General features: G+C 58.0%; 2 protein-coding genes across 5 annotated transcripts; one reads left to right on the top strand and one right to left on the bottom strand.

Moving 5' to 3' along the window:
* The first annotated feature begins 4,713 nt into the window (after positions 1–4,713).
* NR5A1 (nuclear receptor subfamily 5 group A member 1) lies at positions 4,714–30,439 on the top strand. 4 transcript variants are annotated; one of them, XM_045468255.1, is made up of 7 exons: positions 4,714–4,948; positions 8,723–8,839; positions 9,021–9,162; positions 11,199–11,824; positions 18,744–18,863; positions 20,813–20,960; positions 28,701–30,439. In XM_045468255.1, exons 2-7 carry the CDS (start codon positions 8,738–8,740, stop codon positions 28,946–28,948), a joined length of 1,386 nt encoding a protein of 461 aa, XP_045324211.1. In that variant the 5' UTR covers positions 4,714–4,948; positions 8,723–8,737; the 3' UTR covers positions 28,949–30,439. The 4 variants fall into 4 exon arrangements, with proteins under 4 accessions (XP_045324211.1, XP_045324212.1, XP_045324214.1 ...); XM_045468256.1 differs by lacking the exon at positions 4,714–4,948 and adding an exon at positions 7,108–7,167; XM_045468258.1 differs by lacking the exon at positions 4,714–4,948 and adding an exon at positions 7,177–7,331.
* Positions 30,440–33,168: 2,729 nt separating this feature from the next.
* LOC123592749 (adhesion G-protein coupled receptor D2-like) lies at positions 33,169–53,493 on the bottom strand. The gene is made up of 23 exons (XM_045468085.1): positions 53,460–53,493; positions 52,707–53,348; positions 52,210–52,308; positions 51,761–51,846; positions 51,219–51,500; positions 49,948–50,059; positions 49,072–49,206; positions 48,431–48,554; positions 47,889–47,994; positions 45,115–45,170; positions 44,329–44,455; positions 42,984–43,087; positions 42,622–42,724; positions 42,203–42,356; positions 41,535–41,668; positions 41,333–41,448; positions 40,344–40,464; positions 36,290–36,331; positions 36,118–36,171; positions 35,919–36,033; positions 35,288–35,346; positions 35,008–35,038; positions 33,169–33,467 (listed from the first exon to the last, which is right to left on the bottom strand). Exons 1-23 carry the CDS (start codon positions 53,491–53,493, stop codon positions 33,460–33,462), a joined length of 2,844 nt encoding a protein of 947 aa, XP_045324041.1. The 3' UTR covers positions 33,169–33,459.
* Between the last annotated feature and the right edge of the window lie 7,014 nt (positions 53,494–60,507).

Below are 60,507 nucleotides of genomic sequence, written 5' to 3'. Positions count from 1 at the left end.
TGGCGGAGAGGCCCAGGCCCAAGGCTAAAGCCCCAGCCCTGTCAGACACCAAGCCCCTGCACCTCCTCCAGAGGATCTCTGCCAGGCCTCAGATTCTAGAAGGTCCCAGGTTCCTCAGCCCAGCCCTTAAGGGCATGCAGATTAGGTGAGGATCCCATTTGTAGACCTGGAAACCCTGCCAGCCATAGAGCCTCACCTCTCCAGCTCCAGCCGTGGTCCTGGCTCACGCGAGGGGGTGACCAGGCAGAGCAGGGACTCATGCAGAGGAGTGCAGTGGAGGGGGCGGCTGTGCACAAGCCGCTGAGTTGTCCCCATGCAGCTTTGTGCACTCATGTGCGCCAGTGTGGGTCTGTGTGCTTCCAGACACGTGGGCGTTTGTACACATGTATGCATCCACGTGCTGCCAGGAGTCCTACTCTGCCTCCACTAGCCCCTGCCCTCCGACTAGAGACGTAGCCCCCAGAGGCACCTGGTGTCTCCCACCCCCACCAGGTGGCCCAGTCCAGAGAACCAGGAGAAGAGCAAGCAGGTCTACTGCCGTCCCCCTACCCCCCTCCCCACACCGCAGCTGAGGCTCCCGCTGGCCACGGCCTTGACCTGGCACTACGGACTTCTCTGACATTGGCATCGGATCTGAACATCTGGCAGCAGGCTGATAAGGGGTGCAGCGGAAACAGCCTCCGCTGCTGCCAGCAGCCCCACCCCCTCCTGCCCTGCGAGGGGTCTCCACATCCACACTCCCCCTGCCTCCAGCTCCTGGCCTGGCCCCTCTCTTGTCTCCTTCTGGCCCCTCTCTTGTCTCCTTCTCTGCCTCAGTCTCCCTCTCCCCCATTGCCACTTTGTCTCTCTCTCTCTCTCTCTCTCTCTCTCTCTCTCTGAATTGCTCTCATTCTTTCCACCTCTCTCCCCTTCTTCTGTCCTGTTCTTTCTCTCTCTCTCTCTCCCCGTCCCTCTCCCTTTCCCTTTCCCTCTCTCTCTTTCTCTATTTCTGGGTCTGTTATGCTGTCAATGGGTCTCTTTTCTCCTCTTCTGCCTCGTTTCTCTATGGGTTCTTTCTTTGTCTTTCTACACTGTGCCCCAACCCCAGCCTGATGATTCTCTCTCTCTCCTCTCCATTTCAGTTTCTAGGTCTCTAGTTTGTTTGTTCCTTGTTCCACCGCCAGGAAATAGGCCTGGCACTTTGGGAAAGTCCCCACTTAGAAGAGAGACCCTGGGCTTTGTTTGCTTGGGGAGGGAGGGAGGGGAGCCTGGGTCAGGACTACACCCCTTCTCCTTCCCCTCTGGGTGGGTCTCATGGCCTGGGACCACCTGGGCTGGAGCTTGAAGCAAAGGACAAATAATAGGCCACCCAGGGGCTCTGGCAGAGCAGAGAGGATTCTCACTCTGCAAGCCCGCTGTGTGGATTCAAATCCTAGTTCCATCACACCCTTGCTTTGTGACTTTGGGAAGACACCTCGCCTCCCTGAACCTGAGTTTCTTCATCTCTCAAATGCTGCTCATGGAAGGTGAGGAGAAAATACTGCTTAGCTCCCAGGATGGTGGAGGCTGACCACAGGTGTGGAATAGAGGGGACCCAGCACATAGGCACTTCCGTGTCGGGGCCTTGCCATTCCCTGCCAGCCTCACCCAGTAAGGGTGAGGGTTAGAGGAAGGGGATGCCCATAAACATATCCAGGGCAATCAGAGGAGAGGAGCTCCCAGCCTGAGTGGCAGAAAGCTTCCGCTGACTGCCTAGGGACAGGAGGGGGAGACAGCAGAACTCTCCCTCCCACCCTCTGCCGGCAGCATGTGGGGCCTGTGGGGCCTTTGGTGCCCTGTAAGTAGTCATTCAACAAATGCTCACAGATGCTTGCTTGCTCTGTGCTGGCTGCTGTAGCCCCAGAGATAAATCAGCCCTGAGCCTTTCCTTGAGGGTTCCCCAGGCCGGGGTGAGTCACCCTATCACAGAAGGGCAAACAGTGTTCAGGATGATGGTGCAATCTCAGACTCAACACAGAAAGGGCCCCTGAGGACTGACCAGCCAGGCCTTCGGCTTACTGCTTGTTTGTGTTTTGCTAACATTTACTGAGCACACATGACATGCCAGGCAGCCACTGAGCATGTTACATGTATTGTCTCATTTTGTCCCCGTTTTATGGAGAGAATGTGAGGCTCAGACAGAGAAGTGATTGGTCCCAGGTCACACAGCTGGGAAATGGCAGAACCCAGATTTAAGCCAGAGTCTCCACCACGAATCCCTCAGCAGTTCTACTCAGGGCCCAGAGGCTCACCAGGAGACTGACAAAGCCAGGCTAGTTCTTCCCATGACACCACAGTGTTGAAAGACCCTGTTTTGTCCTGTTGTAAGAAGGCAGTGAAAGTGGGCGTCATTTCATGGTCTCCCATCAAACGACGTGCAAAGGACCATGGTTGTTTGTCGTTACATGTATGTGACATGTTGGTGATGATAAGGTGGTTGCTGGGATATTTCTTTCTTAAATTCAGAGGATTGAATGGTATCAATCCAGAAACAAAATCATTACATCGAAATAGGGAGACAATGGGGCGCCCTTGATTTCTGCTCAGGTCATGATCTCATGGTTCATGAATTCGAGTCCCATGTCAGGCTCTGTGCTGACAGCGCAGAACCTGCTTGGGATTCTCTCTCCCTCTCTCTCTCTTCCCCACCCCTGCTCACTCTCTCCCTCAAAATAAACAAATAAACTTAAAAAAAAAAATGGGGAGACTAGTTAGGTTCGGTCATATGCAAGAGAAGTATATCTTATAAGATGAATTTTTTCGGTGGATGAAGAAGGCATAATTATGAGGTCATGCATGTTGAGAAGTAAGTGATATGTTATGTCATAGGTAGAAATTAGAATTTAAATATAGTAGAATTAGACTATAGTAGTCCCAGGGTGCCTGGGTTGCTTAGATGGTTAAGCGTCTGACTTAATCTCAGCTCAGGTCTTGATCTCAGGGTCGTGAGTTCAAGCCCTGCATTGGGCTCTGCGCTGGGCATGAAGGGCTATTAAAAAAAAAAAAAAAAAAAAAGAATATAGTAGTCCCCCGTATCTGCAGAGGATACATTCCAAGACCCCCTCCAGATGGCTGAAACCATGGATAGTACTGAACCCTGAATACACTATGCTTTTTCCTATACATACATACCTATGACAGAGTTTAATTTATAACTTAGGCGCAGTAACAATAACTAATAATAAAATGGAACAATTATAATAATATCCTATATATCCTACCTATAATAATAAAAGTTACGTGCATGTGGTCTCTCTCAAAATATCTTGTACCGTACTCCTCCTTCTTGTGAGGTGATAAAGTGCCTGCGTGATGAGAAGTGAGGGGAATGATGGAGGCACTGTGACAAGGCGTTAGGCCACTATGTGTTGACCTTCTAACAACACGTCACAAAGAGGATCATCTACTCTCTGACCCTGGTTGACCACAGGTAGCTGAAACAGTGGAAGGCAAAACCATGGATAAGTGGGGACTACTGTATACTTAATCGGTAGAATCAATTAGTTATGACTGTCAGGAAGATTTTTGTCTTGTATGTACTTTCACAAAGCGAAAGTGTGTTCAGTGGCCCAATGAGGAAGACACACTAGGTTTTAAATAGAGTTGACTTCAGTTATCCAGAAAATCCCTGTTCCTCCCAAGCCAGATAAGTGAGGTGCTGTGTGATTGGCCTCCTTCCTCAAATGAAGGGGTGTGGTGAGGGTTTTCAACAACGATTGCCCCATGGACACCTGTGCCCTGCCCCAACCCCCAGGACCAATGTCTATGAGGTAAATCCTCCAAGAACTGAGACTTCTTCCCTTTTCTTCCCTTTTATCCAGTGCCTGGCATCTAGTGTGCACTCAGTGAACGTGAGATGAATGAAGGAATGCACAAAAGAGGGTGTCAGGCAGCAGAAGGGTGCAGAACAGAGCACTTTGGGCCCTATGGGACCAGGACAGTTCAGGACCTGTCTGGACCTGGAGGTTGGACAGGGACATCCCTGGCTGCGTGGGGAGGCCCGGCCTGCTAGACAAAACCCCCTGCCCTCTGCCCTGCCCTATCCTGCCCTATCCTAGCTACCCACTTGGCCCAATCCTGGCCTAGCTAACCACCTGGCCCTGAATACATTAATACAGTCCAGCCTCAGCTTCCCCAGCTAGCAGCCCCCAGCAGATGGTGACATTCAGGAAAGCCAACATGGAACGCACCCGGGAGGTGTTTAGTCAGCTCACCTGATTGCCTTCCATTCCCCTCTTCCTCTCTTCACCTTCCGGAAGAGTAAAAAGATCAAGCCAAAGCAGCAGGGCCACCTGGTCAAGTCATCCATGCCCCTGTCTCCACTCCAGGATGACCTGACTCCACTCCCATGTCTGGGCCAGGCCGGACCCTGCCGGGCCAGGCCCCAGGGAGGTAGCCATTCAAGGGGAGAGAGGCCAGGCTGCGGGCCTGGTGGGGGAGCCGCCCATAAATCAGGCCCCACTCCCACCCAGTCGCTAACAAGCGGGGCTGCCTACCCGCCTACATGGGGTCCCTGCCTCTGGGCTCCCACAGCGGCCTGGAACAGCCAGCTGGCCAAGGCCTCCAGAGTGCCTTGGCCTCCACCCCCACCACGGCCCCCAGATAGATAGGGGTATTTTTTTTTTCTTTTAGGAGAAGAAAAAAAAATAGACCTAAATGAAGAGAAACACCAACAAAGAAGGAGAGAGGCCTGCAGAGTCACGTGGGGGCAGAGACCAATTGGGCCTCCGGTGCCCCCCCGCCCAGGGCGGGGAGGAGGAGGACGGACGGACAGGGCCAGCCTACTGTCCGCCTGCCGCCCGCCGTGGCGTGAAGGAGTTCCTGTGTGCCCACGGTCACCGCTGCCCCACCTGGGCTGCCGGAGTCTTCCCTCGGACCCCTGGTGCCCGCTGTCCACCCTCATCCGGCCTGAGAGCTCGCCTTCCGCTCCGTAAGTGAGGGCCTGGGCCCAGGCCTCTAATGGCCAGCCTCCCTCCTCAGTGCCTCCCTGCGGCCTGGGCCGGCCACTGCCTGCTCTGCTGAGTGACTGGTGCCCGCAGCTCTGGGTAGGGAAAGGGCCAGAGATCGCCCCAAACCTGCCCTCCCATCATGCCACCCCCTCTTCTTCCCCGGGCGGATAATGGGAGGAGCTAGTAGGCCTGTGGGGACAGGCCCTATGGGCGTCTGCGGTGTCCCGCTGTCTACTGGTGGCCGAGCGTTCACAGCGCTGTGTTGGCCCAAGCCTAGCAGTCTGCGAACGTGTCCATGTTCCCTGGGCCTGTCTCTGGGTCTCTGCGTCTCCCTGCCTGTGTATTTGTGTGTCTCTGTGGATTTGCGTGTCTGTCTCCAACGCACTTCTGTCTGTCAGTCCCTGTTCTGTGGCCCATCCAGATCAATGTGTGCTTCCCTGGGTAGGTGGGTGAGGGGCTGTGAGTCCCCACATGTTGAGCTGGCACCTGGGGCCGTGAGGGGTGGGTGCAGTGCTGCCTCGTTCAACCTCAGGGCTCCCAACCTGTGAATAGTGTGACCTCTGGGGAGGGGGGGAAGGTGAAGGGAGAGGAGGAGAACCGCCTCTGAGCCCAGCTCCCTAGACCACTGGGTCCCCCAGCCCAGACTTGTGCTTACACTGCCTGGGTCTTCTTCAACAATGTCCAGGAGACCCTAGCCTTTCCCCTCCATACCCTCCACTGCCCACTCCTGTTTTCCTCTTTCTGAGGGTCCCTCCCTGATGGAGCTCAGAACGCCTCCAGCTCCGGCAGCCGCTAGTGTTTCTCAGGGGTCAGATGTGGAGATTCTGCAGCTAAACCCCAGCGGCTCTCCTTCCTCAGCAAGATTCATCCATGGCATCTCACAGAAACCACAGAACCCCTTCTGTAGGGCCAAACGTTTCCATTTTACATGAGGAGAAACTGAGGCTCAGAGAAGCAAAGGAACCTGGCCGAGTTTGCACAGCAAGTGGGCTGGCTACCCATTCCGTCCTTAATTCCACGGGGTGAAAGACTGAGGAATGGTCTGCGCGGGGTCTCTAGCCCGCGGGACCAAGGTGCCAACTCCAACCGAAGCCGGGTGGTGGGGGCGGCTCAGGTCAGGGTCCCAGACAAAGTCAGTCGAGGCCAAGGGCCAGAGCCTTCAGATCGGATGCATCCCTGTGGGTACATAATTGTGGTTTCCCGCTCCGCCCCCCCCCCCCCCCCCCACACACACACCCCTTGAAGACCCGGCATTTTGGCCTTGCTGATCTCAACACTTTTCTCCGCAAAGAGGGCAGGGGCAACATGTGAGGTGGTGCCTTTCTCTGGTAAATGAGTAATGGGGTAGACTTTCCCCACCCAGAGCAAGTGCTCAGCCTGGTGCAGCCCAGGGACCCCTTTGTCCCCGGGGATGCTGGGCACTCCCTTACCCCCTCCCCCAGCCCAGGTAAAAGGCTCAGAATGGGATGGGGGAGGGGTTCCTCTATTCTCCTAGCTCCCGCGCCCCCGGTGGCTTCGGGTCCTCGCCAGACCTCGGAAGATTCCCATTTCTGGCAGAGCAAACTGAGGCCCACGGAGGAGAGAGGGCGTGCGGAAGGTCTCCCAGCTGGATACTACTAAACGCTGCCTCAGTGCTAAGGCATGCGTTTTGCCAACACCACTTCGGTTCATCCGCATGCCCACTCTTACGGAAGTCCAGTCGTCATTACCACTTCGCAGATAAGGAAACTGAGGACCAGTGTGTGTGTGTGTGTGTGTGTGTGTGTGTGTAGATTTGCCTAAGTCTCCAGTGAGGAAATACGGCATGGCCAGGGCGAGACCGGGTTTCTAGCCTTGAACCCGTGCCTTGGCCACGGACCCCCACGTTTGCCCTTACCCACTTCCATGCTGCAAAACGACCAGCGCCCCCAGCGTGGTCCTTGCCACGACTAAGCTGGATTCGCAAACAGAGGCTCGCCTCCTGGGTGGCTCGAGGCTCCCCGGCTCTCAGCACCTGCCCGGATTCCGAGGCGCCCGGGCTGGGAATGGGGGGCCGAGAGGGTGAGGGTAAAGGCGCTAGCCAGGCTAGGTGGCGGGGGAGGGCGCGGGCCGGGCCTCCGCCCCCGGATACCGCACGCGCTGATATAGAGGAGCCGGCCCCTGGCCCCTGCGAGGCGGGTTCGCGCAGCGCGCATTGGCGGCGGAGGGGCCCGGGTCCCAGGTGCGGCCCGGGAGGCGGCGGGGGGGCGGGGAGGCAGGGTGGTGGGGGGGGGCGCCGAGGCCCCGCGCCCCCGCCTCCCCGCCCCCGGCCCGATCGGCCGTCATCGCGGGCAGGCGGCGCTGCGCCCGGGTGCGGCTCATCACCGGCGGCGGCGCGGCCAGGAGGTGCGGGGCTCCGCGCGGGCGGGACGCGGGGCGCTGCTGCTCGCAGGAGCCGCCAGGTGGGCGCCGGGCGGGCCGCGGCCGCCGTCGCGCCCCTTCTCGCTTCCTGGGCCCCGGCTCCGCGCACTTCCCTCCTTGGGACTTCGACTCTCCGCCCGAGGTCGCTCCCCCGCCTTGGGCTCGGTCCCCCCGGAGCCCGGGAGGTCTCCGCCCGAGGTCTCGCGCCCGGCCTGCGACTCCACGCCCGGCGTCTCGGCTGCGCCCTCCCTCCGCCCGACGTCTCGGCCTCGGCGGCACGGGCTGCGCCTCCCGTTGCCGTCGCTGCCGCGGGCTTTGTCTCCCTCCCGGCCCGGGGGCCCCCGGCGGCTCGGCGCTTTCGGGCTTTCAGTCCCGGCGCCGTCGTTCTCCGCCTCTCCCGGCGCGAGCCCCTGGCGGGGTCCGACCCTGCGGGGCCACGCCTCGGAGCTCGGGCTCCCGGCTCCGGCCGCGTTCCGCGCGTCTTCCCGTCCCCGGCCCACTTGCTGGGCGCCTCCGTCTTTCCAGGTTTTCTCTCGGTGTCTCTGTCGCCCCTCTCTGCCTTCTTCTCTCCCGGTTTCTCTTGCCTCTCGGTGTCTCGGGCTGTCTCTCGTCTACCGCTGTGTCTCTGGCTCTGCATCTGCCTTTCCCAGGTTTTCTCTTGGGCCTCTGTCTCTCGGTGTCTTTGATCTCTCTCTCTCTCTCTCTCTCTCTCTCTCTTTCGTTCTCTCTCTAGCTCCCTATCTCTCTGTCTGTCTCGTCTCCCCCTGGTTTTCTCCGCTCGGCATCAGTGTGTCTGTCAGTCTCGGGTTTTCGTTGTCTCTGTCGCCCCAGGGTGCTCGCTCCGTTAGGCAGCGTCGGTCGGTATCTCTCGCTTTCGCTCTGCCCATCTCTCTGTCTCCCTCGGACTCTGTCTCTGCCTCCTTCGTCCCTGTCCGATTCCCCAGGACACTCCGGCCCCACTCTGGCCGGGTTCATTGGTGTCTCCCTCGCGGCCGAGCCCATCTCGTTTTCTCAGAATCGGGGTTTTGTTCTCAGACGAACGAATCCGGATCCAAGCGCACCGAATCCGAGGGTCCCCGATCGGGCGCCACGCAGACCACGCCGGGAGGGCCCCTGGCCCGGGCGGGGGGCGGGGGGGGGGAGGGACGAGGGGCAGGAACGCTGGGACAGGGTCGGTAAAGGCCGAACAGGGGCCGCCCCGGCCACATCCCACTGCGGGCTGCTCAGGGCGCTCCGATGGGTGGCCTGCCACGAGCGGCCTTGACCCCCGCGCGCTAATGGGGGACAGCGCCGTGGGGGCGCCGGGCCCCCGGCCCCCAGGTCTGCCGCGCTGCGGGTCGCGTCCCGCCCGCGGTGACCCCCTCCTTCCTCCGCAGGCGGACGCCGCGGGCATGGACTATTCGTACGACGAGGACCTGGATGAGCTGTGCCCCGTGTGTGGGGACAAGGTGTCCGGCTACCACTACGGGCTGCTCACATGCGAGAGCTGCAAGGTGAGCGGGCGGCGGGCTGCGGGCCGGCAGGGCTAGCTAGGCGCGCGGACGGCGGGCGAGCCGGTGGGACGCGGTGGGGGGGGGGGGGGGCAGGCCCTGCCGGGCGGTACAGAAGGAATCGGGCCCCGGGGAGGGGACGCGCGGCCTGCCCGCCTCCCGCGCTGACTCCGCTCTCCCCAAGGGCTTCTTCAAGCGCACGGTGCAGAACAACAAGCACTACACGTGCACCGAGAGCCAGAGCTGCAAGATCGACAAGACGCAGCGCAAGCGCTGTCCCTTCTGCCGCTTCCAGAAGTGCCTGACGGTGGGGATGCGCCTGGAAGGTGCGCGCGCCGCGCTGCGGGCCTCCGACCGCTGACCTCGCTGTCTGTGGGTGCGGGTGCTAGGAGCGGTGAGAGGAGGGCACGAGTGGCCTTCTTAAAGTTTCCGGAGCCGGCCGGTGGCCCCTCACTGTGACGCTAGAGCCCGATCTCTGCTGGGGAGGGGTGAGAAGTGGCCGGCTCTGTCTGGCGAGGAGATATAGAGAGGCTCAGGCCCTTTCTGCAGCCTCTGAGAGCCGGGGCAGCACAGGGCAGAGCCCCGCAGAGCTCCTCTTCTGCAGGGAGACCTACAACACCCCCACTGAGCCCCCAACAGCAGTGAGAGCCAAGGTGACCAACACCTTTACCAGAGTTCAAGTCCCAGTGCCTCCACTCACAGGCTGAGTGACACTGGGCAAGTTTCTTAACCTCTCTGAGCTGCAGATACCCCATCTGAAAACTAGAGCTGATAGTAGTGTCTTCCTCCTAGAGTCAGTGTGAGGGAATGGTACAGAAAAGCCAGCACGTAGTAAATGCTATTATTATTGTTATTGTTGTTGTTGTTATTGTTATTACTATTATTATTATCATCGTCATCACTTAGGTTACTATCTGTCCATCATCAGGCTTCACGCAGCCAGCCCACCCAAAAGGTTCACTCAGGCCATTCACTCGGTGGATGAGAGTCCTTCCACCATGTTCTTGGGTGGGCCCTGAGAGGTTGCGGGAAAGGGGAACAATTGGTCCCACAGGACCCAGGCCCATCCTTCCCTTCCCAATCCCTTCCTCCCGGCTCTCAGTCCAGAGGGGAGGAAAAACGTTTCGGCAGGAAGAACTCAAACTTTCTGAGGGTGGACACTCGTAGGCTTCCACCCTGCTGGCCCCAGCTGGGCTGTGCGCCGAGCAGACAGCTGTTGGCTAAAGTTTTTAAACAACGTGGAAGCCCCTAGTGGCCCTGAGAGCCGCTGACCACACGTTCTGCCACCTAGAGGAAGGACTCCTAGATGTGAGGGGGATGTCCCGACATCCCCAGCTCCAGGTCCTCACTGGTCAGGAGAGCTCGTTGCTGCAAGTAGCAAAACCACCCTGACGGAGCCTGAGGGAGCAGAGCTGGCCTGTGCACCCCTGTGGCAGGAAGATTGGCTGAGTGGACCCCCAAGACACCTTCCTTGCTGAGCACCGCCCTCTGCCTCCTACTGTCTCCCTTCTCCCAGGGCCCAGGGTGGGGTCCTGTCTGAGCAGGGGCTGGGGCCACACTGCAGCTGCAGAGATGCACCTGTTGGGTCTGGCTGGTGACACATTCTTGGCCAGACGGAGGGACATCTGGTCAGCCGGGGAGGTCCCTTCTCCTAGCACAGAGCCCTGGCCAGCCCTAAACTCAGCTTCATACTTGAAGGCAGTGGGGGAAGCCAGAGTCATTTTGCAGTAGGGGTTTGCCAGAGACAGGCAGTCAGAGTCCAGGAGCAGCTGGATCCTGGAGACTGGACTGGATGCTGTGAATAAAGCTGACTAGGGTCTCCTTCCTGTTACCTACCATCTCTCGGCTCAGCCTTGTGCTAGGCCCCTGAACCCACTCTTGAGTCGCCAGCAACTCTCCGTTTGAGTCACGTGGTCCGATACCACTCAGAAGGATGAGGGTGGGCAAGAGGCAGGACATCTGGGCCAAGGATAGTGAATTCTGCCTGGATGAATCTAGGAACACTTCTGGAGGTTGTGGCCCTGGGGGCTGGGTGTTTGGCAGGCATGAGAGAAGGAAAGGGTTTGAGGCAGAAGGAATATCAAAGGCAAGGTGGAGGAAGAAGGAGCCGTGCCAAGCAGAGGAGCAGAGACATGAGGAGGAGTGGAAAGAACATGGGGTCTTGTAAGGGATGACCCAGGAATGGTAAACAGGGCCTTGAATGCTGTGCTAAGGGAGATTGATTTCACCTGTGGGCAGTGGGAGCCATGGAAAGCTATTGAGCAGGGAAGTGACACAGGTCTGTTTGGGAAAGATCCGTGAGTGTGGCATTATGGCAGGAGACTTGGAGGGGGTGAGTCTGACCCTCTGCTTCTGCCCACAGCTGTGCGTGCTGACCGCATGCGGGGTGGCCGGAACAAGTTTGGGCCCATGTACAAACGGGACCGAGCCCTGAAGCAGCAGAAGAAGGCACAGATTCGAGCCAATGGCTTCAAGCTGGAGACAGGCCCTCCAATGGGGGTGCCTCCCCCACCCCCTCCCCCACCGGACTACATGCTGCCCCCTGGCCTGCATGCACCTGAGCCCAAGGGCCTGGCCTCTGGTCCACCTGCTGGGCCACTGGGCGACTTTGGGGCCCCAGCACTGCCCATGGCCGTGCCCAGTGCCCACGGGCCACTGGCTGGCTACCTCTATCCCACCTTCCCTGGCCGTGCTATCAAGTCTGAGTACCCAGAACCCTATGCCAGTCCCCCACAGCCTGGGCCACCCTATGGCTACCCAGAGCCCTTCTCCGGAGGGCCTGGTGTGCCTGAGCTCATCCTGCAGCTGCTACAGCTGGAGCCGGACGAGGACCAGGTTCGGGCACGCATTGTGGGCTGCCTGCAGGAGCCGGCCAAGGGCCGCCCTGACCAGCCTGCGGCCTTCAGCCTCCTATGCAGGATGGCTGACCAGACCTTCATCTCCATCGTGGACTGGGCACGCAGGTGCATGGTCTTCAAGGAGCTGGAGGTGAGTCCCTCCTCCTGCCTGGCTCGCCGCTGGGGTGTCCTCTTGGCTGCCCTAGTCTCAGTCTCAGTTACCCCTTGGATGGAGCTGTTCTGCCCACTGGCTTTGGGCAGTGTCTGGGCACAGGGAAGCCACACTGGGGACACTGAGGAGTGTTTCTTACCCCTATCCCCCTCTCCTTCATCCCTCCCACCCTCTTTCCTTCTCTGTTTCTTGAGTCTCTATCTCAAGACTCTGCTTCTTTTGTCTCTGCCTCTGTCTCTTTCTGTTGTCTTTCACTCCCTGGTGTGCTATCTCTCTGTATGTCTATTTCTCCAGCCCCTTCAGTCTCTGTTTCTCATCTGGTCGGGTCTCTGTAGGCATTTATCTCTCTTTCTTTGAGACCCTGAGCTCCCCCAAAAGACTAGCTGAATCCTTTGGAAGCTGTCTGTGGCTGCCCCAGCCCAGTGTCTGGAAGAGGAGACAACTGATCCTGGCCTCCCATTTGGAGAGGCCACCAATCCCTATCAGCCTCAAATGTCATAGGTGGGGTCTTTGTATCTCAGAGTTTGGGGTGCTTGTGGATGTTCTTCTTCCCAGCTAAGGTGAAAGGTCTTGCTGTCCCTGCATCTCTTGTGCATGATGGTTGGTCCCACGAGTGGCTGTCTGTGTGTGCAGGGGGAGCTGGGGGGTGTGGATTGCAGGGCCTGTCACCGATCTTCCCAGAGGAGACCACCTTCCTTTTCTGCAAGGCTTTCCTTCCCCTGGTTTGGAGTACCTGCAGCTAAAGTAAGCAAGAAAGCAGCAGGAGAGACCGAGGCCAGCAAGGGGAGAACTTCCCAGTCATCCTGCCTGGTGCTCTGATGGGCCCAAGGCCCGGGAGCTGCCCCTCTAGTGCCCTGGCTCCCTGTGATCAGGGTGCGAATATCAGAGGTCCCTCGAGCCCAGCCAAGGCCCAGCCCTCGTTGGCCTGGGCATAGACAGTCTTTAGTCCAGGCCTATCGGTGTTTGCCTTTCCCAGGCCAGCCCCACTGGCTGTTCCAGGGCGGGGTGTAAACAGCAGGGCCTGTTGCCCTCCCTGCTGGGGCCACTGCAGCCTTGAGCAGCATTGTCAGTGCTGACGCCTGGGCTTCCTCCAGGGGCATGTGGCCGGATGGGCCGGGGGCACTGCCTGCCTGGGCTGGGCACAGGGCGGGATAAGATAGGAGGTGGGCACTGTCAGCCCTTGAGGTGTCATGGGACTGGGGGCCTGGGTTACTCCAGGAGTCAAGAGTTGGTGGTGATGATTACTGCTTCCACTATGGAGGGTCTGGGGATGTGTCATGTATCTGCCACGGGGTGGGACTTCTCACCCTTACCCCCTATCTAGGCCAACCACATGGATGGGACAAGAGGCAGGGCCTTGAACAATCCCATCTGCCTCTCACTTATGGCTGGAGGCCCTGGTTGGGGATGAGGATCCCAGGACCCTTGGGTTGGTTGCCAGCTTCTCCTCCAGACTTCCCATGAGGCCCCTGTGCAGAGGGGAGGAGGAGCGGAGCATTCCTGGCTTTCCAGAACTCTGGATCCAGGGGCAGGGCACTTCCTCTGGCCGCCTTCCTAGTCTCTTGGGGTTTTTCACACAGGATGGGAAGGGCTTTTGTCCCAGCTTTGCTGAGTGTTTTTTCCTGCTTCTGGCTTCTCTGTGGTCCAAACTTTCCTGCTTCCCCTTCCCAGAATCTCTGAATTGTGCCCAGGAATATGAACCATGGTCACCATCCTCTGTAAAGGAGCCTTGCAAATAAGTACCAGCCCAGCCCATGAAAGGGCCTCTCATCAGCCACGTGGAACTTCTTTCCTACTGATCCAGTGAGCCCTGGCTGGTGTCTGTTTGCAAAGCCAGAGGTGGGGAAGCAGAAAAGTGGGAGTGGTGCTGAATGACCCTGGACTCCCTTTTGGGTGACCATCTCCCTACCTCCAGGCAGCATACATCTTAGGAAACAGACTCTCTAGCTCTGAGAGTGGGGCACTTGGGCTGGGCACAGGGGACATTGAAATGAACTGGACCCAGGAGGCCTCCAGGCTATTGGAGGAGACAGACACACACACACAGCTGATGCCCACACAGGCTGCCGAGGGCTCTGAGAACGATGCAGAGGGGACGGTGGGGCCCAGGAGGAGGGAAAACTGACTCTGTCTAAGGAAATCAGAGGTTTCTTTGATCTCTGCCTTTCCAGGAAGCAGTCCGACAAGGTTGAGGACATTCCAGGAAGGGGGAACAGCATAGAGTAAGGCCTAGGAATGTGAAAAGGCGTCATGTGGTAGGGGATTTCAGGTGGCCCTCTGTGTCCGGAGAGGTTGGCAGGGTCAGAAGCAGAGCTTGGACCAGAAGTGGGTCCTCTGGCAGTAGGTGACAGACGGCCTGCCAGAGCTGGCTGGGGCCCCACATCCTGGGTCAGAGAGGGCTCCTACCACAGAGCCGGAGCTCTCCCTAGAGGCCACTCACCCCTCTATGATGCTAATATCATCTCGCTGCCCAGGGGAAGGCCTGGGGTCTTTGCTGAGCTGTAGGGATGCTGTGGGCGCTGATGCCCTCTTGCAGTTCTCCTCATCCCTCCTCTTTCCCAGCTTAGATGTCCCTTGGTCTCTATTTTTCCATCTCACACAATTGTGGAATGTTAGATCTGACAGTGGCACTGAAGTTAGTAACAAAGACCAGAATCAGAGAAGCCTGTGTTCAAGTTCCAGCTCTGTCAGCCCTGCCACTTACCACAGGTGTGACTTTGGGCAGGTGACTACTACTCTGGGCCTCGGTTTCCTTATCTATAAAATAAGGGGAGTTTAAATATCATCTTCCACATGGGGTGGTGGTTGTAAGGATTCAGTGAACCAGGACAGGTAAAGATTTCCCACAGGGTACGGCACACGGGTTAGCAGGAATAGGAGCTCCCCTCTGTCCCCTCGGCTGCTGCCCCGTGTAATCTATACTCTCAGGAGGTGCACAGGCCCGGCCAGGAGGCATGAGAAGGGATAGACTGCACCCAAGCTCCTCTGAGCGCTAGTGTTCCTCTGGGAGCAGATGGGGTCTGCCTTGCCCTGGGCTTATGAAGCCCCTTTGTATGATGCAAGGTAGCAGAAACACCTGTACCCGCTGCCCGGTGGAGGGCAGGGTGTAGGTCCGGGCACTCAGCCTCTCTGGACAGTTCCCGGGAAAGACAGGCCGGGAGGCTGCAAGATAGGAATCAGGGAGGGGGAGGGGAGGGCCAAGAGTGCCTAATGACCCATCTTGACATCACTTCACTCCTCAACATCCAGCTTGGAGGCCCCCGATTGGCAACAGATTTAACTGCTCTGATATATGGTTTCGTTTAAACAGCAGTAACTCTGTCAGTCCCGGGCTGACAAACGATGGCCTGCCGACCACTCGGCTGAGAGAACGCCATGGCTGGCCCGTGGCATGTCAGCCACCGGAGAATTACAGAGCCCGCTGGCCTTCGGCTGCCAGACTGATCAGACCCCAGGGGACTCCAGAGGGGGGCCTGCTGGGAGGGAGGTCAGCTCGGCACCCATAAATACCCCTTCTCCAGGGCAGGCTGCAAAGTGTCAAGGCTCCAGGAAGATTTATGACAGACCGGCAGGAGGGGTGGGTGGCTGGTAGGCTGAGCAGACAGACCAGGCCAGTGAGGGACCCCAGGGCCGGGACTGCAAATGTCCTTGTTCCCAGGGTGGCAAGGAGGTCTGAGGGCAGAGGAGGAACCTTTGCTTAGGGAGAAAGCCAAGGAAGGTGAAACCACCCTCTTTGGTTAAGTGAGCCTCTTAGCCACCTGCTGTCCTGTGGAGAGGGGCTGGCAGCTACAGCTTTCTGATTTTCTTTTAAATAAAGAGAAGTGTGTGTGTGTGTGTGTGTGTGTGTGTGTGTGTATTCATCTGTGTGGGCAGCGATTCGGAGTTTGGTGTCTTTATGTGTCCATCTGTCCATCTAGAGGAAGAGCAAGTGAAAAGTCCATTTGGCTGGGGGTAGATGGGAACCCAGGCTGGGGCAGCATCCACAGGAGTGCCAACCATGGGTCCACAGAGCCCTTCACCACTGATGCCCCTGTGCTCATATGTTTTCTCTAACCAAAAGAGGGAGGATTTTATTTTTCCAGTTTCTCAGAACAGAAAATCAGGGCAGAGTTGGATATGTGGCTCAGTTGGGAATCAAACAGAGGGCACAGGGCACCAAAGCTTAGCCACCATATTGCATCTCTCTGCCCTGTGCCTCTCCCCCCACCCCACCCCACCCCCACCCCCGCCCATCAGCCCGTAGGCAGGGCTGCCCCCACTCCCGGGGTCTGAGGTCTGGGTACAGAGTCTGCTCCCAGGGCTTGGCCAGCTGGGTCACTGTGACCCTCTTGCTTTGTGCCCGAAGCTCAGCCTGCTTATCTCCTAATTCTCCCCCTTATCTCTCACTTTCCCACCTCCCCACCCCCTCCCTGTTCCTTCAAGCCAGGCAAAGGGGCCCCGATGGGGAGGGGGAGCCAAGCCCAGCCCTGCATGCCCTCCCTCCCACTCTGCTTCCAACTGGGTTGTCCAAGGTAGGCCAGTTGACCCCCTGGCAGGTACCTTCTGCTTGGGCCTTAGGACCTCCTGGGGACCTCCAGAAGACCAGCCCAGTCAGGAGCATCTGAACAGAGCCCAGATCCCTGTGGTTCCTTTAGGCAAGCCACTGTCTCCTTATCTATAACATGACAGAATGGTGACAGGACAGAGGTGAGGAGTCCAGGGTGTGCTGGGAATGGGCCTGGCCACAGGTGCTCACCAAGGCTTGCCTCCCTCCTTTAAAACTAGTGGGGAACCACTCCTGCCAGTGGTTCTCCAGGGATTGGCCATTTCTTGAGGAGAGATAGGAGAGATGTCTCTGTGATTCAGCCCTGCCTGAGTCTCAATCTCTTCTGGCCCCTCCAGTTCAGGGCCGGGGGTGGCTGAGATCTGGGGCCCCCTGCTGGGCTCCTCACTCTGATGGTACTGGGGGTCTAGAAAGCACTTTCTGCCAGGAGAGGAAGGGACAGGTATGTGGGTTCTTGACACAGAGATGAAATGAGCAAGGGAAGGTGGGGGGCTGGTGACTCAGGGCAGGACAGAGATAGGCCCTCCCTCTCGTTCTTAGCACGTGGGGTCAGGCAGGTGAGGCCGAAGGGAGCCTGATTGTGTGTCCAGCTGCTCCCCCACTCTTCCTGCACTTGTTCTTGCCCTCGGCCTGAGGACAGGCCCCAGGCTGCCCCCAGGAGGGGGCGGGGACAGAGGGTCGCAGAAGGAGGCTTCTACCCCTCAGAAGAGAGAGTTATTCATTAGGCATTGCCAGTTCTCCTCAGGCCAGGGGTGGCCTGGGTCTCTCTGGCCCCCAAGTTGGGGGCTGTTTCTCTGTGCTGTCTGTACCTGTCTTGGGAGCACATATCTGTGCATCAACTGCTCACCGACCCGTCCTCCGGGAGCCCAGAGATGAGCTGGACGCCTGCCATGCCTTCCCAGACCCCACAGGTATTGGGGAAGACAGAGGCATGAATTGGTGCCATCAAATGTTGTGACATCCAGAGGACAGGATTGGGGAGAGCTTTATGGGGGAGGTAACAAGAGTGCCATGAACTCCTGGGTGGCCAGGGTGAGTCTTCTTCCATACCTTGTGGTTTAGGGCACAGATCTAGAGCCAGACAGAGCAGTGTGACCTTGGGTGAGTTGCTTGACCTCTCTGGGTGTCCTTTTTCCATAGATTGGGGATAACAGCTATACCACCCTAGCTTCGTGGAGGTGCAGTGCAAAGACTAATAGCTATCACGGTCTGCATTCATCACAGGGCAGGGCCCGGTAGGGTACCTGGGAAGCACCTGCCATGTAGCTGGTGGTGGGCTAATGAGCTGCAGATGCTGAGGGGCACCGGAGTCTATACTGTGTCTTCTGAGGGTGGCGTGCAGTGCCCCGTGCAGGTCTGGACACCCAGGAGAGCTCAGTATTTTGTCACCGTAGAGGGTCGTAGACTGAGAAGGCCAGTTATGTCTCTGGCCTGGCTCTATCTCTCTCCCAAAAGAGTCCCTCGCCTTCTCCAAGTGGTAGATTCTCATCTGAAAAAATATGGGTTTTGTCCTGGGGATCCCCGAGGGCCCATCTGGCTCTGGCATCCGATGGTTCCGAGTCCCATTTGCCATTGTCATGAGTGTCCTTTCTTGCCAGGCTAGAATGTGGTGACCCTCCAGGGTGGAAGGACACCCCACACAGAGGTAGTCTCTGCCCTCTCGCTGGGTGCCCGACTACAGCCTGGGTGTTCAGAATCTGCCCTCCTTGTATTTCTGTTCCTGCTTCAGATGGACCATTGCCAGCCACCTGCTCATTCCAGGCCAGATCTTGAGCCAGCAGGGCGCTTCCTTCTCACAAGCCTGAAAGTTGTGGATAAGGCCCAGGGAAGCCCTCTGTTTCCTCTTCAGGGCTTGTTTTTTGAGCTACTGAGGCTGCCAGAGATGCGGCCACAGGCCAAATGGGCACAAGGTTGAAATTAATCATCTCCCCTTGCATTTGAAGGACGTCTTCACAAATTACTTTCATGAACATCATTCACCAATACTTATTGAGTACCTAACATGTGCCGAACCACCTTCTAATACTGTGCCCACTTTACAGATGAGAAAACAGAGGCTCAGAAGGCTATAGAATTTGCTTAAGGTCATGCAACTTGTAGAAGCAGAGCTGGGGCCTGAAGCCCGGCCTATGTGAGCTCTAAGCACCCCCATTAAACCTTGGTTTTGGTTTGTTTTGCTAGAACCTTGCCACACTTTGATGAAGCATGCAGCTAGGCAAAAAGGGCACAGACAGGTTAAGTAGCTTGCCCAGGTCACATACCCAAGGGAGCTGCTGAATTATGAGTTGGAAGAGGGAGGGGTGAGGGGAAAGTCCCTGGCTGGACCCCGCACCGGCATATGCCTCTTCCCTCCAGGTGGCCGACCAGATGACCCTGCTACAGAACTGCTGGAGCGAGCTGCTGGTATTCGACCACATCTACCGCCAGATCCAACACGGCAAGGAGGGCAGCATCCTGCTGGTCACCGGGCAGGAGGTGACCAGACCCTACTGTGCCCTGTGCCAGGCCCTCATGTGCACTTCCAGAATTCTGAGCCCGGAAGAGATCGTAGGCCTCTCCAGGGCTGGCCCTGGGCTGCCGAAATGTCAGCCCTTCCCCCATGTTCATGCCTGATCTCCCTCTGACCTGCCCTGGCCCTGGCCTTGACAGGAGGCAGCCCCTGGGAAGCATCTCAGGGATGTGGGGAGGTCAGGGAGGAGGTGATGGTGGCACTGGGTCTAGAAGAACAAATAGGGGTTGGTCAGGTAGTAAAAGGTTGTGGGGGAATCAGCCTCACCCACACCACATCAGAGGGGACAGCATGGGCAAAGGCGTACAGGGGGACGTTTAGAACTGCTGAGCCACCAGGGGCTGCCAGTATATGGGGGTGGGGGGCAGGAGCCCTGTGGTGGGCGGGGTGAGGTGAGAGGTAAGCCTGGAGGGGTTGCTGGAGGCTGGGGTGGGCAAGACCTTGCAGGCCCTAAATCCTGAATAAACAAAGGAAGGGCAAAGGAATTTGCTCCTCTGTCCAGAGCGAGGGATTAGGGGCACTAGGGTACGAGCTGGGAACTCCTGAGATTCAACAGGACCAACTGGAGAGTTTCAAGCGCAGAAGGGCTCACGCAGGCTGTTTCTGAGGAAGCCCAGGGAGAGGGCAAGATAGCGGCTGAGGGCATTGAGGCCACTGTGTACTGCTGGGGACCTGGAAGGGGACAATGCAAGGAGGAAGACCCCCAACTGTGGGGAGGAGGTGTGGGAAAAGTGGAGGGAAGGAGGGAGAAAAAGAAGAGGGGCTGATGCCAGGGCCTGGGCTGGTGGAGGGAGCATCAGTCCTGAGGCGGCCACAGGAGCAAGAGTGGGCCGCCAGGCCCCCTAGGGGTGGGGGGTGGGGAGGCTGAGGCCCTGCTCCCCATCCCCTATGTGTAACCCAGGCCCTCAGTCATCGTGCTCAGTTCTTATCCTGAGAATCTCGGGACATCCAGGGCCAGGGAGTGCTGGTCCCAAGGGTGTGACTTGAAGGTCACCTGTGAATGCACTGAGGAGAGTCTGAGGTGTGAGTGTGTTTGTACTGGCCCATGTCAGCATGTGTGCGGGCTGAAGCGTCTGAAGGCCATGGGGATGTCCAGTGTGCGTGTGCGTGTGTGTATGTGTATGCGTGTGTGTGTGTGTGCCTGTATTTTATTGTACAAAATCTCCACACAGGTAAATGTGTGGTTGTTGAGATGTGCCTGTCACCATGTCAGTGGAGACTCGTACACGGGCACGTGTCTGTCGTGTTACCTTGTGATGTGACCATACCAGGGCATGTGTGTGTGTGCGTGTTCCCTTCATGAAGTGGGTAGACCGCCCTGGGAGTGTGTCCGGGTGTGTGCATGTGTGAGCGAGCGTGAGCTGAGGTGTGACCACATCCCCAGTCTGGGTGTCCACGTGTGGCCGTGTGTGGGGCCCTGAGCAGTCAGTGGCCGAACCCATGTGCGTCCAGGCGGACCCTCCCCGACCCTGCCCCACACCTGGCCTCGTGGCCTTTGCTGCAGATATCACCCCAAACACAAAAGCCGCTTGTACCATGGGCCTGGTGGCAGCTCTTTGCGTGCGAAGAACCCACCAGCTCTGCCCCTGCACCCGCCTGCCCTGTGTTGGCTCTGCTGCCACGAGGCCCTCAGCTCCTGGCAGCGTGGGGAGACCTGGGAAAGCTGGGCCCAGCGTGGGGAGAACTGGGGCTTGGAGGGCTCCTGGGGGGCGGGGAGATGTTGCCTCCCCCCCCCCCCCCCCCCCCCCCCCCCCCGCGCGCCAAGGATGGGCACTCCCGCCCACCCCGCCCAGGGCCTCCCATCCGCCCCGCCCCTCCCCCCACCGTTCCTCATCGAGCCTCCCGCCCAAGGCCCGCGGAACCCCTGGCCCGTCCTGTGGCCCGCGCCTACCGACGCTGACGTCTGTCCGTCCAGGTGGAGCTGACCGCGGTGGCCGCCCAGGCGGGCTCCCTGCTGCACAGCCTGGTGCTGCGGGCGCAGGAGCTGGTGCTGCAGTTACACGCGCTGCAGCTGGACCGCCAGGAGTTCGTCTGCCTCAAATTCCTCATCCTCTTCAGCCTCGGTGAGTAGGCCCGGCGCGGGGCGGCACGGGGGGCCAGGCGGGTGGCCGGCCAGGCGTCGAGAGGCCTCCATGAGGCTGCGCCCCCGGCAGCCTTGGCGGGGCACGGACCCCTCGTGTCATGAACAAGGGTATGAAGGGACCTGGCCCGGCGCCTGGCTCTTAAAATGGGGGCTGTTTCCTCTCCGGGCCTCAGTTTCTCTGTGTGAAAGTACAGAGGACCAAGACAATGTCTAAGATTTGCCCGTGTGGGATACGGACTCTTTCTGAGAATTCGTAAAGTCCTGTCTGGCTGCCCTAGAAAGGTGCCCATCCCTCCTCCAGAAAACACCTGTGTGATTTCAGGAGCTTCTGTTCCCTGGCTGCCATCCCAGGCTCCCTGTTTTCCCTGATTCCCTGCTCTAGGGGGCGTCCACATTCTGGCTCTGGGTTCCTTGGGGCCCAGACCCTTTACCCACTCACTCACTCACTTATTCATTCTACAAACACTTGCTGACCATCCGCACTCTGCAAGGCACTGGGGACATGGAGAGAACAGAAAAGATCCCAAATCCATACTGTCACAGAGCTGACCTTCTCTTGGGGGAGAGACAATAAGCACAATGTGATTAGTGAGATACAGAAATCACTGAAATGATTAATAGAACATATCACCTGGAAGACTGTGGTCAGTGCTAAGGAGGGAAATAAAGCAGAGAAGCGGCAGAGGGTGAGCCCAGCTCACCAGACCTACTCCCCAAGTCAGGTGCCTCCCTCTCACTGCCTTCTGGACCCACCCAGCCTCCACCCTCCTCTGGGCTCTCCTCAGGCTGGCCTGCCATCCTCCTTCACCTAACAAGCCATCTCCAGCGTCTTCCCTGTGTCCAGCAATGCTGTGAACATAGACATGTCCTTGCTGTCTGGTGGCTCCCAGTCCAGGAGAGGCCTTCAGCTAGCACTGTCACTGTCAGGATGGGGACAGACAGATGGGGAACCCCATGTGGGGAGCAAGGGCTCTGCCTAGAAGGCTTCCTGGAAGAGGGACATCTGAGAAGGGTTTTGGAGGATGAGTAGGAGCTTGCCGGAGGGATAGATCTTTCAGCAGAGGTATAGATGGGATGGAAGGTCAGAACAGAGGGGCATGAATGCTTTGTCATTCGGGGAGGAGGCAGGATTCAGATGTCATTTTTGTGGCAGATGACATCGGCCCCAGTCAATGAGGGAGGGCCTGCTCAAGAGTGGGTGGGGGGAGTTGGGGAAGCCAAGGAGAAGGAGTCAGCTGGGTGGGGGGTGGTGATTAATGAAGCGTTGATTGTGATTGTGGGAAGCCCAGCGCTCAAGCTGTGGCCCTGTGGCTGGGTGCCTGGACTGGTCTCCTGACTCCAGCACAGCAGGGGGGTAGCTGGAGGGCTTATCTGTAAGGCTACACAGGTTGGTAGGGGACGGCTAAGGTGCAGGGTAGGGACAGAATCTTGGGCTGCCAGTGAGGAGCTGGGGCCTAGAGCCCTTGCAGGGTCCTCAGGGGCCCAGGCCAGACTGGATTCAGCTGGGGGAAGCCCCTTCCTTTCTCCCCACAGTGGTACCCGCTTCCAAGCCTTGTCTTTGTGAGCTGCCAGGCTCTGGGAACTGGCTCAGGCCAAAGCCATGGTTGCATGTGGTTGGGGGTGTGGACACCCCAGGAGGTATGTGCGTGTCGGTGCCTTTGCTTCTGTATCTTTGTTTTCGCACATGTGCAGACTAAGAACTTTCACAGGCTTGTGGGTTTTTCAACGTTTATTTATTTTTTGGGACAGAGAGAGACAGAGCATGAACGGGGGAGGTGCAGAGAGAGAGGGAGACACAGAATCGGAAACAGGCTCCAGGCTCTGAGCCATCAGCCCAGAGCCCGACGCGGGGCTCGAACTCACGGACCGTGAGATCGTGACCTGGTTGAAGTCGGACGCTCAACCGACTGCGCCACCCAGGCGCCCCAGGCTTGTGGGTTTTTACGGGTCATGTTGTATAAAGAATCTGTAATTGGCGAGTGATGGGAGATTGGAGGCAAGAGGGATTTAGAGATCTGCGGCGGTGTAGGGGCTGTTGTGAGGTGACAGTTCTTGACCTGACCGTCAAGAGGCCCCTGGGGAGGTCCAGAGGAGGGGTGGGTGGAAGGTGGGATGCCAGCCATCAGTCTCCTTGGCCAGGCCTTCCTGCAGAGAGGGCACTATGTCTCCGGCCTGAGGCACACCCCTGCAGCCTCGGCCCTTCTTCCCAACAAAGCCCTGGGTGCTGGGGACTGCTAGGCCAGCATGGCTCTGGCCTCTACCAGGCGATTAATGCAGGACTCCTCCTGGTATGGGTGTAAGGACAGCAAGGCTGAGCCCAGCCCTCTTTTCCTGGGTCCAGGTGAGCGGCTGAGTTCAGAAGCATGAGTGCTGGCCCCTCCTTCTTGCCAGCCTTCATCCTGCTTTCCAGAGGAGGTGGCTGAGGCCTGGGAGATGGGGACTGTCTGCAGTGCTTGGTTGGCATAGGCTGGAGGGGCCGGACCACCTGGATTCTAAATCTGGACTCTGGCTGTGTGTCCTTGAGCAAGTCACCCCACTCTCTGAGCCTCTATTTTTCCCATCTGTAAGATGGCCGTCGTAATAATCCTTAATTTGCTATGAGGATTTAATGAGGGGATTCCCCCCAAGTACTCAGAGCGTGGCCTGGCCCCTTGGAATGTGTGGGTATTGTTTTCCTTCTAACTGTCATTACCATCAGTGAGCAAATGAACAAAGGAATGAATGAAGTGAATGAATGAATCAGTCTCCACCTTTATCATGTGCTGTGTCTGGCACAGTGCCTTGTCACAGGCATGAGGGTCTGGCTGAGGTGGGTGGGGGAAATGCCCAGCCCAGCAAGTCAGAAACAAACTCCAGTGAGGCCGAGTCTGGGATGGGTGGTGGGGAGGAGGTCCCGGTGCCTGGGCTTGCCTGAGCTCCTGGGAAGGTAGTGGGAGAGGAGGCCAGGTAAGCCACAGAGGCTGTTGGCTGACAGGTTCCGGGTTCCAGAAGGAGACTGAGCAGTCCAGTGTGATCAGATTTGGGCCAAAGAAAAGGAACCAACCCCACCTAAGATATCAAGGAAGGCTTTTCGGAGGAAGAGGGGCCTCTGAGCTGGGCCTTGAGGTATGAGTAGGAGTGTTCTAGGTGAAACAAAGCAAGCAGCAGCAAGGGCATTCCAGACGGAAGCCAGAGCTTGTGCAAAGGGATGGGGAATCCTGAAAGTCTGGTGTGACTGTGGGGCAGGGAGGGGGGTGGAGAGGAGGCTGGGAGGTTGGGCAGGGACGGAGCTGTGTGAGGCCTCCAATGCCAGGCCAAGTACCTTGACCCTTACCTTGGGAAGGCTTTTCAGCTGAAGTAACATGATCACATTTGCATTTTAGCAAGGTCCTTCCAACTGCAGCCTGGGAGCAGGATAGCAGGTGGCAGCCCGGAGCCCTGCAAGAGGCTAGACCCAGGGCTGGAGTGAAGGAGACAAGTTTGGGCAAGAGGAGGGGGAAGATTTGCCCAGAGTCGGGAAGGTGGGAGGGGATTTCTCCCCTGTTCCAGCCCCAGACCACCAGGAATAGGTCCCCAAGGGAACTGGAGCCCAGAGAGGATGGCCACTTGCCCGTAGACCTCCAACGGGTGTGCTGGGCGTCACCCTTGGGGCGGTGGCTCCCTGGGCTGGGCAGCCCGAGCCCCTGTGACGACTGTCCCCCACCGCACCCCGCCTCCAGCCCACTCAGCGCCTCCTTCCCGCCTGCCTCCGCACAAGGGTGCCATTTGGCGTCTAAATAGCTGTCTCCCTGCAAGCGTGGAGGCAGGTAAGGAGGTTTAATTAAAATTAGTGCCTCTCTCCTGGCGATCACGGTGTTTATGAAGATGGGCCCGGCTGGCATTGTTCCGCAGAGGACTTAATCGAAGCTTAATGGATTGACCTAACATTCGATTTCCTGACTTCCATTGAGGCGGCGGCAACAGCGTTCCCTCAAGCGTTTGCAATTTCCCCACTGCTCCGCGCCAACAAAAGGCGGCCTGAATAGCAGCCCCACTCGAGGGGCCATTGTGCGCGGGGGCGCCTGCCTGAGTCACCGCGATTGGGACAACATTCTTTATGCCTCGCAGGAATGAAAGGATTATTCAAATATTCAATTAAACCGTGAAAAGGGGGCTTTTCTGAGAACCGGGGGGCCCCCAGCTCCGCAGAGCTATAGCAGGCTGCTCTCTGAGGCGGGGGGGGGGGGGGGGGGAGCATCTCCCAGCTCCCTCCCACCTCCCCCCTCCCAGCCTCCGCCTCTGGGATCACTGGAACCGCAGGCTGGGGTTGGTGGGGAGCACGCCAGGCTTTTCTCCCATGTACCCGTCTCCAACCTGCGGCATCCCAGGGCCCAGAGCTGGCATACAGATGAGGTCTGGACCTGGGGCGCCCTGTGAGGCAGAGATTGGTTTGGCCCCATTTTGCAGATGACAAGGAAACTCAGCTCAGGGGAAGGGCCTTGCCCAAGGTCGCCGGGCTGGTGGTGGAGCTGGGATTGGAACCCTGGCATGTTAAGGGGGTGTCTCCAGGTTTGTGTAACCCCCGCTCCCGTGTCCAGTGGGAGAAAGGCATGGTGTTTGGTGGGGTGGTGGCTCTGTCACACCCATCATCCCGCAGGGTCTTCACAGCAGTCCCTTTAGATGGAGGCGCGGGGAGGTGGGAGACGGCATATGACTTGGCAATGGTTCCCTCCAGGGTGAGGAGAAAGGTGAGTATGGAGTCCAGAGTCGACCCTGTGGGGAAACCTAGGATCCCAGAGATGAGGGCCCTTGGACAGGACCCCTGGATTGGATGAAATGTCAAGTTTTCACATCCAGTCTCTCAGGAACCCATGTCCAAGCTTGACCCTGCCTGTGCTTACCCACTGGACTTTGGAGCCAGCAGACCTGGGTTCGAATCCAGACTCGGGCATCTCCTGGGTGTCCCAGGCTCAGCCCACTGTCCCTGCGCCTGGGGGATGCCCTTTCCTGTCTGCCTGGGTGTCTGTGGGGATTCACTGAGCCAGTGCACGGTGCCCAGTGGGCGCCTGGGAAACCGGATGCACTTATACTGTAGTCATTGGGGCTCAACTGGTGACTGCTTCCCTCCCCCAGCCCTGTAGCCCACCACATGGGGGCAGTGGGGGTCTCCAGTCTGCAGAGAGCTAGGAATGGGGGCTGTCCCTGAGAGCTGTCCTTGCTCTGCACCCACCCCCTGCACTCCACCTCATTGTCCCTGGTCCGGGGCTGTGGAGAACAGTAAATCCTGGTAAAGCCAAGGCTCTGGTCCTCCCAGTCCCCTCCCACTGCAGACTCCACTGCAGCATCCTAGCCCATCCTCCTCCACCCCCAGATGTTTCCTCTGGGCTCCCTTACTGCCGTGTGGCCTTGAGCTGGTCCCTACTTTTCTCTGGACCCCCAGGTCAGAAGACAATGTCAGGAGAATTACCCAGCCTCAGGAGTGGTGGGAGGTGAAGGTAGACAGGACCCTATGGGATGAAAAGAGGTTGGGGTAGAGATGGGGCCAATGGTCACCTCTTATGCCTAGGAGGTCAGCTTTGGAGGGGGTGGGAGCTTCCCATGACCTTTGAGTGTATCTGGAGGAGTCCAGGCTAAGGAGCAGGGCTGCAATGTACAGTTGAACAGGCTGTTTACTGCACAAGGGCACCTAGGCAGGGGGTGAATAGGGGCTGAAATCCAGCTTGCGTGCCCCTTGCCATACAGTCTCTGTGGACAAAAGGGAACTTCTTTCTAATTGGCACAGAGGCACCTTATGGGCTAATGGCGATCCTGGGCAGGCGAGGAAGAAAATGACTGTGGCTCACTTACTGAAGGGAGATGAGGGGGCCAGGGATGGGGGTGGAGGATTGGAGCCAGATCCTGCCATACGCCCTGGGCCCAGCTCAGGTTTCCCTAAATCCGACTTTGGACAACATAGGCCTCAGCGGGCACACTGGGGGCGGCTGGGGATCAGGGTTGCCAGGAGCATCAGGCCCTTCTGGCGCAGTGGGTGTTAAGAGGGATTAGAAGGGCCAAGGGCTGCACATGCTGGGCTCCCGACTCCCCCGCAGCAGTAGGGCTGGTAGTCATGGGGGCAGAGGGAAAGTGGATGGATGACCATTTTCTGAGCCACTGGACGCCACATCCCAGGCAAGGCCCTGCTGGATTGGGGGATGGGGGACCAGTTCTGTGGATTCCTGCTGAACCTCACCCAATAGGCAGGTCACCAGCTGGAGGTGCTGCCCAGGAGCTGAAAGAGGCCTGCCAAGCAGTGATGAGGACTCTAGTGACAAGAAAGGGACCCTCTCTGGGTGCCCCTGGGGGCCTAGGCCCCTGTGCAGGCCCCCAGACCCAAGCTCCGGCCGCTGCAAGGTGGGCACGCCCCTTTCATAGCAAAAGAAGACCTTGCAGGCCAGGAGGGGACAGGGCACAAAGCCACTGCTCCTAAATGGTGGGGCCAGGATTTGAACCCCCATCGGCCTCACTCCAGAGACATTTTATTTTTTGTGTCTTCACTGGACCTCCACTGGGTGCGGAGGAGGCATTGGTCACACCCCTCTTTCCCTGGCACAGGTGATCCCTGGTCCACGCAGAGCCGACTGCCCTCCTGTCCCTCCCACAGGCAGCCATGCCTTCACGTTTAACCTGGATTGCTTGTTTTGTCCCTGTTCTCACATAAAGTGCACACTCTGTACAAGCACTTTTAACTTATGTAGATGGCTCTGTCTTGTAGATCTCATTCTGGATCTTCCTTCTCTGTTTTTTTTCCACTTAGCCCTATGCTTTTAAAGATCTGTCCATTTTTTCTGTCTGCTCCATTACTTCTACTGCACAGGACTCCCTGTGGTGCGGCCACCACACAGCCATCCAGGCCACCTCCGTAAATGCTGCTGCAGTGAACATCCGTGTCCCCCCAGGGGCCCCAGGAGAGAATCTCCTTGGGGTTCTGGAGCTTCTTGATTGGTCACAGGAGTGCCTGTCGCTGTCTAGAATAGGGCCACCAGTGCATGTGCCTGGAGGCTGGGAGATGGGACCCTTGCAATTACAGTGTGCCTGTCTGGTGATGGGGCTGATGGTGGCCACGATGGGGATGATGGCGACAGGAAGGTTTTGACCCGGCGATGGGGATGATGTTGCTCATGGTGGGGTGAGAGTAGAGATAGCAATGGTAACAAATTGGTCTTGTTACGTGCCAGATGCTGTTCTCCAAGCATTTTCCACCTGTCAAGTCCCCAAATTCTCTCAATGGTCTTGTGAACTAGGTGCTGTTGTCACCGTTCTGTAGGAAATTGAGAAGTTGAATAACACGTCCAGGGATACAGCTGGTGATGTTGGTGTGGTTTTGGAGACGATGAGGGCGTTCATCATGACCAATGTGATGACGACAGTGGCAGTAATGATGGTGACAGGTGATGGTGGTTGGGTGGGTGATGGTGGCAGTGGCCGTGTTTGTGATAATGACGGGGGTCAGGGTTGGTGACTGCCGATGATGGCAGTGACCGGAATGGCTGCAGTTTGGTTGATGATGGTGGCAGTGGCCGAGTTTGGGAGAAAGCCGGGGCTGTCAATATCGGTGATTGATGAAGGTGGCGGTGTTCCTCAGCCGTGGCGATTGGAAGACTGCGTCGTTGACAGTGGCAGCGCCCCTGTCTTTGGTGCTGATGGGGATGCTGGCGCTCATGTTGCCAGTGACCGTTGATGATGTGATGGGCTGGTGATCGTGACAGAGCTCCTCCCTTTGCAGATGTGAAGTTCCTGAACAACCACAGCCTGGTGAAGGATGCTCAGGAGAAGGCCAATGCCGCCTTGCTCGATTACACCCTGTGCCACTACCCGCACTGCGGGGACAAGTTCCAGCAGCTGCTGCTGTGCCTGGTGGAGGTGCGGGCACTGAGCATGCAGGCCAAGGAATACCTGTACCACAAGCACCTAGGCAATGAGATGCCCCGCAACAACCTGCTCATCGAGATGCTGCAAGCCAAGCAGACTTGAGCCTGGGCCGGGTGGGGCTGGGCCCGGGGCCGGGGTGGGGGTCCAGCCAACCCCGGGGCCCTCCAGATGGTTTATTTTATTATGCCGATCCAGGAGCCCCCACCCTGTAAGCCCCTGCCCCTGGGCTCCCTGAAGCCCTGTGTTTGGGAAGGTGGGTGAGGGTGGACAGGGCCTGGCTGAGGTAGGGCCGCCCCACCGGCACTTGCCTGCCACTCCGAGTGTCCCAAGGAGGCAGCTGCTCACCACCCCTCCCCCTCCCCTTGCTCCCAGCTGTCTGTCCGGAATCCGGAGCACAGGTCCAGGGAGGAGGTTCAGGATTCCCTGGCGGGCCTCCATGTCCCTTGGGTCAGAAGTCATCCCTTCCCCCTCTCCAGGAAACAGAAGCAGAGAGAGGTTGAGCGGGCATCAACTGGGGGAGAAGAGAGGGTCTCCAGAACCCCCTTCCAGAGACCAGGAAGGAAGCCCTCTGTTTTGTAAACTAGGGGTAACTGAGTTTGCAAAATTGGGCAGGCGCTGTGGGGCCTAGAGGGCTCCGGGGAGACGGGTTAGGACACAGACCTCCTCCCTAGCCCTTCTACCCCATCTGACTTCTGCAGGGGAAACTCTGACACGCTATCTGAAAACAGTTTCACTACAATCGTCTTTCTGCCCCTCTCCCACCAGAGGAGAAGCTTGGCACACTCCACGTTCTCCCCCCACCCACAGTTGGCCAGCCCGGGCTGGTATGTATCTGCAAGGCTGTAGTCAAGAGGTTTGTGGGCTTAGGGGTTTTGTTTCTTTCCAGATGCTCCTTGAAAGGTATGTATGTCCAGGGCAGCGGACAGAGTTGAGGATTGAGGCTGGGATTTGGGTATTAGCACCAAGTACAGCCCATGGTTTCTCCCCAAACACCCGCATGCCAAGTACCCCATGGGCGGTGCCAGACCGCTGTTTCTGAGCCCCCACTTCAATCCGGAGAAGAGCTGTTGCTTGCCCCTCCTCAGATGAACAGCAGAGTGCCCTGTCAGGGGTGATGGGCTCCAGAGTGTCTGTGTATGGGAATATGGGTGAACTTGAGGAGGGCGTATGGGTCTCCATCTTGGGGACATTGCTGATAAGCCCCTCCCTTGTTGGCCTCATCCCCTTGGGTCCCTTGCTGCAAACGCTTGAAGCTGGGCTTCGGCTCCCTGGCCTCCTGCCCTATGTCCTGAAAGACACGGTCCAGGGCCAGGCACTAGGGAGTGGCCTTAGCTGTCCTCTGTCCGGGGCTGGGCGTCCACTGTTTTTCCTGCTTTCACGTTGCCACTGCAGCTTGTGCTGAGCCTGCCCAGTGGGAGGTGACTGGGCATCCGTGCTCCCCTGCCTTCCACTGCCCTGTCTTGGTCCCTGCCCCTGCCCACTGTGATGTGTGCCCCTGCCAAGGCCAGAGACCCACAGCCCCAAAACAAGAAGTGCCCTTAAGAATCTCCCCAGCCCCTGCAGCCCTGGAATAAATTTTGCAATTAGTTTCCAGCTCCCTTTGTCTATTGATGTTCCGGGGCCAAAGCGGAACCTCCCAGGTGGGTGTGGGTGGTCGAGGGTGGTGCAATGCTCTGATTGGGATGGAGGTGACAGATAACCTTTTGTTCAAAATCTGGGGCCAAAGTTGGGGCACACCAGCCACTGTTGGGGAGCCTTTTGGCCCCACCTCATACCTGGGACCTTGCGGTACCCAGGAGGCTTGGGAGATGCTTACGTCTTCCTGGGTTTCAGCCTCAGTTCCACTACAGCCGTGCAGATGGGGGCACCTCAACCACCTTGGGCAGATGGGGCAGTCATTTAATGAGCACCTACTGTGTGCCATCCCTCATATCCCTGCCCCTACCACAGCCCTGTGAGGTAGGGGTTAGAATCCAGGAGAGGGACTTGGTCAGTGACCTGCAGGGGCAGATTCAAACCTGGGTCCTCTCGACTTTGGAGCACTGGCCCTTTCCTCTCTGTCCATCTGGTGGCCCCAGGGCCAGTCCCTCTCACTGATTCTCTTGCCCTCCCACCCCCGCTGAGCACAGCTGAGACCTGAGGAATGCCTCCTCTGCTCTAGACCTTGTCCCAGGGCTTCGCCGGCTTTCTCTGTCCATTTTGTCTTCCCATCTGCTTCTCAAAGCCTCTTCGGCAAGTGGCAGCTCCAGATTACAGCCGAAGAAACCAAGATACAGAGGGGGCGAGGTGACCTGTCCGAGGTCACACACCAAGAGGGAGTAGAGCCATCATTCAAACCTCCATTGTCCTGACCAACCTGACTACTCCTACGGCCACCCCTAGTCCACTTCAGGCCTCTGTGCACGTTAGAAAAAGATGCTGGGGCACACAGCTTGGCAGTGGCTTTTATGCAACGAAAGTGTCCCTTTCCCTCCCGGCACCTTCAGAAGGGAAGTAGGGGCTCTTTTTCCTGCCTCTGGGGAGCATCAGGTCTTTTGGGAAGGCTCTCTTAGTCATCTCACGTTCCTGTGTGATCCATCGTGTCCTGGCGCTGGGTAAGATGAGGAAGTGAATGATTCTACCCCTGGAGGGGACAGGAAGTGTTCACAGCAGCGGGGTCATCCAAACTGGGTTTTGAAGGTTTTGAAGGTCCACTGGCTAGACAACAGTTGGGGGCAGTGTGGGCAGAGGCAAGAGTTGGAGCAAAGGGATGGAGGGGTGTCAGTCACGGGTGTCTGGGGACCTAAGCAAAGTTACTCTGGCTGGAGAGTAAAGAGAGTGGGTGGTGGGGAGGGAGGGTATGGAGCAGGAGGAGGGAAGACCTGAAAGGACTCCTGGGTGCCCACCCCTGGACCTCTCCTCCTGCCAGTGCATATGATTAGTTGGTGGGGAGGCAGGAACCTCCTGGAAGGCGGCAGAGGTCTCTGCAAAAGCAGGCTGTAGAGACCAAGTGCCTGCCCAACTCAGAGCCACCTCCTTGCTTCCCTGGCAACCCTGCTTCTGCACTGGGGCAGCAGGTGGTTGGGCTGAGCGCCCTGTTCTGTGGACCTTCGGTGGTGGTACCCAGCCTGCCCCGCCCCGCCCCTCCCCCCTGCAGCACCGCTGTGTCTTCCTGGAGCAGGCGGGATGGCCTCTGTCTCCCCCTCCCTCTGAGCCCGCTGTCTTTCATCTCTTTCTTTGCCTGGGGTGGGGGTGGGGGGTCTTCAAGGGCTTAAACATCATCTCCTCCATGCAGCAGGTTCTGCGGTCCCACGGTTCCCTGAACATCTCTGAAGACAGCTGACATTCCTGAGTGCCTACCGTGTGCTGGGCCCAGGGACTACCACACAGGACTGCATTTACCCCTCTTGTCACCTGTGGGGTGGGCCTGATGTCCCCCATTCTGCAGATGATGGGCTTTGGAAGGTTCGACAGCCCCCATCCCCAGAATGAAATAAACAGACCTCTGGCCTTTCATGGTGGGTCCACCACCTGTGGACAGACAACCCAGGTGGGGCCCCGAGCGGAAGTGGCACATAAGGTGGAGAGAGCAGGGAACAGCTTGTGCCTCCCTCGGTCTCAGGGCTTCTCACGCAGCCCTGCCCTGCCTCCACTCACCTGCGTCTGGAGTGGCTTCCTGCCTCCTCCAGGGAGGCTGCTCTCCCGCTCCTCCCTCCTGGGCTGTGCCACATCCTCTGGCCCCAGGAGCATTTGAGCCAGGCTGAGGGCAGGAGGGCAGTGTTAGCAGCCCCTGGGCCCCTGCTTCACCTGGCTTCCAGCTCAGGGCCCGCCCTGGCGCAAAGCCCTAACACATCATCACTGCTGCTCACCTCGGCCCCCAGCCCAGCTCTAAGAAGGGACCCGTGGCCACAGAATCAGTGGTGGCAGGACCTGCTCCCACAGCCAGACTCCAAGTCCTTCTGCAGGATGACCCATCATACCTGGAGCTGGTCCCACCTGCCCCCTGCCTTCTCCTAGCAGTCTGCCTGGGTGACTCCCACTCACAGTGACTGCCCCCGCCCCCTGACCCCCATGTTACCCAGCCGGGAGACTGTCTCTGGCCTCAGTTTCTTCCTCTGTACAATAGTGGTGATAGTGTTCATGGGGCTGAGGTGAGGACTCACAGCTCTAAGGTGGTCAAGGGCTCAGTACCAGCCAGGTACACAGTAGGTGCTAATAGATGTTGGCTGCACCTACCCTGTTGAAGCTGGGGCTGTCTTGAGACCAAAAGACAAAGTGGCAGCTTCCCTTGTCCCACCCTTCTCCCAGGAAGCCTGGCAGGGTGACCCCCAGAGAGGAACAGGTCACAAGAGTACCCTTTATTGCTAGAGATACCACAGGGCTGTCAGAATTTCAAGGCAGGTGGGGAGGGTCAGAGCGGGTAACAATCTTGGACAGAAAGTTAGGGGGACTGAGCTGTGGGACCTGGCAGGGTTAGCACAGCACCCGGGAGGGGTTGGGGGGGGGGCTCCTACTGCAAGTCGGGAGAGGCTGAGGGAGAGGCAGTAGGTAGTGGCGGAGGCTGCTGTCTGTCCCTGGGGGGGCCCCCAGTTGGGCCTTTCAGAGGCTCGGAGTCAAGTCCGCATGCACTCTCTCTAGAAACCTGGGAGGAAAATGTTGGGCTGAGCTGGCAGATAATCACGGTGGGGACCCCTGGAGGGGAACTGAGGCTGGGGGAAGACCTTGGTGGGGATTCTGGACTGGGGAGACCCTGGGCAGTCTCCCGCAAGCCCTCTACGAGCCTCAGTTTCTCTAAAGAACACCTGATGCCCAGAGGGCTCCCTGGTTTCAGGAGGGGCGGTGGCCAGCAGGTATCGCGAGGGACGCGGAGCTGGCAGCCTTTACTCCCCAGCACCTCGTGTTCAGGCCACCTGATAAGGTCGCAAGGTGCGGGGTGGGGGTGGCGAGGGCGCCCGAAGGGCGGGGCAGGTTGGGGGTCCGGAGGAGGGCGGGGCCGGCCGCAGGGCGAGGTGGAAGCGGCTCCGTTGCTACGAGCGCCCTTAGCAACGCACCCATTCAGCAGAGACAAAGGCGCTGTCACTTGAGCGCAGAGGCGCCGCTGCCGCTCTTGTTCCCACCCGAGCCGCGCCTGCGGGGGTGGGGGGAGGGGCGGGGTGGGGGCGCCGGCGGGCCCCGCGGAGGGCCTACCGCGCGCTGGCCTGCAGGGGGCGCCTCCTGCGCACTTTGCAGAAGGGGAGCTGAGACTCCAGGGAAAGGGGACACCAGCTAAGGGTGGAGGCCCGCTGGGAGGCTGGGGTCCTACAGACTTGGGTTTCAAATGTGCCTCCACTGACACCCCTGTGACTGCCCCTGTGCCTCACTTTCCCCATCTGCGGAGTGGGGCCTGACCCCAGCTCTGACACTGCTCAATTTCCTCATCTGCACGGTGGGAGGATGGTTTCCCCGTGTCCCCGGATTAAAGGAGTCAGCAGATGCCGGGCTTTATAAAGCCCAGAACCCAGCTCTGGTTAGGGCTGCACGAACATGCCTCTTGCCCATGCCGGAAGGAATCCCTTGGTTGGTTTGAGGCTGGGCAGTACCTGGCGGCCCCTCCTACAGTCACCTATGTTTTAAGACTGAGGGAACTCAGGCTCAGAGAAGCTGACAGTGACCACAGGCCCCTCAGCTCGCCTAGGGCCAGGCTGAACTCCCCAGGCTCAGTCCTCTCTCCTTGAGCTGCGCCTGGGATGGGCCCAGCCTTGCCCCGCTGCTCCCAGCCCCTTCATCTGTCCAGCTGGGGAAACAGCCTAGAAGGAAAGCACTTGCCTCTCACCGGGTTTGGAAGTCATTTCAGGGCACAAGGCATCAGGACAGGGGCTCTGAGTGGGATGTGGCCAGGAGGCTGAGGGGGGTGGGGGAGGCAGACAGAGTGGGTGCACAGAGGAAGGCGGGCTCCTTGCGCACTGGCCCTCCTGCAGCACCAGCTCTGGGAAGGGTCCCAAACCCATTCCCTAAGTACGCCTCTCCCAAAGAGCACCGTGTCTCCGGGCCAGGCCTACAGTGTGCTAATGGAAGACTTCAGGCTTCCACGAGGCGTCAGGTGTGGCTGCTTCTCAAATCCCTTCCATCCTGGTGCAGTGGGGCTGAGGGGGTGTCCGGGTGCCAAGGGGAGAGGGGGGACCCCCCTGAGATGGGAGCTGTACCTGATGCCTTGAATGCTGTCAGCTCCACAGCCTGAGGACAGAGGAGGCTGTCAGGGGGGTGGGCCCCTACTCCTCCTGCTCTCCCTTGCCCTGGGGGCCCTCGGCGCCCTTGGTGATGACTCCCCCACTACCCGTGGCCTTGGCATTCAGGTTCTGCCAGTGTACAGTGAGCACCTCCCATTGGCTCCCAGTGGCCTCGCACCCCCACCCTACCCTAGTCCCTGTGGCACATACTTGCTAGCCCCTTGGCAAAACCCTGCCACCCCTGTCCCAGCCTCACCGGTCTCTCAGGTTCTGCAATGGAGGAGAAGGTTGTGGAGATTCTGGGGCTGTGGGTCCCTAGCCGGGGAAAAACACTCGAGTAGGTGAACTTTTAGGAGGCTGAGGCAGGAAGTTCTTTCTTTGCTCTCCTGCCCTGGACAGGACCTCATTATCAAAGACTCTAAGGTTCCACTCAGACTTATTCCACAGATTAATGATGGAGAAACTAAGGCCCAGGGAGGGAAGGTAACTTGCCCAAGTGCACACAGCAGGTAAGCTAGGAAGCTCGTATTGAAACTCCTGGCCTGGCCTTACCCCCGTGGCCTGTCACAGGGCCCCAAACCTCATCCACCCACCTGACTTTGGGAACCCCCAAACCCCATCTGCGTGGAGACCCAAGGAAGACGACCCTGGGCAAACCCTGCCTCTGGGCTAGGAAGCAGGGGCCCCTGTTCCCTGGTGGTGTGGGAAAAAATAAGCCATTTCTAAGCTACCTTCCAGGCCCCGTGTTTGCAGAATTCCCTGGGCCTCAGTCTCCTTGTCTCTCAGATGGGTTGACAGGATCTGCCATTGCCTTCTCAGCTTTACCTGAGCACTGGGGAAACTGAGGCACTGGGTAGTACTCAGACTGGAGGGTGGTGTGGCCTTACCTCTAATAGCCAAGTGTCTTCGGGCTGGAGCCAAGGCTACAGGGTTTTTCTGAGAGACCTCCCAGGGACCAAGGGACCTAGGGTGGGACCCTGGGCCTATGGGGCTGGAGCAGACCTGAAAGAAAGGGGTGTCAGCACTGGAATCCTGACTGTGAGTGGGACCTCCTGGCTCCCAGGATCCCCACCTGCTTGCACCCACCATAAATGCTTCTGTTGCCTTTTTCTCAGTCATCCTCTGTAGGGCATTCCGGACCTAGGGGATGGGAATTTGGGGTCAGTCCTGGGACCCTCCCCCTGACCCCCTGGCCACAGGTCCACAGCAAGTAAGCCCTACCCACCTCGCCCCCCGGCAGCCAGAGCCCTTGACTCACCTCCCCGTTGTAGGCAGCGTAGACCAGGAAGATGTATGGCCCCTGGGGACAGACCCAGGATGAGGGTGGGTGTCACTGCCTGGGACCCCCTCCCTCCCACCTGGCCTGGGGCCGCAACAGAAACACACCCAGAGATACCCCGAGACATTCAGAGATGCAGGCTGATGATCACAAACCCTGCTGTCCCACTGTGCCCTCCTGCACTTGGGAGGGGGCATCTGTGACATTCTACGGCAGAGAGAACCAGAAGGGGGCTTGCCCCACTACCTCCCATACCTTCAGCCTCTGGCCATCAGGCAGCCTCTTGTCCTGTATGCCTCTGTCCCCTGCCACCTGCCCCATCCTCATGGCTGCAGGAGTGGGTGGTGGGAGGGGGCACACCTTCCTGTAATCAAGGCTAAATCAAGTCCTGGAACAGCAGACCTGTGAATGCATTCTGACTCGTGCCTCTAGCTGAGTGTCTCTCCCAACCTCCTCCGTGTCAGAGGCCTGGCCTCCTGCTGTGTGTGAAGGACTCAGCACAGTGGCCGAGTCATAGCTAGCTCTTACTCCCCACGCATGGGAGGACCAAGAGGTCTTGGCCACTCACAAAGTAACTTGGGGTTACAACCCTCATAGCAGTTCCATGATGGGGGTGGGGGTGGGGGTGGATTAATCCTATTTGATGGGGAGGGACCCTGGGGCCTGGGGCAGGAGACAGAACAATGAGTCCCAGGCCCTGGAGTGTGGCTAAGCAGAATGGAATTTAGAGCCTGGGCCTTCCTGATTCTACCTGGATAGGCAACAGCCCCTGTCCTGAGGTCAGACTAGAGCACACGGGTTGGGGTCCAGGGGGCTCCTTGAGGCCTCAGACAGACCCTGGCATCTCCCCCTCTCCCCCCACCAGCCCTCACAGCCAGCCTGTCCTCTCACTGCAACTTCTGCACTGCCTTCCCCGTCCTGTCTCCTTTTACCAGCTCCTCATACCCAAAGGCATCTTTCCAGACTCCAGCCCAACCACACCAGCACCTGCCTAGCGTCCTCCCAGGCTCTCTGGTGCCCCCGGGATCATGTGTGAGCTCCTTACAATGGCTCAGGGGACCCTGTGCGGTCTGGCCCCCGTGTCTCCTCCTGTCCCATTTCTCACCAGCTCACGTGACCCCCGCTCATGTCTCCATTGGATCTCACCATGCTCCCCTGACTTCATTCTTTCCCCTCACCGTGTATGGGTGTTAGCTGAGAATCATTCTCTCCAGGGAGCACCCTCTCCGCCTCCCCATGAGTGGCTCCTCTGTCCCCACACTGCCCCCACGTTCCTCTGGTCTCTCAGCCTCAATCATGCCAGGCTGTCTGAGTGTGGTTTTGGTGTTTGTCTCTCCCTCAGGCTGACACCTCCAAGGACAGATTCTTTGATTCTGTGCACCACTATCCTCTTTAGTAAAGAACACAGAGCAGGTGCAGATTGGCTGAATGACTGGCTGAATGAAACCGATCCACTCCCGTTCATGGTGCTCCCGGTGTGTGCCAGGTATTTGGCTTTGCCCTTTGCAAGTATCCTCTCAGTTGAACCCCACAATGATTCCATGAGGTGGAGAATATGATCCCCCTTATAGAGATGTGGAAACTGAGGCCTGTTTCAATGTGTCGGGGCCCTCTAACAAGACTCAGCCCAGGTAAGTGTGAGCCAGAGCTGGTTAAAAGTGAGGCCCAGCTCTCCCAACACAAAACCCCACACGGGAGTCATGAAGAAACAAATCAGCCCTGAAGAGCATATGAGGCCTGGCTGAGCTCAGTCCCTGTACCCCAGGCTTGCTCCTTGCTCAACTCAGTAGGGAAGGAAGGCGGTCCTGAGGGCAGGTGCTGCCCGGTGTATGCCCCAAACAGAGAGAGGGACGGCGGGAGGTGGGCAGGGAGAGGAAGACAGGGGGGGGACAGCAGGTAGATGAAGGAGAGGGGAGAGGAAAGGCAGGCCTGGGGAGGGAAGCTGGGGCAGGGACCCAGAGCCTGACCAGGGGACCTGCCAGCAGATGGTCACAGGACATCAGGGTGGGCCTAGGTCTCACGCCATCTGACCCCGCAAGGCAGCCTGTCCCCTCCTTCACCGGCAGACCTTGGTAAGGAAGGTCTGAGGCTGACTGGGAGGGGAAGAGAGGTCATGCTCAGAGACAAAAGCTAGAAGGGTCAGGGGTCAACAAAAAGGGAGACAGTGAGAGGCCCACGGAGGGCCGGGTGGGATCCAGGCCAGAGGGGGAGGGGGCTGTGATGGAGACAGCCTGAGACAGAGAAGGAACCTCAGAGAAAGTTCAGAGAAGGAGACTTGGCTCCGCCTCTGCCCACCTGAGGGCCACCGCAGGGAGGAAGCTACAGTGGTCGCCATGGCGATGGGCCGCTGCTGCCCTGGCTGCCACTTGGGGGGCAGGGTGGAGGGCTAACCGGGCAGTGGCCCAAATTCGAACCGGGGGAGCTCCAGGAGCGTGGGGCTTGTTGTGTCAGGGAACGGGTGCAGCACCGCCCCTGTCCCCTGGCCACTCAGGCCCACGCAGGTCTCTGGGAGCTGTGCTTCTTTGGGAATAACTGGAACCCCAGTTTTTCTTCACTTCATGCCCTCTCTCGGCATGACCTCCATTCTCCCCCAGCAGTGGCCCCGTCTTTCCTCTCTCCACTCCCACACCTGGCCGAGAGTGACGAGTCCCCACGGCTCTGGGGGAGCCGGCACCATGGACCGGGACCCTGGTAATCACCACCCTCTGCACCCTTCCTCGCTCCCTGCCCCCTCCCACCCTCCACACTTCACTCCCTGGCCTTGGCCATGGTCAGCTCCACAGGAGCATGGCATTTTGCTGCTTCCTTTCCTGCCCTGTCCCCTGTGCCTGGAACGGTGCCTGGCACCTGGTAGGCATTTGGCAAATACCACGTGGATGGAAGAAAAGCTGGGTCAGAGCCCTTCCCGACCTCAGCCCCACACCCTGCCCAATCTGGGCAGCTCTTCCAGGAACAGACCAGGCCCACGTGCAGAGGGCTGAGAACACAGACTCTGGACTTGGCCCCCAGCACTGCTCCTTCCTCCCGCGGGGCCCTGGAAATGACTTCATGGGGTCTCAGTTTCCCCATTTGTAAGGCTCATTCGGAGATAGAAGTATGAACCTGGCCCGGGGCCCGCAACACTGAGGCACCCCAAGTGGCTGCTGACAGCCTCGGGCCCCTTCTCCCAGGAAAGGACAGAGGATCCCCAGGATGAGCTCCAGGTCCCATGACTCTACAGAATTCGTACCCGATTTCCTGAGCTTGCTTTGTCTCTCCCTGGGTCACCCCACTTCTCAGCCCTGAGCTGGGAGGAGTAGGTGCAGACAACAGGGAGGGGTGCTGGGGGTGCAAGGGAAGCTGAGGGCAAGGGCAGGGGCAGGGGCAGGAAGGGCCCTGCTTGGACCCACCTCCCTCCCAGCACTCGGTCCCCCGGGCTGTGCCTGTCTGTGTCCATGTCTGGGTCACCCACAGGGCTGCAAACCCCCTGAGCACAAGGACCCAGTCTGACCCCTCTCCGTGGTGGCTTCCGGACACGGGACCTGACAGGCACCCAGGAGGGTTCCTGCAGCCCCACTGTTACTGCCTCACCTAGGCGGGCTGGGCACTGTCCTCCTAACCAAACCCTTTTCTGAAGTGTCGTCCTCACCAATGCAGCAGCTGATGCTGTCCCACAGCGGGCCACCCGCTGACCCCGAGGGGAGAGGTCACCAGTGTCCTGCACCCCTTCCTTGGCTTCTTGCTGAGACCCAAAGAGTCTCTAGTACCAGCCAGGGGGCTGGAACTTCTGCCGCATCCCTGAGTCTCTGGACCTCAGCTTCCTCAGCTGTGAAATGGGCCCCAAATCCTTCCCAAAGAAGTGCTGCCTCTTTGATTTGAGGCTTTGTTCCCACTCTTGCCCTCACCCTCCGGCCTCTTGACAATGCCCCTGGTTGCCGTGGTGACTCCCATGACGGAGAAGACACTCCTTCCCCCAACTCTTGACAAACCAGTCACTCTGAGCTCCACCGCGTGTCAGAGCCCTGGTCCCAGATGGTCCGGGGCCCGGAGGTACCTGGAAGGAATTGAGGCCCACGGCGGCGTAGGCCCAGGCCGGGCTGAGGTGCACCAGCGTGCCGACCAGCCAGGTCAGGCCCAGGACGGGCAGCAGGACCAGCACCGGCTTCACTGTGGCCCTGCAGGAGAGCGGTCGGGGCTGAGGGAGGCCAGGGCGGCCGGGGGGGGGGGGGGCCCTGCAGGGTGCTGGGGAGGGCTGCAGCTGGGAGGTGCCTGGAGAGAAGGCGGAGCTACACATCAGGAGCCGCTCCTGACTTAGGTGTAGCTGGAAGCTTTGGCTGGACCTCCTGCCCCTTCTCAGACCCAGAAGTGGTATGAAGTAGGGTAGAGGCACTTGGGAGACGGGGTCCCGGTCCCAAACCTGGCTCAGAGGAAGGGCAGGGCAGCCGTCCCGAGGGACGGCTGAGGACTGGGCAGTAGATCCAGGGGGCGTGGAGTCTAAAGAAGTCTTCCCTCCTCAGGGGCCCCTGGGGCTCCCTGGCTTTTCGGGGACCTGCTGACTTGGGCCGCACTGCCTTTGGCAGAGAATGGGGGGAAGAGGAGGGTCAGGGGTGTCCTCCTTCTGGCAGGATGTGGCCCTGGAGCGTGAGGGGCGTTCTTGGCAGGGGTAGGGACCTAAATCCTCACTCTGAACCTGAACTTCTGGGGACTGCCTGAACCCTGGGTCTCCCCTACCTTGTCCCTACTGGGTCATCAGTGCCATCGGTACAAGGTGAGCCCCCAGGACAGAGGCTTGTGTCTATATCCCCTCCCACTCACATATACTCAGGATTGATTACCATCCCCCCAGGGGACATGCATGGGCACGTGCTCACACGTGTCCACACGCATGAGTGTGCAGGTACACACAAGCCGGGACACATGTGCACACACAGGCTCGTACACAGCCTTGCACACTGGCCACGTGACCACGTACCGCCACCCTGGACTCACACATGCTCACACCCAACGAGCCTCACATCTGGCTGCCCCACTTCTGGCCCTCACCATATCTGGATCGTGATTTGCTGCCGCAGGCAGGGCTGGGGGCTCAGCATGCGGGCACGGCGGCGGGCACTGGACACAGTGACCATCACTACGCGGACCAGGATGCAGGTGTTGGCCTGGAGACCCGGTGTCAGTGGGTGAAACGGCTTCCCCCTTTCCCAGTACGACCCTCCCCTCCAGGCCCCCAGGCCTCCCTGCTCACAGTCAGCACGAAGAGTACGGGCCCCACAAAGGCCCAGATGGTGTCTGTGTGCACATTGAGCCAGCAGTGGCCAGTGGCCACATAGTCGTCGGGGGACATGGCCACCGTGATGGCCACGATGGCCACGGGCACGCCTAGGGGAAGAATAAATGCCCTCAGGACCTCGCCACTCATTCTGTCCTCTCCAGGACCTGGCCTCCAACCCAGAGCCGCAGCCCACAGCTGTCCCACGGTAGCAGGTGCACTGGCGGGCACGGGGAGCTCTGGGAAGGGGGCTGGGTGGGCCCGATCCTTCTGGGGTGGCCTTGGAGCCCTGAGTAGCTGGGGAGCGGGAGAGCGAAACTGAGCTGAGGGCTCAGGCAAGGGAGTCAGGGGGGATGGACGGTGGTGACTGGCACGGGGGTCAGCGGGCCACGAATCGGGGAGACAGTGCTAGCAGTGGCGGGTTGAAGTGGTGGGAGTGGAAGGGGTTAAGAAGGGCTGGGGCTGGGTAAAGCTGGAGGGTGACTGGGCTGAGGAAACTGAGCTTGCGTCAGGGATGGGGGTGCTGGGCGCCAGGTGGAGACGGGGATCGGGTGGTGTTGGGGTGGGGTGGGGTGGGACAGCAACAGAGGCCATGCGAGGCAGAGTAAGGAACAGAGCAGGAGTGGGGAGCAGAGGGGCCTCACCCCAGCCCGTGGCGTAGTAGAGAGTCATCCTGGGGCCTGGGCGCATGCGCACGGCCACCACCTTGCTCCACAGCAATAGGCCCTCCACCAACATCCAGGAGAATGCGACCAAAAAGAGGAGATGCATTGCAGCTGTGACGGCCACACACGCCACCTGTGGGCGGGAGGGTGGCAGATCCCTACCAAGGCCAGCCGTGGCCTCAGCCCTGCCCTGGGTCCCATGCCCATGCCTGGCATTGCCAACCCAAAGAGGTACCGGGGGGGAACGTCTCGGGGAAGAGCCCTGGGCCCAGCTCCACCATTCTGGCCGTGTCCCCACCCACCCCAGGAAAATGGAGCCAAGTGACGATGTGGGGGGCGACCCAGAAAAGATTGCCCCCCCCCCCCCGAACTCACAAGCACTCCTGCCAGGTGCCCACCTTGTTGGCCTTTGCCCACTCGCTGGCCATGAGGAAGCCCTCGGCAGAGGCCAGGGAGAAGGTGAGGTTCTTGTGGACCGTGGCTCGCTCTGACCTGGGGACCCTGGACAGGCAGGGGTCGGTTAACAAGGACACCACCACCAGCTCCCACGCCCCTACCAGCCCCTGCCTGCTTGGGTCCCTGGGGGTGGGCTAACCATGGGCAGAGACGGCAGCTCCACGGGAGGCCCACAGCCCTAAGGGGGGCCCTGGGGCAGGCTCTTCCGGGGCCAGGGGGAGACATGCCCGGAGGAGGCCCACGGAGGCCCCCATGGGTGGGCTGGGCCCCGGGACGCTGGGCAGCTGTGCTGAGCTCATCTCACCCGGCTGCCAGGAAGAGCAAGAAGGCGGTGGCCAGGGCGCAGAAGGACACTCCGCAGCCCACAAACGACAGCGTCCTCAGCAGCGACTCCTCCCCGGGGCTTCTCTGTGGGAGGGCCGGAGACCCCAAAGTACAGCGAGCCCGTCACGGCCCTGACCTGCCCAGACCAGGCCTCACCCTGCCCTGGTCCGGCGAGGCTCCCCAAGGCTCCCTGTCTGCAGTGAAGCAGGGGTGGGGACAGCACCGGCCAGCCAGGCCAGGCCTGCACACGGCAGGCACTTAATAAGAGAGCGTTTGCATGGCCTCTCCTGCTGGCCCTCCCTAAACTGGCCCTGATGGGTCCGGCTTTCGCTGCAGCCGCTAAGAGCTGGCTCGGAAGGGACAGACACACCCACTGGGAGCAGACTGCGTGGGACCGCCCCCTGCTGAGGAAGGGGCCTGGAGCTGACAGGCAAAAACGGCCACGCTCTGTTTCCACAGGGAAAATGTGTCGGCGAGCACGCTTCTCTGGCATGCTTCCCAACACACCAAGTGACCCCCGCATTCCTGAGGCTCTGGCCCTGCCTCACTCAACCTCAGAGTCCCTTGGCGGCTCTAGTAACGCACCTCCCCCGCTCTCCTCCGGGAATTTGGGCATTTGTAAACTCTGGGCCCTCCCAGGGGCCTCCCCCGGGTCAGTCTCCTTTCATGTCTGAGGTCCGAGTTCGGCTCAGCCGTAGCTTTACCTACAGGCTCTTCGCCTCCAGCTGAGACCTCTTCGGCCCCAACACCCACCGGCCCCACGGCCCTCTGCCCTGAGGCCTGTCTAAACCTGCTACCCGCCTATGCCCTCTCCAAGATGACTCCCTTGTCCCCCAGCTGCCCAGACCTTTGTGCTGGGCCACCCCCTCCTCCCCCAGTCTGCCTACTGTTCCCCAGTGCAGGGCCCCTGCCCTCTGCCTAGGCGACTGGCCCACAGACCCCTCTTTGCTCTTTGCTCTGCCAGCCCACTCCTGGCACCAGTGGGGCTCCCTCAGGGCCATCCAACACCTGCTTAACATGTCCACGTCCGTGCTCTGCCCATCAGGTCTCCTCTAGGCTCTGTGCCACCTGACCCACGCCACCTTGCTCCTCCGCCTTCTTCTACTCCAGGACCTAGCACTGGAAGCTCCAGACAAAGTTCTAGAATGTGTCCAGCCTGCCTGTCAGTCTAGCCTCCTTGCCTTTGCTCAGACTGGCCCTCTGCTTGGAATGCCTTTCTGTTCAGTTCTTGGTCATCCTTTAAGACTTGGTTCTGATATCACCTTTGCCCACTCCACCCGCCCAGCCCTATCCCCCCCCCCCCCCCCCCCCCCCCCGGTACTCACCTGGACGTCATACACCTGCAACAGGACAGCAAAGTTGGTGCTGTGGTTGCAGAAGCACGCGGTAGAGTCCCGGTACAGGGTGGCCACAGAGCAGCCGGTAGTGGCCCAGGAGCCCCCTGTGTCTGGGCTGGGGGAGGGGAGGGAAGAGAAGGGCTCCTGAAATGGGGTGGACATGGGGCTGGGTGTAGGTGGCAAGCAAGGGAAAGCCTCTCTCCAAAGCGTGGGGCCCATCAATGCTCTGCCTCTAACCAGCTTTGTGACCTTGGGCATGCCTCTGCTCTTCCCTGGGCCTCAGTTTCCCATCTGTAAAATGTACTTAACGCTCTCAGGGACGGTAGGGGGATGGGGCTAATACCAGCGATTACCACTGATTAACTGCATAACTTACTAAGCAACAGTGATTGATGTTTGGCTAAAGATACAGGGCAGGGAGCTGGGGCTAATCTCTGAACCCTCCTCTGCTCCTTCAAATGCCCAAGGGCCATGGCTTTGGATAGATGTCAAGTCTAATGCTTATTTGATGGATGAATCTCTTCCCAGGCATCCCACAGAGTGAGCCTGCATATCTCCTACGATGGGGTGCTCATTACCTCCTGGGTCACAGATTCTCCTGCTCCAGTTTGTCCTGGAGCTGCTAGGTAAGAGCTTGAGGCCACCCCCATAAGAAAGGTGGCAAATGGAGACCAAAAACACACCTCATCTTCAAGAAGAATGGATGTCTTAAAAAAAAAAACAAAACAAACAACCCAATTGTCTTATTTAAAGAACTTGAAAATGGCAACTCACCTGATGCTGAAGTTCCAGAAGGCACAGACAGGTTCCACCAGTTTCTGCGGGAAGGCCTAAGGGCAGGAAACAGGGGTAGAGCAGGTGTGTGTGTGTATGGAAGGGGGAGAGAGTCCAAGAGGATGCAGGGGGACATTGAGGCCTCTTTGAGTTTGAGGGTCCAGGGGTTTGCCCAACGCGGGTCATGAGTGAAGAGGTGGGAGAAAATGCCAGCAGGGAGGCAGAGGGGAGGAGGGGTGAGTAGGCTTTCATGCTAATATCATGCATAATATTGAAATACTGGGAGCAAGCTAAATGTCCATCTTTTGGGGAGCGGTTAAACCGCAGTGACTCTTCCCTCTTGGGATGCTCTGCACCCAGCAAGAGGAACAAGCGGGTCTCAGTCTACTGGCAGGGAAAGAGCTCTGTCATATGTTGTTCAATAAAGACAAAAGCTGCACCTCGTTATACATAGTATGAGCTCATTTGCATAAAAAATACATATATCCAGTCTATATAATTGTGAAAACACACACACAAGGCCTGGGATTAAATGCACAGCTGATTTAACAATGGCTAGGTCTCAGCTTGAATGTGTTATGATGAACATGCCAGTTCTTTGGTAATTAAACAATGACAACAGTGTAGATTTTATGTCATTAAGCAGTGAGGAGACATCAGGCAACCGGTGGTAACAGCCCCAGTCCAGACAGGGAAAGCAGCCTGAGCTTAGGACTTGGGCTATTTGTCCCGACTGGAAAGAGTAACAGCAATGTCACCTTACTAGACTATGACACTGTGTGTCACATTCTTCATGTTTTTTATTGTGGGCGATCATCCTAGTAACCTAGGAGACAGGTATAAATTCATGTAATTTCAAACAAGGAAACAGCTTCAGAGAGGGAAATTAATCTGCTCAAGATCACACAGCACAGAGCTGAGGCTGGGTCCTGACTTGGTTATGCTCTTTCCAATAGTCCATGACGATGCCTCCAGGGAATGTAGTATTTCTTGGGTTGACTGAATTATCACCCCATGTATTCATTCGTCCATAATATTTTCCCCGGGGTCTCAGATACTATGTTGGGTGCTGGGAACACAAAGAAAACCTGCTGTTTGCCTTTGAAACGGATAATCATTACACTGCCGGTAGCATTTTCAAGTGGTATAAACGGAAAAAGCAGTGTGACTGTACAATCAAAAGCCAAAAAATTATGTATTTGTGTCCAGGAGCCCTATACCTGGCCACATATCCCCAGGAAACAGTCACCAGAATCAAAACGTATTATGAGTTGGAGTGCCCGGGTGGCTCAGTCTGTTAAGCGTCTGACTCTTGGTTTCAGCTCAGGTCATGATCTCACAGTTCATGAGCCCGAGTCTCACATCGGGCTCTGTGATGACAGCACAGAGCCTGCTTGGTATCTCTCTCCCCCCCCTCTCTCTCCCCTTCCCCCACTCATGCTATCTCTGTCTCTCTCAAAATAAATCAATAAACTTAAAAAAAATTTTTTTAATGTATTATGAGTGAGGATTTTCACAGGGTTAGGCAGGGTTACTTGTAATAGAAAAAAAAAAAAAAAAAAAAAACGCTGCAGACACTCAGGACGCATGACCAGGAGACGGGCATGTTCATTTTGGACCATCCCTGGGGAAGGTGGTGGAGCTGGACTTGACCTCAGTCAAGGCTTATACATGCTAGGACTAAACAGCAATGAGAAAGGATGTCTGTGACCAAGACAGTGCCAAAAACACCAGCAGGGAAAACAAGAGACATAAATGTTTACATGGCTCGGCTGAAAGAGCAAGGACTTTGATTTTGCAAAAGCAAAAGGAAAAGCAAAAAAAAAAAAAAAATTATGGTTTTAGGAAAAATTTAAGAAAAATTGCAGGCATTAGGAAAAACAAATTATGGTACATCCATGTAGTGGAATCTTACTCAGCAGTACAGAGGAGCAAATTATTGAAACAGGCAATAATATAGATGATCCTCAAAAACACCAGCTGACAAATGAACCTTGAGCACAGCATGCACTATATGATTCCATTCATGCGAAACTTTGGAAAAGAGAGACATAATCTATAGTCACGAGAAGTAGATCACTGATTTGGGGAGAAGGCTGCCTGGGGAGGGGCCCAAACAAGCCCTTTGGGAACGTGGAAATGTTCTTTACCTTGCCTGGGGCAGTGGTACCTAAGTGTGTATACTGCTCAAAACCCATCAGTTAAACTTGTCTAGTTAAAGTGGATGTTTTAGTGTCTGTAGATTTATCTACTTCAATCAAATCGGTTTTTAAAGTCTTGGGATGACATACAAAAGACTGATAAGATGTGGTGTGGTGTGTGTGTGTGTGTGTGTGTGTGTGTGTGTGTGTGTGAGTGTGTGTGTGTGTCCAGGATTAGTGGTTGTGGGCAAAGCAGACTTTGGCTTTCTCTGAAACTACTGTTTCAAAAGCAGGAAGGAATTTGTGTATTTCATGTAATGAAATTAAACATTTCTTGGCCATCTTTCCATGTCAGTTTATGGAAAAATACCTCATTCCTTATACGACTTCTGCTGACTGTTCCACTGTGTAGCCCCACATGGCTTTTTGAGCCATCCCCTCTTGGTGGACATTTAGGCTATTTCCTCTCTTATGAGCACATTGCAGGGTCCTTGAGGACAATGGGATGGCTTGTGAGTTACTTTTCTTGAACATTTTTAGACTTTGGTTTAAATGAACAAATATTGGGGTATGGGAAGACCAAATCAGGATAAGTGTACCGGTGGTGGTGGTTCCCAGAAGCACCCCCAGTACCTGGGTCTGGTGTTGCAAGTGAAAAGTCACGGCCGTGCTGACCTCTCCGGTTTCATCCCATACCTCAGAGGAGATGATGGCTGACCCCACCTGGGTGCTTAGAAACCTGTGGGGAGAAGGGGAGCTTTTAAGGGCACCGTATCAGTTGGCTGTGCAGCAGAGGTCATCTCATCCAGGCCCCTGTGTGGGAGATGACACCCTCTGTGTCCAAAGAAACACCAGGAAATATCCTGTGCTTGAAATTTGGGCATCTGGGTTCCAGTCTTGCCTTGGGGACTTGGTGGTAAATTCAGTAAGCCCTGTCTTCTCTCTGAGTCTCAGCACTGACGCCAGGACCCTAGACAGTAGTTGAGCCAGGTTCCAGCAGCATATCTTTGGAAGGCCCAGAGATGTGCGTGTCTCAGGGATGGGGAGGGTTTGGCTCTGGTTGCTAAGGGCAGAATTACCTACCAGAATGATGGCTCTGGGATGGGATAGAGGCCTGGCCTTCCCTGGGGAGGGGATCCAGACCCTCAGCAGCCTACTGGGTAGGGCCCACTCACCTCTGCAATTTGCTTGCCTCTTCTGAGCTGTCAGGGGCCTGGGGCTCCAGGCCAGGCTCCCCTAGGGTTTGCCGGAAGACACTCGAGCTGAACCAGCTGTGGATCATGGTGACTCCAGAGAGGCCTGGCTGAGTGGGAGGAGGCCTAAGACCCCACCCTGTGACTGAGCAAGCACCACGGGTTGGCCCCGAGGGAGATGCTCTGCCCACCCTATAATCAGGGAAACTGAGGCTCAGAGAGATTAACTGACTTCCCAAAGATCACCCGGTTAATAAGTGGAGAAACGAGAATTCCAACCAGAACAGGGCATGCGCTTAACCTGGCAGCTCTAAAGCCCTTTGCCTCATGTCCTGATTCCCCAGCCCCGGGTGACAGCAAGGGTGGAGGCTCCCTCCACCACCCACTTCTAAGAGGAAATGTGTGGGGTTCAGCGGAGGAGACCAAGTGAACACCTACTATGTGATAAGCACTTTTAACCCCACAGCAGCTTACAAGGCAAGTACTAGCATGACAGTCTTCCAGATAAGGAAACAGGCTGTGAACAGTAAGGTGACTTATTCAAAACAGCAGAGTTAACCCAGGGCTAAGTGGTGCTAACCCAGACCCCAGCAGGGCCCCACCACCCCCTCACCCTCACCCACCTTTCCCAAGGAGGCGCTCCACTTCACCTGCAGGGATGCGGATGTGGCCAGGCCCCTCCGGATGCCCACCGGGCACCGTGAACACATAGCCCTCCGTGCCAGCCTCCGTCAAGTGTAGACTCCACACCTCCAGGCCTGGGATCAAATGGGGTTGGGCAGCTGGACCTTCCAAGGGAGGTCTTTCTGCAGAGCTGGACTAGTCGGCAGGGGCTGCCTCCCCTCTCCCCACCACAGGCCTGGGCCACTATTCCAGCTCAGAGAGGTTCAGCGACTCGCTGAACAAGGGAGATGTGACTTCTTCAGGTCTAGGGGAGGGGATCACTAGAAGCAGTTCCCTGGGGGGGGGGGGGGGGCAGGACCTGACTATCAGTGAGCCGTCAGAAACCACTGGGCGCCTGAAGGACACAAGTTTTGCCAAAGTTCCCCATAAGTGATCTCCCCCAGTCAATCTACAAACACTCACTGAGCGTGTACTTGGGTCTGGCCTGAGATCCAGAAATGACTCAGAAATACCCCCTGGCTTTCAGGGAGCTTTGGCAAAAACGAAGTAATTACCACAAAATGCAACAGGAGATATTTCCAAGACATAGGGGTAACAGCAAGAGGAGGAACTGTCAGGAGAGAGCTAAAACCAGGCAAGGCATCCTAGAGGAGCTGATGCCCAAACAAGGTTCTGAAGGCTATACGGGAGCTTGCTAGGAGGTCGAGGAAGAAAGGGCATTGTGGATGGAGGGCACAGTACAGACAAAGGCAGGGGACAGAATGGAGTGTCTGCGGTGGTGCTGACAGCTGACAGCTCCCAGTGACCAAAGCTGAGAAGAAATGCCCCCCCCCCCCCGGGCCCAGATGTATGGGACGGGTGCACAGCAGGCTCACCGACACAGCGACGCTGGATGTGCATTCGGGGCCGCCCAGGGGTCAGCGTGGTGCTCAGCAGGGGCGCCAAGCGCTGTAGACTTGCCACCAGGGCCATGGGTCCGCCAACCACCTAGGAGGAGCCACATCTCAGCCCCTCCTGCTTTGCACCTGCCAGCCGCGACCGCTGTAGTTAACACATTCTCAGAGATCTGTGAAGTGGCCTGCCTGCTCCAGACCCTCGGTGGCCCCGTAGGGCCTCCAGGATCAAGTCCTGGGTCCTCAGGCTGGTGTTTGAGGCCCTGCCCGATCGGCCTCCTCTGACGCCTCCAAGCCACGTCATCCTCCAGCCCAGGCGAAGGCCTGGTAGTCCTCCATGCCTGCTGGCCGGTTGTTTGCTAGCTGGGCACACTCTGCAGGCGGGGCCATGCCTCCCCCTCCTTTGATCTCACTCTGTGCTAGACCTATAGAAGGGACTCGACCTTTCGGTGCCAAAAGGGAAGCGGTGTGGGGGGTGAGGCCAGGTGGGGGCGGGGGGGGGGGGAGCCTGCAGTAATGGAACAGCTACTCTAGGCAGGGCAGGTATGATCACCTGTGTTCTCCAGGGAGGAACACCAGGGTTCAGAGTCCAGCTTTTCCTAGCCTACCACAGTGCCTCAGTCCCTCAGCCAAAAATGGGTTTATACCCTTCCCAGGTTGGGTGCTCGCTGCCCAAACAGGGGAACTGTTCTGTGGAGTTGGCCTCCCACGCTGTGTCATCTCCACCCCGTCCCCAAGCCTAGGTCCCTGTTCTGTCCTCTGAGGCCACAGAGGCACCATCTCTGCTCCTTCTGTCCCAAAGTCTTTCAGGTGATGTCTATGGTCCCTTGTTCTCTCCTTTCTCTAGGCCAATCACTCCCAAGCCTACAGCCACTTCTGCCAGGATGACGTTTCCAGCACCCATGCCATCTGGATAGCATCTCTCTGTGCTCTCCTGAGCGTCTGGGCTGTTTTGGAAGACAAGATGGCTGGATACTCAGCATAGAGGACCTGCCTCTGAAGGTGGTCAGCAGAATCTTGGATATGGGGGGGGGGGGATCCTTATGGATTCCTGGCTCTTATTTTCAACCACAGAAGCTATTATTCAAGAACAGTTGTATGTGGAAGTTCAAGTTACATCATAGGTAAAAGAGGAGCTTCTCTCGAACGCAGAGACGGACCCAGCGATGGGTGCTGACTCACCCATGGCTACACAACAAGCTGGTGGCAAGGACGGCAAGCCCCCCTGCCCCACCCAGCCCTGCCAGCCTCACCTCGCTGATTGAGAGCCACGCGCCAGCCAGCTGCTCCTCCAGGACCAAGCTGGCCACAGATACGATGCCCTGGCCTAGCTGCTCCCAGGGCCCTGTTAAGGGCTCTGGCTCCCCAGCCCCGAGGGCTGTCACTCTCTTTAGGAAGTGCACGACAGCCAGCAGTGCAGCTGGCCCCAGTGGAGCTGACTCCTTTGCCAGGACCCTCTCCAGGATACCCAGGAAGCTGGAGGCCTCAGCCAGCGACAGGTGTCCAGGGGCTTCAGAGAGGGGGTCAGGAAGCAGCTGTGGGCAGAGGAACCACTTACTGCCGGCCTGGCTGTTAGGAAGAGATCTCCCAGGGATCACACTTGGGCCCCCCTAGGGTCTTCTTAGTGGGCATGTGTCTAACCCAGCTCTCCAGAGCTCCAAAATAGGGAATACGAACAACCTTAATCCCTGAAGACACATTTGGTGGGTGTCCCCTTTATAGGTGAGGAAACTGGGCGGCAGGGAGGTGACCCATAGCGTCCCCAGACTCTTCAGCCCCCAGGAAGGGGGCTCACCACTATGGTCTTGGCCAAGGCATTGACTCGGCTGATAACATCCTGGCCAGGCCACGACTGGGCATCCTGCAGCCGCTGATAAGTGTCTGCAAAGGAGGGGATGCCAGGCTGGGTCCTGAGCAACACCGCCCAGAGGTGCGCCACCCACCATTTGCTGCCGAGGGAGGAAGAGCATGTCGATAGCTGTGCGTCCGGAGCCTTACACAGTGTTCTAGATGGGGAAACTGAGGCATACAATGGCAAAATCATTTGCCCAAGGACACACAGCTGGGGTTCGTCCCCAGCTCTGTCTGGCCCCGCTGTCCTGTGGTTTGAACTCCGTGGAGACCCTGAGACTTTGAGAAGATTCTAAATTCCCAGTTTGTGCCAAGTGCTCACTCCCTCTCAGCCTACACTGGTCCATGCCCAGTTTCCCCTTCAGCAGAGCCCTGGGGACTGCCAGGGCGCACCTGTCCGGTAACAGCAAAGGAAGAAATGTGGTTGAAGGCAGAGCAAAGAGCCCTCGGTGCCGGATCCTGGATTCCACGTAGGGCACTCTTCTGAGGGCACTGGCAGGGATGGGAGAAGTGTCAGCGCTTTATCCTGGTTCTCCAGCAGTCCCTGGAGTCACCTGTTCGGGCCTTGAAGGCACTTGCACACCTTAGGGGGCCAGGACGCGTAGCCCCGGAGTTAGGGGGCGACGTGGTAACCCGGGTGAAGGACGCTGCAGCCAACACAAGGCTGGGCAAGGCGGCCAAGGGTCGAGCTTACTCAGGCTACCGGGACTGGGCATTTTGCCCGACGTCTGGGCGGCTTGGGGGAGCGTGACCAGAGCTGGGCGTGGCCAGGTTCACAAGTGGTGGGCTGGATTTTGGGCTCACAAGGAAGCGCGCAGAAGCCAAGGGGCGGGGCGTTGAGCCGAAAGGCGGGGCGGGGCCTATGAGCCAGAGGGCGGGGCGGGCCATACCTGGACAGAGCAGGCGCACCCGCAGGGGCGGCAACAGCGAGGGCGTGACGTCCAGGGCGCCCAGGTCCCAGCGGAAGAGCAGGCCGCCGGGTGGCGGCGCGCAGGCCCGTGCCCGACGCAGCTGCGCGGGGCTCAGGGCCCGAGCCCACAGGTGGAAGTCGGTGAGGTTGCCGCTGAAGGCATCGCGCGCCGAGAAGCCACCGCCCAGAGAGTCCTGATCCTGGCCCAGTACGAGGATGCCGCCCGCTGGCACCGGGTGGCCCGCGCCCAGTCCCCGCGCCCCGGCGCGCCGCCGCCCGTCGGCAAACAGCGCCCAGCGCCCGCCGCGCTGCTCCCACGTGGTGCACACGTGGTGCCAGCGGCCGTCGGCGCGGAAGGCGGCGCGGAAGGGCGCGTGGTGGCCGCGCACCACCAGCGCCGCGTGCACGGCGCCGCCCGGCTCGGCGAAGGCGCGCAGCTGCAGCGCGTTGGCCAGGGAGGGCGCGGCGAGGGAGAAGAGCGCGGCGGCGTCCGGCGAGGCGGCGTCCCACTGCACGTGCGCGCACGCGGTCAGCGCCCCCAGCGCGGGCAGGGGCGTCCGCAGCCGCGCCGCCCTGTCCGCGGTCCGCTCGCCGAACACCAGCGCGGCCGTGGGGAGCGCGCCTGTGGGGACACGCGGGCCGGGACCTCAGTGTCCTCAATCTGCGCACTGCCTCTGACCACCCACTGGCGGAGCTCCGGGGCCCCTCCTGGGCTTTCGGGTGTCTCCCAAACTCGGGAAGGAAGAAATGGGGGCTCCAGTGCCCATACCCAGGCGGTCAACCCTGCATTTCAGTTCTGGACGAGGGAACCTGAAGGTGCGACGGGGACTTCTGGGCTCCATTCGGTAGGACTGTCACTGTGAGCTCCGGTCTCTGGAGCCCCCCCCGCCACCTCCTCCTCCCCACTTCCCAGGCCCTGGGCCCACACTCACGCCTCTGGGGGGGTCTCCGCAGAGGGGCCTCCCTTTGGCCCACCCAGATGGGGTTGGGCAGCCGTGGAGCAAGGACCTCAGCTGGGGGCGCCAGTGCCAGGTGGCCAAAACGCTGCTCACATGACTCTTGAGCCTGCCACCAGCTCAGCTGCTGCCCTGGGAACTTGCACACCCCGTCTGGGGTCTCCACCACCTCACCGGGGTCCACTGGAGCTGCAGGGTCAGAGGAGACACAGTGTGGGAGAGCAGTGTGTGGGCCTGTGACCCTTGGGGTGGGCTGGGCGTGGTGGATACTGAGCTAGGAGTCATTTGGGTCCGAATGCTCTATGACCTGGTGGGTCTAGTCCTTTTGTTTTGTCATCTGTATACTAGCAAGAATAAAATAGACACAAGTGAAACCTTCACCCCATGGCCGGGGATGGTGGGGCTGAACTAAATGGCATCGCCTCCCTTCCTTTGCCTTAGAGGCCAGTGTACCAGGTGGACCACAGGCTGGCGGAGCTGGGGAAAGGGGAGCCTCTCTGGGGCCCTCATACCAACCTGGGAGCCAAGAGCTCCTTGCTTCACCTGGGGAGTTGGAGGGTGTCCCAGAGAGACTCCTTATCTGAGAGAGAAGAAGACAGGTTGGGGCTGGGTTGGGTCCCCACCCCAGTGTGTGCAGTTAATGGGTGCTCTGGCAGGATGCACTGGAAGCTGCAAGCTCTGCAGTCAGACCTGGGTTCAAGTCCCACCCAGAGTGTGATCTTGGGCAGGCGCTTCACTGCCTTGAACCTGTTTCTCCTACGTGAGGAATAAACAAGCTGATGAGTGAATGCAAAAGGTGTAGCACCAGTGGATGCTTTTAGTCTGTTGTTATGCCAGGGGCTTATCCTGTGTGACCTTTGCAGTGGCTTCAGAGGTGGCCACTTGGAACCCAGCAGCTTTGAGTCTCCCTTGGCTTCCTCCCCCACATCCCCCCACCAAGTTCAGGTACCAGGAGGTAGAGGAGGCAGTAGCACCAGGAAGCCATTCTGGATCCAGCAGGGGCCAGTGAGGGACAGCAGGGGTCACAGGTGTGGCCAATGTGGACTGAAAAGGAAAAACGCAAAGGAAAGTAGCTCAGCATCCTGCCTTACTACCCGCTCTGTCCCCTACGGGGTCATATTCCCCATGTTTGGCTCCCAGACGTCACTGGGCTGGGAGCCCAGGATGGGCTGGGCACATCTATGTGACATTTACTTGTACAAAAGGATGGTCTCCAGGAGCCCCTTCTAGGACCACAGCTGGGAAACACTGTAGCCCTGGTGAGCTGGGAACGGTAGGGGGTCAGGGGGAGGGAAGGCCAGAGAATGGTGGGAACAGAGTGTAGGACCCTTGTAGGTCTCCTTGTGTTCTTTTGGGCTCATAGCTTGGCATTCAAGGTTCTGCTTAATGAGGCCTCTGCCAAGCTTTCTGGCCTCACCAGTCTCACTATCCGCCCCTGCAACCACCTTTCCCCCTGCCCCCCAAGCTGCTCCCATTCCCCCATTTCTCCAGGCAGCAGCTCTTCTCCAGAGCTTTGACCATCCTGTAGCTCTTGCCCGGACTGGCCTTGCTCCCTCAGTGGCACCTCCTACAAGATCAGCTTGTGATCCCTTCATCTGCTCAGCACCCTGGCCAGGCACTGTAGTGAGCTGAGGATACCCTAATTGTGGGTGATTTGGGCATTACTCTTAAAAGTCTGGGGGGCTTCAGGCCTCCTGGGTCTCTGCTCCAGCAGTGGCCAAGCACAAATGGGTCTCAGAAAACACTGGAGATGAAATAATGCTCCACTGTGTCCTGCCAGCTGGCCTCATGCCATCTGGAAGTCTGAAGCCGTCACCAGTGATAATTCATACCCTTTCCCCCTTTCCAGATAAAGTGCCTAAATATGAAACTCAAACACATCCCAGCATGGGAAAACATGGGGGTTCACACTTTGGACTATGAAAAGCACCAATTTATTGTCGCTTTCCCCCCTTTTTAAACAGCACCTATGTCCGCCCTCCTCCACCCCCCCAACCCCCACTTTAGTGGGTGGGAAATGGTATGAGTCTCGTCCAAGACTGAGGCTTGGTGCCTAGTCTGTGCTGGGCACACAGTGTGGGCTCAATAAATGCTGATTGTCTCACTCCCCTGTTCACTCTGCCTGTATTTGCCCCCACATACTCCTGGCCCCCCCTTCCTTGCTTACCAAATACTCGTTGGCACCCAAAAGGGAGATGCGAGGTCTGGCCGCCACTGCGTGTCCCTCCTCCGCAAGGGGCCAGTGGGGAAACCCTCTTGGGCTGATGGGCCAGGACCAGGGCCTCCCCTTCACCCGCGCTGATCCCTCTCCTCTTCAAAGCCCGGGTCCTCACCTGCTTCGTCTGGCCCGGCGCCTACGGTCGGCTCACTCGCTGCGAACTGTTTCTGGGACGGAAATCCAGCAGCGGAAATCTGCTAGCTCTCTGCCTTGCGGTGGAAACCTCGGGTGCGGGGCGGGGCCGAGGCGGTGCGGGGGCGGTACTAGCAGACCCCGCCCCTCGACCCCAGCCCCGCAGTCAGGGACGCCAGCCTTCTGGGCGCGCGGAGGGCAGGGCAGGCGCCCCAGCCGCGCTAGCAGTGGGAGGGCACGTGGGGCGGACCTCGGGGAGTTCCCCAGTTTCTGGACTGGACCCGCCCTGCCTCTCCCCCCTTGAGTAGAATGGGCCACCTTGGGAGGCTTGGATCCCAAATAAATTTGTGGATCCTTTGAACCAATCCCATCTCAGGCTGGACCGTGGGAAAGGAGGGAGCGTTCAGTACCCTGCGCTGGCCCCCTGCAGGCCTCATTTCCTTTACCTTCAACCCACCGTGAGGAGGGGCCACCATGAGGACTGAGGGCTCTCCCCCAGGTTAGACAGCTAATGAGTCGCAGAGCCCAGCCTTGAACCTGGGTCTTTCGGTCTTCAGGCCATTCAAAACGTAAGGGCGAGGTGACAGGAGAGGCCCTGTGTGTGTGTGTGTGTGTGTGTGTGTGTGTGTGTGTGTGTGTGTGAGGTGGGGGGAATTGAAAAGTTTTGGCCTCTGAGGGCAGAGCCTGGGACAAGTGGTGGGGCCAGGAGCAGGGAGAGAAGCTAAGGGGACGGGGGAGGGACACAGAGGTGGAGCTCCCAGTAGGAATGATGTGCATCTGGGACCCGTGGCACTCTCCTGCCTCAGTAGCAGGGATTCCTGCTTGGGAGGGAGGTCAGACAGATCCAAGATCACCTCGACTGACCTGAAGCACGTTGCCTAATTTCTCTGAGCCTCAGTTTCCCCATATGTAACATGTGGATAATAGTACACAAGTCATGGGGCTGCTGTGTGATTTAAGTGACTGACAAAGCCTGTGGCTTCTACCTGGTGCGAGGCATACAGTCCGTTTAATATCCTTGTCAAAACTTACCTTACAGTTGTTAAAGTAGCCTGCTGGCTGGGGCCCCTGGGTGGCTCAGTTGGTTGAGCATCGGGCTCTTTTTTTTAAACTTTTAAAAAAATGTTTATTTTTGAGAGAGACAGAGAGACAGAGCACAAGCAGGGGAGAGGCAGAAAGAGGGAGACACAGAATCTGAAGCAGGCTCCAGGCTCTGAGCTGTCAGCGCAGAGCCCAATGCAGGGCTTGAACTCAACGAACCGTGAGATCATGACCTGAGCCGAAGTCGGACTCAACTGACTGAGCCACCCAGGCGCCCCAAGCATGGGACTCTTGATTTTGGCTCAGGTCATGATCTCAGGGTTTGTGATTTTATATTAAATATAAATATATATATTTATATAAATAAATAAGTAAATAAACTTAAAAAAATAGCTTGCTAGCAACATGATGGTTTATATTTTTCCAATTGTTTTTATTGTGGTAAAATACATATTAAAAAATTTACCATCTTATGATGATTTCTTTTTATTTGTTGTTGTTTTTTGTTTGTTTTTTTTTTTTACTTTTATTTTCTTAAGTAATCTCTACACCCAATGTGGGGCTTGAACTTACAGCCCTGAGATCAAGCGTTGCATGCTCGACTGACTGAGCCAGCCAGGCACCCCAATGGTTTCTTTTTAAAAGAATAGGGAAGGGAATCAAAATGGTGATATATTGGTGTCCAGTGTGCTCTTCCTCCAGCTTTCCCTAGGCTCGAGAATTTTCAAAATAAAAGTTGGAAGATAAGAGGTCCCCATTGGGGCAGAGTTCTGAGCACTTCCCAGGTTCCTGGGCCTGCAGACTGTCTGCAGAACTTGACTCTCTTGTGTCTTTGTGGCCCACTCACCCCCCCCCCCCCCACCCCCGACACACACACCCAGGGGAAGCGGAGATGGTGGGCCCTCCCACATTTGCCCTCTCTCATTCAAGGCAAAGACTCTTGGGGCCCCATTTCGCGTATGTGCAAACTGAGCCCAGAGAGAACACTGGGCTTCACATAGCAAGGAAGAGGTGAACCCAAGGTCTGCCTCTTAAGTCCACCCTCATTCTCTCGGTGGGTGCAGTGCGCTTTGTATCGACCCCAATTCTCCCAGCCTCCTTTGCATGCCTCCTGTGTCTCCTAACCTTCCTGTCACATCCCAAATCTCTCCCCATTGCCTAAGTTACCACCTTCTCAGCATTGGTAACTCCCCTGCCCAGGGACTCTGAGCCAACTCCCTTCCTTCAGTGGGGTCACATTTCCTAGGAGTCACTCCTGGAGATGGCCAAGTACCAGGGGGCGAGAGTGGGCCTCCATGGAGCCTGAGCTGTTGAGACCAGTTTGGGCCACATTCTAACCTAATCTCTCCTCCCCAGAGCCTGGGTATTGTCCGACTGGCAGCCTAGGGCCATTCATTGCCTTTACTGGCGGGTGGCTCTGACAGGCCTCTTGTCTCGGTAGACAGGGCCTGGAGGCTGTGAGTGAGTGATAGCCACTGGGGTCCCTGGGCTCATTGTCTGTGTAGATGGGGTGAGGGGCAGTGGGAGCTGCCAGAGGTGCTCATCCTGGGGCCTGGCCCTGCTTTGGCCCCTCAGCCAAACTGTCCATAGTCCAAGCCTAGGAATTTTGGAGGGAGGAGCCAGCAACCGGGACATTTTCACTTCGGGGTTGCCACAAACCCAACAGAATTGGAGCTTAGCCATCAACCAGCTTTTCTGTGACCTGTGCAAGTCTCTGTACCCTGTATTTTCTCACAGAATGTAGAGAATCACCCCTTCTTCTCAGGGACATAAAGGGTGGCTATGAGAAGAGAAGTGTGAGTATCAGAACTGGGGGAGCCCCACAACCTGCCCAATTGTCACTTTTCTCCAGGGGCAACTGGCTCCTGCTCTGTAGATAAAAGTGAGTCCCTTCCCCTGTCCCTATCCCCCTGCTAGCCTGGGTCCTGAGAAACCGGATGGGCCCAGGACCAGCCTTGCCTTCCCTCTTGCCCACTCCAGCCCCTTCTCCACTCAGCAGTCAGAGTGAGCTCTGCAAAGTGTCCATCTGCTCCTGTCCCTCCCCTGCTCAAAACCTTTCTGTGGGTCCCTGATGCTCCAGGAGAAAGTCCAACCACCGCATGTGGCTAACACTATCCATCTCTGCCCTCTGTCCTCCCTCACTGGGCCGCTGCCCTGTTACACTCCAGCCTGTAGCCAGAGTGAACATCTTTCTGTTCACACCACCAGACCTTCACACATCCTATTCCCTTTGCCCAGGAATGGGCAGGAGGGCCCCTCCTCCAAGGCCTTTGTAGCTCATTTCTACTCATCCTTCAGGTCTCAGACTTTCTAGGACGCTTTCCCTGCCCCCAACGTTAAACTGTTTCAGAAACCCCCAGGTCCCCATAAATGCCAGGGAACTGACTGCCGGTCTGCTCCTCCTCACCACCTCCCCCTCCCCCGCCCCCCAGCACTGGGGCCAGAGCCTGCCAGAGTGAGTACTTTGTGTTTGTTGAAGGACTGAAGGAATGATCTAACAGATCTAGACACACCCAGACGGACGCCTTGTGACTCTAAGATTGGTGGGTGTGTGCTTGGGGGGTTGGTGTGGGGGGCAGTGGGAAGAGAATTCTGCTTTAGCGGACCCCCACGCCAGATACCCACACCACTCATTATGGCCGCTAGAGGGTGAAACAGCTATTTCTTGGCCAAGCTGTTTCCGGCCCTTCTCAGCCAGCGTGAAAAGATAAGCTCCTCCTAATCCTGTCCCCACCTGTCCCCACTTGTCCCCACCTGTCACTGGGGTAGCTCCATAAGCCAGAGGCAGCTGATGAAGTGGCCTCGAGCCGGGAGTCAAGACCCCTCCTTGCCCCAACCTCCGTTCCAGGCCCCCCTCTGCCACTGACAAGCACAGGGACCCAAGTGACCATGTCTCTGCATTTGCTCTTGGTTTCCCTCTCTTGTAAAGTTGGGCTTCTTGCCCCAGCTTAGAGAGAATGCGCATGCATATCGGCGACATACTTGGTCTGGAGACTGGTATGCAGCAGGCGCTCCATAAATACCTGTACGTATTAGGGGAAACCAAGAACCAGAGACAGAAAGTGAGCTGTGGTCGCGTAGCAAATCCACGGCACAGCCTGGCCCCCCCCTTTCCTCACACAGCCCACCCCACCCCACCCCACCCCACCCATCTGTTTTCTCCAAGTGCAAAAATATTTTTACCTCTATCTGACATGACAGTGCTCCAGCAGTCATGTTTCTTTTGGGGGTGATGAAGGATTCTAAAATTGACTCTGGTGATGGTGGCACAATTGTGTCAATGTACTAAAAACAGGGGCGCCTGGGTGGCGCAGTCGGTTAAGCGTCCGACTTCAGCCAGGTCACGATCTCGCGGTCCGTGAGTTCGAGCCCCGCGTCGGGCTCTGGGCTGATAGCTCAGAGCCTGGAGCCTGTTTCCGATTCTGTGTCTCCCT

This window comes from Leopardus geoffroyi, chromosome D4 (genome assembly GCF_018350155.1).
Source record: "Leopardus geoffroyi isolate Oge1 chromosome D4, O.geoffroyi_Oge1_pat1.0, whole genome shotgun sequence".
NCBI classification, from domain to species: Eukaryota; Metazoa; Chordata; class Mammalia; order Carnivora; family Felidae; genus Leopardus; species Leopardus geoffroyi.
This window is presented reverse-complemented; position numbering and strand designations above follow the sequence as displayed.

Coding starts and splice junctions, on each gene's coding strand:
- NR5A1 (XM_045468255.1), top strand. CDS start 8,738: ATGGACTATTCGTACGACGAGGACCTGGATGAGCTGTGCCCCGTGTGT. Junction 8,840..9,020: donor TCACATGCGAGAGCTGCAAG/GTGAGCGGGCGG, acceptor GCTCTCCCCAAG/GGCTTCTTCAAGCGCACGGT. Junction 18,864..20,812: donor TGCTGGTCACCGGGCAGGAG/GTGACCAGACCC, acceptor CTGTCCGTCCAG/GTGGAGCTGACCGCGGTGGC.
- LOC123592749 (XM_045468085.1), bottom strand. CDS start 53,493: ATGGGCACTGGAGCCCCCATTTCTTCCTTCCCGA. Junction 48,555..49,071: donor GGAGCGCCTCCTTGGGAAAG/GTGGGTGAGGGT, acceptor CCACTCAGCCAG/GCCTCTCTGGAGTCACCATG. Junction 44,456..45,114: donor TTCTGGAACTTCAGCATCAG/GTGAGTTGCCAT, acceptor CCCCTCCCCCAG/CCCAGACACAGGGGGCTCCT.